Source organism: Cotesia typhae, unplaced genomic scaffold, assembly GCF_013202065.1.
Source record: "Cotesia typhae breed Kobodo isofemale line unplaced genomic scaffold, CoteBio_Ctyphae contig_69, whole genome shotgun sequence".
In the NCBI taxonomy this organism is placed as follows: domain Eukaryota; kingdom Metazoa; phylum Arthropoda; class Insecta; order Hymenoptera; family Braconidae; genus Cotesia; species Cotesia typhae.
Window position 1 is genome coordinate 408,186 of NW_027423763.1, and position 68,623 is coordinate 476,808.

Consider the following 68,623-nt stretch of genomic DNA (forward strand, 5'->3'; position numbering starts at 1 on the left):
TTGAAAGGAAATTTAACTACAAGTTTGATTGTTAACTTGTATTCAAGTTGCGGCCGTAGATTTCTGTCAATTTGCTTACAACTGTTGTTGAGTGAAGAATTACCGCCAACTTGATGTATAACTTAACCGTAACTGCTGGGAGTCAACACTTACTGAGAAAGCGCTGGCTATCAGGGGCACTCTTATAATTTAGATGAAAAATATGAAAATATATCATGTAAATAAACTATTTGTAACGTGATTGGTCAAATATATCATAAGCATGAAAATATATGCAAATTTTAAATGGCGCGCAAATTTGAATTCTAGTAAATAGTTATTGGACGTTGGAAGCTTACCAAAGCTTTTATTACTTATAGAAAGTCTTTGAAGTGATGGCAGATAAAATAAATCTCGGCCGACTAAGTCGAAATCTACTTGACGAAAGGTCGGTAATTATGAAGAGCAGAGGATGAGCCGTATGGTACGATCAGAGAATGAAAATGAAGAATATACCCTGATAGCCACCTTACCTATAACTTACTGTCAATCTACGTCCGCAATTTGAAGTAAACTTGACGGAAAGAGTTGGCAAAGCGAGCGATTACCTATTAGTTACCTATAACTTACTCTGCAAATAGACGTCAAAACTTGCTGTACAAGTATTTCAGTCAAATTGTAGTAAAGTTGAAAGGAAATTTAACTACAAGTTTGATTGTTAACTTGTATTCAAGTTGCGGCCGTAGATTTCCGTCAATTTGCTTACAACTGTTGTTGAAAGAAGAATTACCGCCAACTTGATGTATAAATTAACCGTAACTTCTGGAAGTCAACACTTACTGAGAAAGCGCTGGCTATCAGGGTATCTTGTTCTCTGAAGCTAATTTAGAGCAGAATAATTGTGTATGCAGCGCAGTGGATCAACGATGAAATATTGTTTCAAACAAATTAGTAGTTTGAAACTGCTGGGGGATATTATGTAAAAGCTCAATTATAATATTCACCAGAAAACATTATAAATCACAGGAACATCTCGTAAACACCTAAAGTTTATTTTAAATTTTTAAATTACCGCTGCTTTGGTAATGTATTATAAGAAAAAGTTTACGCGATAAATAACAATGAATTATGGAGATTTCAAATAGACTGACTATTTTTAACAGTCAGGTTGTAAGAATTACTTCTCATTTTTCCGAGATCTTGTTCATTTTATTTTTATTCGACCGCTCTATTTTACAGAACAAAAATTTTAGAGTAGAAAAATTCACCATACTCTAGATTATAGATTCACTACTTGGAAATTTATTTAGATTAAGAAAATTTACTGCAGTTTTATTTACGCAAAAGTACGGGCCACCTGCTGAGTATATAATTAGAGTTAAACAATAGAGTACTCTATAGACTGAAATATATACCAGCTGCTTTTTTATAAGCACGGAAATAGACCCACTGCTGAAAATCACAATCTTATTGATTTTACGTCTAGCTATTTTTCTAAGCTTTCGATCTAATCGAATATGGAAACGCTTAATTCAATGACCTGAATACCTAGTGGTTAAGCGGAAAAAAGTAACTTGTCGGTTTGTAGATATTCTATTCATTAGTACGCGGTAGATAATTTTGGTATTTAATTAAAATCTTATATTTAAAATATTGAACATTATCGCAAAAAATTAAAAGAAAAATAAAATTTTTTTGAGTCTGACAAATAACTCAGACCGTAAAAATAAAAGAAAATCTGTAAAAAAGAGTTGACCCTGCAAGCCATCACTTGAATTTCGGACTAAAAAATTTCCTATATAAACTTTTGAACTTCTTCAGCTTACAACTACAACTTTTACCCGTTTTTGAGCTATTTGAGCACATGAATCTAGTTGTCGTGTCGAAAAACACTGATAATTCTGATAAACTTATCACGTATTTTTTATCACTAATGTTTAGGCCAAAAATTACTTACTCTTTGTCTATTTAATGGAATTTTACTCTTGTCTTTTTTTTTTTGTTTTTTTAGCAATCGAAAGAATTTATCAAGCCTGAGATCTCAAGACCATAATTAGATCAATTAATTGCGGCTTGTTTCCAAGGTATTCGAAGAACAACAAGTGATAAGCAACACAACTTCTGCCAACAATTGATTAGCTTAACTTAATTTTTTAAAACCTAGATAAAATAAAATTAGCGAAAAATCAATAATAAATAAGTAATTATAAAATCTTTTACTCAAGTTTCAGTACAATTCAGTATCGAATAGGTTTTATTGATTGCTATAAAACGGTAACGCAATTCCTGCGTAACAATCTCATGAATTATTTATTTTTGAATGGAAGTATTACTCAAATTAAATTACTAATGATGCTAAATTTCTCGGGTAATTTAGCTTTTAATGAACCTACTGCTTCCGCAAACTATTAATACTGTACTTTGGCCACCCTAAGTACTACGTCACTCCGAGGAGAAGCTTCAAAATTCAGATCACGATAATTATTTACAGGATTGTAAAAGATTCAACGGATCAATACTGACCCCAGACGATGAGAAACTTGAAGTTGAAAAAAAAAATTTTTTATTTCAAATAAAATAAAAAGTTCTTTTATTTATTTAATGAAAAAATTTTTATTAATAAATTCGAGAAAAGTCCATTTTATTAAATAAAAAAAAAGGTTAAAAAAAGATTTGTTCTTTGGCAATCAGAACGGTAGTTTTTGTAAAAGAAAAACAAAAATTGTCATTTCTCATAAGACTTTTGATTTTATTGATATATTTTTTTTTGAAAAATATATAAAAAAAATAAACAATAAAAAAAAATTTTTACAAATTGAAAAAAAAATTCTAAATTTTTTAAGAAATTGTGATATTTAATTTTTTTTTTTTTTTTTTTTTTTTTTTCAATTGTTTGTTTTTAAGTGGATCACTAGAAATTTTCTATACTTCCTTTTGAGGAATTTTAAAACTCCTTTTCCTAAAAAAAAAATATATAAAAAACATCAGAAAAAAATAAAATAGAAATTTTATCCAAAAATATGAGAGCCAAAATTTTTTCCAACTTTTGAAAGCAAAAAAGCTATCGAAATTTTTGATTTTTTCTTTCACAAAATTTTTTATCATCAATCCGCCGTAAAAACAAGCGGAATAAAAAAAAATTTTTAAATGTTAATTTTTCACCAAAAATTTTTTTACGTAACTTGTTCTAAATTTTAATGAACAAAAAAAATGCGCGATAATTCAATGTGGTTGAATATTGGTATTAAATTATGCAAATAGCATTAAAAAAATGAATATTTAATAATTGTTGATCTCAAAAATTAATAATAATTCAATCAATCGATAGGTTAATAAATAATATAATTGATGAATAGTAATTAAATGGAATGAAATTAATGAATGATTTATTAAATTTGATAATGTAGATTGAGTAATGAGAAGCAAACGCCATCTGGGATCATAAATAAACCGTAGAATTTATAGGAGTGTAAAAAAGCCTCGCTGGAATAGAATCAGTATGTTTAAATTTAATGATCTGCATACACGAATTACAGAATTAGTACAAGTGGATAAATATTGTTTTATATTAGCGTGCTGTTGTTTTTTAATTTTGATCAATGTATTCATGTTTTCGCGAGCAATTAAATGTTAAATAGTAATTTGAAATTTGTCCTGTATTATCGTGGGTTAATTTCAATTTTCGATGAAAAATCCAACGAAAAATAAATTACAGATGGCATTAAATAAAGTTATTTTGAATGTTGGTGGCACCAGGCATGAGACTTATAAATCTACACTTAAAAAAATACCAGCTACTCGATTATCAAGGCTTACAGAAGCACTTGTTAATTATGATTCAAATTTGAATGAATATTTCTTCGACAGGCATCCCGCCGTGTTTAATCAAGTCCTTAATTATTATCGTACCGGCAAGCTTCATTATCCCAGTGATGTTTGCGGTCCATTATTTGAAGAGGAACTTGAATTCTGGGGTCTCGACTCTAATCAGGTATTTCTTTGTTAATTCAAAGCTTGTGATGATCAAATTTTATTTTTAAGTTTCGGTGGTTAACTTTTATTTCGTAATTTAGACAATTTTTGGAAAATTCAAACTTCTCATTTTGGAAAAAATATTTTTTTTAAAAAACTAACAGTGAAACATCACAAAAAAAAATTTTTTTTTTTTGCTTCAATTAAAGAAAATATTTACTGAGAAAAAAAAATTTTTTTTTTTTGAGAAAACTAACAATTCAAATAAAAAAAAAAAAAAAAAAGTTTAAATCATTGTTTCTTTCATAAAATTTCATTGAGTAAAAACTCATATCATGTTCCAACTTAAAGAAAATTAATTTAGCAGATATTTATTAAATTTTAATAATTTTTTTAACAAATAAATAATGAGAAAAAAATGTAAAAAAAAAATTTCAAAAATTAAAAATGCAGAAAATTTTAAAAATTCAATAAAAATAGTGTGAAAAATTTTTTTAAAAAAACGTTGCTGCTTATAATTATCCACTTGCTGTAATTAAACTAAAAAAATCCACTTGAACTTGACAACTCGCATAAAGTATCCCTTTAAACGTTCCCCCTTACGGGGCATGCAATTTGTAGTCTAATCACATAGCAAAAAGCTTGTTTAAAATTCAGCAATAAAACTCTGAAAAGCAATTTATATTCGAAACAAAATAAAATTAAAAAGTTAAGCTGTTGAATAAAAAAAAATGAAATTAAAATAATTTATCTAAAGTGAAAAGTTTCTCACACATTATAAAAAGCTTAAGGAGTCGTATAGTTGGTAAAGTACATCTCGTATGTTAGACTGGGACTCCATCTCATTTTATTCTATTGAATTTCATTTTGTTTATTTTTTTAGTTGAGTATAGCCAGGCTAGTTTATTTTTCGACTCGACTAGATTTTTACTCCACACTTCTTTGAGAATTCGTGCCAGAACTTGGTACAATATTCTTCGGTTTTTCTATTCTCATTCTTCGCCTCGGCATGTGATCTCTCACCTATACCCCCCTCTCACATTATGTGTATACTATCGTATAGTACTATAGTACAGTGTAGTATACATATCCATGAACGAGAAAGTTTATCGTAGAAGAGCACAAGAGCAAGACGCGTTAAAGCGCGACGGATGTACCAATACAACAAAAGTTTCGACCGAACTTGTCAATTCACCCGATCCAATATTACTGATAGTGATAACTCAACCCACTATCATCTTACCGTTATAGTTGTACTTATGCTCATACTTATAGTAATATCTATTTATACTCTTGTGCACATTTTATCAATGATAAATATTCACTCATTTCAAAGTAAAATCCCCGGCTTCGATAGAAATTCTATTTTTTTTTCTTAGCAATAATAAAAATATCTGGGACGTAATATCCTCCCAATCTTTTGTACTGGGTAAAATCGTCGATTTTAAGATGTCATAAAATGTAAATGGTATGCCAATACTAAGAAATTTTAATATTAACAATAGTTAAGCAATCAAGCAATATGCTTTAATATTTTTTAAGGAGATAACAAATTTTACAATAGTTGAATTGGAATGTTTCTCAATTAGTGTGAGTGATGGTCGTGCACAGCGCTAGACTCCGAGTTTATGTAAATGTTAAAGGACATGAGTACTAGTTTACCTCGGATAGCGTAGAGGGAGAGTCTCTGACTACCATCCAAAAGTTCTGGGTTCGATTCCCGGATAGGACGAAAATTCCGATTTTTTTTTTCGGTTACTGTATAGCTACCAATTAGTCCAACCTCCCATTTCTCTCCCTCCCTAAAATTTCTTTTAAAAAAACCGGGTGTCAATTTTTACAATAGTTGAATTGTAAAGTTTACAAACACATATTGTATAATTTGCTCTATATTATTCGACTTTTTAAGTTTCTTGCTAGCCTTGTTTGTTGGATAAAATTTACAATAGTAGATCGTAAAAATTACTAAATGAGAAGTATAGTTCACCGTTACTATTTAATTTAATAAAAATTACGATAGTGAAATAGTAAAAATTCCTTCAATTTTCTTTCCGTACTTTTCTGTAATTTTTGCATTGTATTTGTTAATAATTATTGAAAAAATTGTAATTAGATCAGGAGTTTCCGAATGTCCCACGGTTACTGTGATTTTAACGGTAATATTCAAAGAAAATTTCTTTCTGTGTAGATAATTTTTTCCATGAATTTAACAGTAAATTTTCGATGTAATTTTGATCCGTATAAATCAAAAGTAGTAAAATTTTCTAAAAATTTTGTCTACAGATCAACAAACTCCAAATCGACATTATTTAAGCATAAGTATACATTTTATGACTTGATTAATAAATCTATATCAAAACTGTCTAGAATCAATTTCACTAAAAATCTGACAACAAAGTATTCGAAAAAGAAGAAAAACCCAAGAAGAGAAATGAAATGGATTTTTTCTCCGAAAAATAGCTAAAATAAAATAAATGTTCCAGGTTGAGCCGTGCTGCTGGAGCACTTACAGCACTTACAAGGACACAAAGGTGACCCTTGCGATTCTCGACAAGCTCGACGTGGAGGGTATGAAGCTGTCCGAGCAAGAAATAGCACATTTGTTCGGATATGAGGAAGAGTACGCGCGTGGAACGTTAACACGATGGCAACGTCTAAAGCCACGTATTTGGGCGGTGGTAGACGAGCCTTATTCATCAACATTTGCCAAATATATTGCCTGTTTATCCATCCTCTTCATTTGTCTCTCAGTCCTATCATTCTGCCTGAAAACAAATCACGGGGGCAGTAATCCGCGAGCGTCTTCCGCTCGTAAAGCATTTTATTACGTCGAACACGTTTGCAATGCCTGGTTTGCTCTGGAAATCATCATCAGGTGTCTCGTAAGTTTATTTTTACTCATCCGTTCGGTCTCATCCCACATTTCTAATCTTTCATTTGATCCATTGTGGATTTTATACGTTTAACGCTGCTGCGTACCAATCCACCAGTTGGAGCCCCACCAGTCCACGCCGTTAAATTAATCGTAATGACCACTGAGCGCTCTGTCATTTTTAATGACTTTTTTAGGTCAGTCCCAGCCTCAAACGGTTCGTCGTATCCCCGGTTAATGTAATCGATATGGCAGCGACACTCAGCTTTTACACCGAGCTTTTCATGACTAAATCAAACATTTACCTAGAGGTCCTCTCGATTGTCCGCGTGCTCAGACTCTTCAAGTTGACCAGGCACTCTCCAGGACTGAGGATTCTTATCCATACTTTCAAGGCTTCTGCTAAAGAATTGGGACTTTTGGTCTACTTTCTTGTTCTCGGAATCGTGGTTTTTGCCAGTCTCATTTTTTACGCTGAGCGATTGCAGGTAATTTTTTTTTCTCTTATTAATACATAGGAAGAAATTTTCTTAAAAAATTTAATGTTTAATTTATCGAAAAAATATTTTTACAAATTTAATTAGCCAAAAATCTTAAAAATAACAAGTAGGTTTCATTAAACCTATTCGTTAAAATTTATACATCAAATTTGAGTTATTTTTTGGGTGAAAATTTTTTTTTTAAATAAATTTATTACTACTTTTGAACTTAGTGACTAATTTTGTAAATTTTTTGGTTGAATTAAAGTACGCAAAGTTTCATTGAGATCGATTGAGAATTGTGGGTACAATTCATTAGATGTAGATGTGAAAAATTAATAAGAAAATAAAAAAAGAAAAATAAATAAATAAATCAATTTATTTTGTCGCGGTTGCTTTGTCATCGGACAGTTTATTGTGTTATTGAAAAAAAGTTTTAGCGTGAAAGAGAATTCAAGCGTCAGAAGTAATAATAATATTAAAAAAAAAAAAAAAAAAAACAATGTAATATTTTGTGAACTGTCAATATGTGAGTAAATAAATACGGGTTGCTAAATGTGTATATATGTTTAAGAGTATATGTAAGGCGACTTTGGTATTCCAATATAGGAAAATCCGTCGAACGACTTCAATAGTATACCAGAGGGACTTTGGTGGGCACTAGTAACCATGACGACAGTTGGCTACGGTGACGTTACACCCAAGACATTTCCTGGGATGTTTGTCGGCGGACTGTGTGCTCTCGCCGGGGTATTGACTATTGCCCTACCGGTGCCCATTATCGTCAGCAATTTTTCTATGTTCTACTCACACAGCCAGGCACGCAGTAAATTACCCAAGCAGAGAAGAAAAATTCTACCCGCGGAAATCCCTCGCCGACGTAGTCAGAGGCTCAATCAGCTCAAGATCAACGACCATTTCGAGACTTCTTTTGGTGACGGCACTGACCAGGTAATAATCATTTACCCTTCTTATTGATAACCCAATTATTTTCCGATCCCTTTTTTTCCCCATCTGTAATCTAAGGAACCAAACCATGTGTACGATATTTGAGAATTGTTTTTTATCTTGTAGGTCATTTATATTCTTTAGACCCAAAAATTTACAGACAGTTTGGTAAATCTAAATTCTTTGTTAAATTCATTATTGCACATGACTGATCTTTAATTGCTTCTTAATGATATGATAAAAGCATGAAATCCTTTACTCATAAATTTAATTTATGATGATTTCGAAGCTTTGAGTAGACTAAATTTGAAAATCCTTTTTACTTGAGACTTCTGAGAAATTAATTCTACATTATGAACATCGTCATCATAAATTTTAAATGTCTCTTCGTTGAAATATTATAAATGAAATAATTACGTCTTTGAGATAAGTTTCTATTAACTTTTAAACAAGCACTCTTAGTTGATAATAGTGTATTACATAAACAAAACATTTATTTGACTTTATGTATCATGCATACGGAACAATGAATTTTAAAAATCATTTTGTTGTTTCTTACACGGAAAGATAATTGAAGGAATTCTTACTATTTCACTATCGCAATTTTTATTAAATTAAATAGTAACGGTGGACTATACTTCTCATTTAGTAATTTTTACGATCTACTATTGTAAATTTTATCCAACAAACAAGGCTAGCAAGAAACTTAAAAAGTCGAATAATATAGAGCAAATTATACAATATGTGTTTGTAAACTTTACAATTCAACTATTGTAAAAATTGACACCCGGTTTTTTTAAAAGAAATTTTAGGGAGGGAGAGAGATAGGAGGTTGGACTAATTGGTAGCTATACAGTAACCGAAAAAAGAAATCGGAATTTTCGTCCTATCCGGGAATCGAACCCAGAACTTTTGGATGGTAGTCAGAAACTCTCCCTCTACGCTATCTGAGGTAAACTAGTACTCGTGTCCTTTAACATTTACATAAACTCGGAGTCTAGCGCTGTGCACGGCCATCACTCACACTAATTGAGAAACATTCCAATTCAACTATTGTAAAATTTGTTATAGTTCTATTGGAAAGATACAGAGGCAGCACTGGAAATTTTAATCTCTTACTTTTTCCAATAGTAAGTTGTAAAATTTCATGAATAAATAGTAAATTTTTTTCTAAAATATTTGAAAATTTGTAGTATTAAAAGTACAGTCCAGCGTACCGTAATTTTTTTTCCGTGTACAAAATTAATTAGAAAAAAATGAATTGCAGAATATTTAATCAGAATTTTTCTTCCGACAGTCAATTATATCCCGAGCAAACGAAGAGGAGAAATGCGAGGAATAAGTTTTATTGAGTGAATGTAGCCAAACATTTCAGTATTTTTCCTGTACCGGATATCAAAGTATCAAAGAGAACAAGTGATGCGTCTCTTTGTAGCGCATGAGAATGAAGTATAAAAAGGGAAACGTCGAAAGGAAGACGAGGAAGCGAGATGAATAAACCCAGAGGGTTCTAAAAAAAGAATTGCTAAAGGATTCAATTGTTTCCTAGAGACATTCTTGGTATGATAAAAAGAGTTAAGCAAAAAAGGAAAAAAATAGCCTGGCTGGAAGAAGAAAAAGGAGAGGGAGCTGAGCGAAGAAGAATTGACTGACAAATTCCGTGGTGGATTTCTGCGTCTTTACCCCTTGGATTCGAGAAATGTTAACGCAAGAAGCCACGTAAAAAAGGTTTCACTCACCCTGTCACCCTCGTGTCTATTTGCGGATAAAAGATCCTAGAGATGTTTGCAAGCCGATATCCTTTTTAGTTTAATACTTTTTATATTTATTTTTCGAGAAAGAAAGGTTATATTCTATCCCAGTTCAATTTCCAAAGAATTGCATTCTACTCGTTGCATTTAAATTTATTTTAGTTTTTATTGGGTAAAAATATTTTTTAGTGCTGTGACCAGGGATCGAGTGTTGATAAATTTGTATATCCAGTTCATTATTAAATTTTAATTTTAAATAATTTATAAATTAATTTGTGGTTTAAATAAAATTTTTTTTAATATAAAAATTTAAATATCTTCAACTAAAAAAACTTGTAAGAAAAAAGCCAATTTTATATCTTCAAAATTTTTTTCTTGATTTTTAAAATCTTGAATCGAAGTCTATAATTTTTATCGAGATATTTAATTTTTTGGAGCAAGAGGCTGAATTTTCTTAAAACAAGAAGATTTTCTTGACAAATAAATTTTCTTGGCTCAAAATAAATATTTCTTAAAGCAAAAAAATTTTGATTGAATAAGTGAAATTTTTTGTGTCAAAAAAAAATTTTTTTTTCACTGAAAAAAATAATCAGGAAGAAAAATATTCGAACCAAGTAAAGTAATAACTTATTTAATATAAAATTGGTATCACCATGAATCAATTTTACGGGCCTGAAACTAAGAGAAAAAATTACAAGGAGAAAAATAAATACGTCCTTTATTTGAACACAATAAATTACTCGATTGAAGGATAAAATTCTTGAATAAATATTTTTTTTTTACTTCCATCCAAGAATTATAATTTATTCATTCGAATGTAACTTTTTCTTTGATCAAAGAATGTAAATATTTTGAAACAATATTGAAAACTTGAAATTATGCAAGTCAATGTCTTTATGAATTCCAACATAAGCAGACTTTACATTATTATAATAATTATATTTATTATTATTATTATTATTATTATTATTATTATTATTATTATTATTATTATTATTCTTGTAGAAAATTCAATATCTTCTCCTACAAGTAAACATAACATACTAATTAACGATGATTTCCAAAATTTCCATACATATGAAATGTGAACGTATACATGAATACGAAATGAAATTGCAAGTTCCCGGTCCTGTCAGTAAAAGCCAAATAATTACCCAAACATTAATCCACAAATGGAATGAGTACAATTATAAATAACAAAATAATGACAGTAATTGATAATAAAAAACATATACGTCTATCAAGTGTATAATATAATGAAAGTGCGGACGAAATAAAATAAAACAGTAAGCGGGGCGAAAGAAGACGGGTCTGTGATGGTATGGTTGTCATTAACTACATGACGCTGCCACGGACGGCGCAAGCGTCGCATCGACCAGCCGCTACGTCACTCACTGAAGTATCCGGCTCTGAATTCGCCACTCTGGGCTATACTGCTCGAGCGAAAAAGCATCATCTGGCTGGCTCCTGGCGTTGACAATAAGAGTAACTGAGACGGAAATATACACCGATGCACATATATGTGCTTCAAGAAAAATCTGGATTATGATTATGATTATCATTATGGTACAGCATAAAAAACTTAGAAATTTCTTTTGAAGTAAGCTGACATGCAACAAAAGTCAAGTTTTTCTATTATCCTCCTTTTCATATCTTTTGTCTTGTCAATTCAATTGTACCTCGGGTATCAAGTGCCATTATAATTCTCACTATCATTTTTATTGTAACTTATGAATTATTGAATTACAATGCTGGGTAAAACGGTCCGCCAGAAAAATTCATTAATTAAATGGAACTTTTTTAACGGCGTAAATAAAAAACATGTTGTTGTTTCTTGGAAAATCCGCGAAGCATGAACAGATGTTTATAGTGGATTAAAAAGTTTCATTTTCTAAAAATAGGAGACACGAGTTTCCAAGGTTCTATATGGAGTCGTTGATTACATTTTCTTTCAAAAAAGTTAGTTTAAAGTTTGAATCAAACTAAATAGTTGTACTCCTTCTTATTTTGATCTTCTGTTCTAAAATTCGGAGATTTTCGCGTAAATTCGGTGCGTATTCAAAGTATCTAGAAAATAATGACAGTGTTGTAAATGACTTTAGTTTTACGGTGTAATTATTGTGTAAATTTATACAATTTAAAGTCCAAAGATAAAACACATTTTGTACAATTTCAAAGCAACAATTATGAAAAATCATAATTAATTTTTTATTAAAAGAATCTATACTGAAGAATACGTGACGAGTTTTCTAAAAATCTTACCAGGTAGTTAAAATACTTAAATGCATTGCACAATCATGTTTAAGAAAATTAAAATAAAAAAATAAACACCCTGGTTTTGTATAAAATTAAGTTTTTTTTTATCATGTATTTTTATATGAAATGAAATTTTTCCAAACAAAATTTGTATTTCAAGTAAGCTAATTTTTTTTTTTTTTCAATACGAGATTTGATAAAAAAATAATAAAATCTAAGAATTGAATTACTGTCAAATAATTTAGTTTTTAATTATTAATATAAATAATGTTTAATAAAAAAATAAACCATTAGTTGCTTCACGGAAAAAAGAAAACTCGAAAAATTACAGTTTGAAATGACATTTTTCTAAATTTAATTTTTTTATTTAATTTTCAGAGCTTTCAATGTAAATATTATATTCGACAATGTAATTTTTATAAAATCTGTAATAATTACATTTAAAATTGTAATTTTTTTAATTGTAGTTTTTAATTTTCTTGATAAGTTTATTAAAAAATGATATTTTCGCTATTCATCTTAAATTAGCTAGTTCTAGTTGGCTCCAGACATTGAATCTAGCATTTTTAATGCAACTTATATGAAAAATATAATGTGTGACGGTAATTTAAAAAAAAAATTTCTCCATGTATTTTTAAGCGCCAAAAAATCCCTTTTTAAAATCTTCTATTGTTTAAAAAATTTTAAATGTTTAAAAAATAAATTTTTTAATTAAATTATTTTATTTAAATTAAACTTTAATTGTTTAAAAATTTTTTTTCAATTTATAATTTTGGATAGAGTTAAAAAAACCTTTGATTGACCAATCTGTATGTGTCACATTTAAATGAAATTTTTTTAGAACCTCAGAATGTGTAAATTAAATATTAATTAAATTTTTGAAAAATGTGGTGAAATCAATAACTTTCCTATTTTTTAAAAATCATCAGTCCTTACAGCGTGGAATTAAAAAGAAATAACAATAATTACACCAACAATGATTATACTATTAGTAATAATAAAGTATGTCAATAATTAGTAGATCCTCGTGGGTGTTTCCACCTGAGGACTGTGTGAATATGCCAAAGATGTTAGTTAAGCTTTGAAGTTAAGGTCTCTTGAGATTCACCCTCTTCTGGAAATAAAAACTCACTTGATAACCAAGTGCCGGTCTGCCACGGACTTAAGATCTAAACTAATGACTTTGTTTATCTATAACAGGGGCTTGTTACATCGTGTATTATACACATTCAGTGCCCACACAATCGTGATAACGAAATAAAATGGTAAATAAAAACACCGAGTCGCTGAAATATCAAGCCGAGATTCCAGGGTGATAGGAGGGAGCTTCTGATTGCGGGCGTAAGGAGTGATGATGATAAGAATGCCTGATCAGAGATACCACAGAGTATAAAAAAAAAAACCTGATTGTCTTTCCAGATTCAATAGAGCTATCTAAATTACGATCGTGCTGGTTAGCGCGCCCGACTAAGGCGGACGAAGTGATCCAGCGGAAAGAGGACGTGCATCAGAAGTGAGAGAGAAAGAAGGAGCTTGTGAAGTGGAGAGTAGAAAGCTAAAGAGCTTGAAGACGGGAACTGTATTTATGGGTGCGATTGTGTAATGTTGGCGTTCCCAGCTGGGTTATCAACTGCACGATTTACATGGATTCGCAGATACTGCATCAACTAATGTTTTACTGGCTTAGCTGTGGTTAATGACCGAGGAATGGGTTGAGGCTTCGACTAGACTAGACTAGGCTCTATTCAGCTGCTAGGTGACTCGTAAATCATGACTGACATGTACCAATAAGGAAGTCGTTCATTTTGTTGATAGCAACTCAGGTGCACTGCCTTTGATACACCTGGGTGTTTATTTTAGTCTCAAGTTTATTAATAAATTTTTTTATTAATAAAGTGGGAGGGTTTTAATTTTCATAAATTGAACGGAATTAAATTTTTTGTTACATTGAAGAGCGAATAAATTAATTTAGGGTAGAGTGGGGCAAGACGGCCCATCTAAGCCAGTTTTTATTTTTTGTGGCTTTCTACTATCAAGTGGATTTACTCTCGTTCAACTTTGACTCAATTCATCAGAATTTTTCAAAAGCTCAAAAAAAAATTTTTTGGGGGCAAGATGGTCCACCTCCAAAATATGATGAAAAATAAATTCTTGGTCAATTTTTGAGGTGGGCCGTCTTGCCCCATCCTCCCCTACTAATAGATTACAGATTTTAAAATTGTATTACAGTAATATAAAAATTAATTGAAAAAATCTTAAACTTCGGCAATTTGACTTTAAAAGTTTGCTTATTTCATTTTATTTTTTTAAAAACTTTAATATTTGTTCAAAAGTTTTGTTTTTATATCAATGTTTCCTTTTGTATACCGATTACTTAACCCGACAAAATAAGAGTTTCAGAATTCAAATGATTGTTCTGTTGGAGTTTAGTAGTTTTGTTGGCTAATAAGAAGGTAAATTCAAGTTGCTAAATTAACTTGAAGTACGATTTGTGAAAGTTTAAATAAATTGTAGCTTCTGGTATGGAATGTCAGTTTAGTTTTAAGTTAAAGTAAAAAGCAATAATATTTCAATCAAAGATAGAAATTATTACTAATTAGACAATATCCTCTTTTTAAAAAAGCGCCATTCGGTCACACTTGACATGGATAGGTAGATTTCTTGTTTGAATATTCACGAAAACACTATTTAAAAATTAGAATTGTAATATATGAAAGAAATTTTTTTGTAAATTTAAAAACAAAAAAAAAAAAAAAAATTAATGCAATAAAATTCGACCCAATAGTATTGATGTAAAATACTGGGATGCACGTAAACCAGGTGCAGAAGATTTTTATATTTAGATAGTGCAGGGTGCTAGAGTAAATATTTTTAAACCAAGTATAATTATTTACGATAAAAAAAATTCTTTCTCATATTTTAAGAAGAAAATTTTTTTCCAAGAACCAAAAGTTTTTCCATAAAATGTAACACCTCCCCTCGTTAACTTAACTGCATTTTAGTGTAGCTAAACTTGGAAGAAACTTTATTTTCCAGACTACTATTGCTCTCACGAAATGAGCTTCGATTGGGAATCGTTCGACCCGAAATAAAACGAGGTTATTTTGAATTTAACGGCCCGAGTTTACGAGCCAAATAAACAAGTTTTGGTCGAGAGCACACTGGTATCGAATTCTGGGTAAGCTACTGAGATATCAACTTAATAATGTAAAATAGACTTCTGTCAATTAGAAGCCAGTAATATAGTATGGTGGTTAAAACATATAGAGCGTAGGTAGTGTTAGTTGCTCGGTCATAAACATCCTCTTAATGTAGGTTGTACCTTCACTACGGCAAACGACTCTGAAGCTATCCATCACTCTGTACTCGGCGAAAAGCCAATGACGTCGTTCATTCGCGCTGCGTTGGGACCATTTTCACCCCAGTGGGGTTTGCAGAGCAAAAACAACTTCAAAAAGAAACTAAAGAATCCCACCGAAACATTTAACGGGCTTCTGTTCTATTTTTTTCTTAACTTTTCTATCGCCCAGTGAATTTATGTTTATTTTTGCCAACGTCGGTAAAAATAGTCGATAAAAACTTTTCCAGAGACTGTTAGACAAATAGATGGATTTGTGTGCTTCATTTTCTCGAGATAATTTTTATACTTACATTTAATTAAACTTATCTATTTACTCTTCCTTTGTATCCTTCTATACCAAGTCAAATACGCTTGTTTTTATATTAAAGCTGTGGCTTACTGAATTTAAGAATTTAATTTTTGTTTATTGATTATATTTCGGACACTTGTGTACCTTGTCTTCTATAATTAAGTTTCAGTTTAAGTTCGAGGATAGAGATTGTTTAATTAAGCTTTTCGTTATTTACTGGAGTCAATTTTGCTATGGGTACATGCTAACGGTGAACTATAATGAGATTATAGAAGATTGTGTAGTCACTATAATGTAACCTTACATCTCCAAGGATCGAGTATTTTTTAAATAAGGCAAATTGGTTAGGAGCTTTTAAAAAATTTTTTTTGGGCTTAAAAAAAATTTGAATTTTTGAAAAAAAAAAGTTTTAATTTTGATAAAAATTATTTTTTGCATTTCTTCAAGTTCCAACCAAAAGTGCGTCGATTACCGAAATTAAATTTTTTTCTTACACAAAAAAAAAAGGTTTACTTGATTCAAGAAAATATTTTTTTGAGCGAAAAAAAAAATTTTTTTTTTGACAAATAATTTCACTTATTCCAACAAAATTAATTCTCTTTCTTTAAAAAATACGTATCTTGATCCAAAGAAATTTTTTTAGGTCAAGAAAATCTTGTTTTGAGAAAATTCAGCCTTTTGTTCCAAAAAATTTTGTTTTTGATAGAAGTAAATTTTCTTGCTTTGAGAAAATTTCTCTCTTGCTCCAAAAAATTAAATATAAAGATAGAAGTAAATTTTCATTAATATTTTTATTGATCAACATGTCAAGGTGAAAAAATTTTTTTATCAGCTGAAATAGGTCCGTAAAGTATCTAAAAATCTTGATCAAATATAAAAATTTATTGCATCAAGTATTTGTGATAATTTGAATTAATAAAAAATTACTTAACTCGAAAATTTTCTTGAGCCAAGAATTTGGTTCTAGATTACTTGTTCAAGAAATTTTTCTTTCTGTGTAAGCTTTCCTTATAATTATAAACTAATTATCAAGCAACAAAATAAGAAAAGCACAAGAAAAAACGGTATAAAATACAGAGTAATAATGATTGATGATTTAAGGGGTTGGCGGAACTTTATCTTCGGTTAGACATGAGGACAAGTCACTTTTATTCATCTTATGAACAACCCTTAGTACAGGAGCCATCTCACTGTGAGTTAAACTCCGTGAGTAGCACAAGTCATTGAATGAACATCAATGGAAAAAATAAAACCTAGATTAAATTAGATTGAAGGGTAAAAAAGCATAGAATAGTATTATGTGTACCAGTAACTGTAGTGAGACCAGTTCTTTAACATAAGCTCTCGGATGTAATGAATAAGGAGTCGATGTATAGAGCCTAGACTGGAGCAGAAAAGACTTCTGAAGCTTACTGGAAGCGTAAGATGCGGGTGAATGTCAACAAAATATAAGACGATTTAAAGTAAGTACAAAAATACGAAAATTAAAAAACGAGTCTGCTTTGTCGGATTTTATTTTATTAAAAATAAAAAATATTCATAAAATCTTACTTTTCAGATTTTATTGCTTCAAAAATTTTGGTACTTTACTTTTATCTGATCTTTAATTTTCCTGTGGGTACAAAACTTTTTAAAGTTTGATGACAATAAATTTATTCTCAAACTTTATTCTCTAAAGGGAGTCACTATTTTCTGAGACGAATGGAGAGCAATTTTCTCGGAAATTTAATGCCAAATTCTTAATATAATATTTAATTCAAATTAAATTCTCATTTCAAATTAAATTCTCTATAATATTTAATTTATTTTTTAAAGTTATTTCACTTTACAATATGTATAGAATAATGGCTACGTTTTGTTGTATTATTAAAAATTTTTTAATCAAATCAGGAATCGCAGAATGTCCCACAATTCCTGTGATTTTCACGATAATTCAAAAGAAAATTTCTTTCCGTTGAAATAATAAACTTCTTCGAAAAATAACATAACTGATGGATGTACAAAAAGAAAAAAAGACAAGTAGCAGCCAACAATTTTCCAATACCTTTGTTCTTGATGATCCTGTTGCTGAATTGGAAAATAATACTTCGCAACCTATTTAGTTGACAACAATAATAACAAAAATTACCTTTGATTGTTCCTAGCGTATTTTCCTTTACATTATTTCTAGTTATTATGAAGATAAATGGGTTCTTATTCGCGAAACAAATAAACTTTCGCTAAGTGAAGTAAAGTATAACGTTTACTTGTCTTGCAACGAGCATTGATTCAATCTCTTAAGCAAGGCTCTGCATTATAAAACCTGAAATATACACTTAAAAAAGTTTGTAAGAACATGTCTGTGAAATACAGGTTAAATTACTCTATTTATTTACAATATTTTTGCTTCTGTTCTATGTAATATATTAGTTTCATATATTTAACAGAAAAATTTTTAACACAAAATTTTTTTACGCTATAACGCAAAATTATTTACTGTGTAGACCACGAGTTACTTTAATTCTACATAAAATATAAATGATAAACCGATAATTTTCAGCATTGTCTACTTTTCACTCGGAATTGAGAAAAGCCCTTTATTTGTCGAGAACTTCCTCGGGCTCATGCTCTATCGTATAATTAACGTCCTGTAGCAATAAATTTTTTAAAATCTCCCACTTGTCTTTATTGGAAGATCGAATTAACGACTTTATCCGATAAGAAGATAAACTTTTTAAACATTTAAGTAAGAACAGGAAAGGATACAGAAGGCGTAAAAACTAAAAAAAAATTGCTCATTTTTTTTTTTTTATTTTAAACAATAATCTAATGTTTTAAATAAATAGTTTTCCATCTTGTACTACATAGTGTTATTGTAGAATTCGTAGATTTGCTTCATAGGCTGTTGACCGATCATATTCTTACGCTAGAATTAAATTATCGTTCATGTTAAATCGTCAGTAGATACTTGATCTAATATTACATCAATAGATTTTAATTTGATTGTAATTATGTTTAATCTAATTTGATAAATTCAATGAACAAATTATGCTCTAAGCTAACATATTTGTTATATTTTATATCGAAAGATATTTATGGATTTATGGAAAATTCTATTAATAATGGAATTTTAATGGATTAATGGAAGCATTCTATTAATCCATTAGGTTTCAATTATTTCATTAAAAAATCTATTGATTATAAAATATTATTGGAGTAATAGAAAATTCCATTAATAATAGAATTTTAATATATTAATTAAAAATGGAATTTTTTGATAATGAAATTTAAATGGATTAATCAAATTTTTCTTTTAATCCATTTTATTTCAATGGATTTATACAAATTTCCATTAATAATAGAACTTAATAATTAATTAATAAAAAAAAAAACTTGACTTTCTTAATAGTCGGATGACGTGTGAGTCGATAATTCATTAAGTTCTATTATTATAATATAAGTCTGATAATAATCGTTAAAGTATCATTAGTAACTAATCATTTTATGTGGGTTCTATTGTCTTTAATTTTTTATTGAGAAACTTCAAATAATAATTTAGATTTGATTGACGTCAATTTTTAAGTACAAGATAACGCCTTCGTTTTATTATATCATTCCAGCCCACTCATCAATTACAATTATTCCCTATAAAATAATTCTAAAAACTTGTGGCCATATTAAAGTTAGTCACTCTCTATTTCTTTCAGAACTCAGTTTTTCTAGCTCATCTAAAATGGCTATTAAAGTATTTTTGTTGATGATATTGTTTCACGCAAGCTTGGCTCGAAGCTTGGAATTAGAAATCGCTCAAAGCTACGAGAAGAATTTGAGCAGAAACGACTCCAAGATTATCAACATTACTCGAGAAATTTGGAACAAAACTATCAGTGAGGCAAACAGTTCTCTTATTTTGGACAATGTGGAAATTCAAACGGCTCAAATTCAAATTTTGGGTCTCGAAACACGGTATACTATATTGGCCAAGATTTTGGCGCACTTCGATTTTGAGGATAATCCAAAATTTGATAGATTTTGTTTTATCATTATTCATTCTTCACACATCTCAAAGGAGAAGGCTCTAATGAAATGCTTCAGAGAATTCAGGAATCCAATTTTCCGAGACGTTAAGGTTAGTATAATTTTTGAAACATTTTACTCTAATTATAATCCGAATCGCTACGAAATACTTTAATTGGAAAATTTTTTTCGTCTTTTTTCTAGATATATTTTTTATTAATACACTGATAAAAAAATTAACTTGACTCAAGAGGCAAAATCTTGAACCAACAATTTGGTGACTGTCTCGGATAGCTTAACTGGTAGAGCCTTCAGCGCGTAACCAAACGGTCCGGGTTCGAGTCTCGGTCTAGGCTGTCCGAATTATTTTTTCGGTTACCAAAAATTCCTACTGAGTAAGATCTCCCCTCTCCCTTTATCCTTTATTTCCCCAGTTCCCAAATTTGTCTTTAATGACAAACTTAGCTATGAATTATGGTCAAAAAAAATTTTCTTGTTTCAAAAATTTATTCTCTTGGATCAAGAAAATAATTTTCTTCAAAATGGTATTTTTGGTTCAAGATTTTGGCTCTCGAGTCAAGTTAATTTTTTTTATCAATGTATTATTATCCTTTGTTAGTAACACAGAATTAAAGTAACATTGCATAGTAAATTACAAAAAAAAATTGATTTTGCACATTCATAAATTTATTTAGTGCAATAAAAAAAAAAAAAAAAATTATTTACTCATAAAAAACAGTTTTTTTATAACGTGACGTTCAAATTCAGTTTATCATAATCAAAATATTGAATTATTAAGAAATTTATAAATTTTAATTGCTCGTCCGAGGAAGAAAATAATTTTTTTTTTTTTCTAAAATACCTACATCTATTATTTATAAACTAATTACCTTACATTGATCGATTTTTCAGGTTCTTAAAACGAGTGAAGAAGAAGGAATTAAAATAATGTATGATTACTACAATAAAACAATTCAATATGAAGATAGTATCAATTAAATTGTTAATTTTAAAGTATATTAATTTTTTTAATGTGATAATTGTACTATAATAAAATCAATAAAACTGAATGGAATGGAAATTATGATGAAATCAGCAGACATCTTATCATTTTTTTTTTTTTTAACAGAAAAAATAAATTAATATTAAGTAAATAGTTGAAAAAAAATTACAGTCATGGTTATTTAATTATCCTTAATCAGATAGAAAAATAATTTTTTGATTCAAAAATTTTTTTCTTTGAAAAAAAATTATTTTTTGAACAAACTTCAATTTTTAACACAAAATTTTTTTACGCATTGACGCAAAATTTTTAACTCTGTTTAAATCATTCTATCAATATTATTGAAACCATCTACATCTAATAGAATAACAGTTTTAGTGTTTAGATAATTATAGTTATTATAGCGTACAGGTGTTTGTTAATTGAAACTTATTATATCCATAAAAAAAATCAATCACACTGCTACAATTTTATCAGAAAGTAATAAAAGGTGACCCAAATTTTTTTGATTGAGACTATTAAATACTATTTTTTATTTTTTTTTTTTATTAATTGCTTAAATCATTTAAGTAACTTTAATGTAATTATTTTAGCTGCTATACTACCTGGGTTAAAAAATTTGATTTTCAGTAAAGTATCATTAAAAAAACTCTTTTATTTTCAATTGCCGCACAGTAGATACTAAAATTACATATGAAATATATATGATAAAATGATAATTCTCAATATTGTCTACTTTTCACTCGGAATTAAGAAAAGCCCTTTATTTGTTGAGAACTTCCTCGGGCTCATGCTCTATCGTATAATTAACGTCCTGTAGCAATAAACTTTTTAAAATCTCCCACTTGTCTTTATGTTGTTTCAAATCATAAAAATTTTAATAGACTACTTATGCTGCTATTTTCTATATACAGTACATCCTCTACTCTCTATTTAACTTTTTTATGCAACATAAATATTATCACAAGAACTTATGACGTTATCAAACTGTAGGTATAAATACAATGTCGTAAAAGCTCGAATATACTTTCTTTATCAAAATGACCACCACATTATAAACGGTTTATAGAAAATATGTGAGAAAGTATATCGATGATAGATTAAAGTTCTTATTTCAAAATTTACGAAGTGGAAGTTTAATCAAGTAATTATCTAACTTCGATAATCCACTACTTTTGCTTCACTCAAGTAAATTACTGACTCTGGAAGATCGAATTAACGACTTTGTCCGATAAGAAGATAAACTTTTTAAACATTTAAGTAAGAACAGGAAAGGATACAGAAGGCGTAAAAACTAAAAAAAAATTGCTCATTTTTTTTTTTTTTATTTTAAACAATAATCTGATGTTTTAAATAAATAGTTTTCCATCTTGTACTACATAGTGTTATTGTAGAATTCGTAGACTTGCTTCATAGGCTGTTGACCGATCATATGCTTACGCTAGAATTAAATTATCGTTCATGTTAAATCTTCAGTAGATACTTGATCTAATATTACATCAATAGATTTTAATTTGATTGTAATTATGTTTAATCTAATTTGATAAATTCAATGAACAAATTATGCTCTAAGCTAACATATTTGTTATATTTTATATCGAAAGTTATTTATGGATTTATGGAAAATTCTATTAATAATGGAATTTTAATGGATTAATGGAATCATTCTATTAATCCATTAGATTTCAATGATTTCATAAAAAAATCTATTGATTATAAAATATTATTGGAGTAATAGAAAATTCCATTAATAATAGAATTTTAATATATTAATTGAAAATTTTTTTGATAATAGAATTTAAATGGATTAATCAAATTTTTCTTTCAATTTATTTTATTTCAATGGATTTATACAAATTTGCATTAATAATGGAACTTAAATGAATTAATGAAAAATTCTATTTATAATGGAATTTTAATGAATTGATGAAATTTTTCTAATGATACATTAAAATTTTAATGAATTCATATAAAATTCTATTAAATATAAAATTTTAATGCATTATCACAAATTTTCATTATTTATGGAATTTAAATGGATTAATAGAAAATTCTATTAGTAATAGAATTTTAATGATACTTGCAATCAAGTCAAAACTGACGGTAATAAAACATACCAATTCATTTATAGCGTTTATAAGAATATATATGCTTCGAAATAAAAAGTTTGATTAACAAATTTAAAGCAAGCAGTGCTTAAACTGAATCGTCAACTTTTATTTAAATGTCACTCGAGAAAAAAAATTTCAACTCTAAACAAGTGTTATATGATTACTAACTACTAACTGTGTTATACAGAAGTAAGGATAACAAAAGTCACTCACGGTGGAGTAATTATTGAAGCAATTAAAAATTTTAAATAAACAAAGTTTTGAAAATACTAACCGATTCGAAAGCCCAAACTGCATTTCGTGATAATATTGTCGTTGGATCTGAATTGAAACATCTTATGAAAATTGTACTGTTTGCCGTAGATCGAGCATACAAATGACAGTAGTATTTATAAGACAGCTCTTCAAATTTAAAGGTATATTTCACCAAAATCGTGTACCGGTTTTCCGCACCAAATCGCCAAACTTTGGCTTTTTGGACCTCCATCGAATATGGGCTAGGCGGACCCGTATTATTGAGATCTTTGAAAAACTCCTGGAATCCTTCTTTAGCAAAATTCACTACTTGGGTGTCATTAGAATTTAGTTTCCCTTCGTAGGTTCGAACTGACAGTAAATCGACTATACAAAATTTAGTCACGCAAATTAACAAGAATATCAACAATATGTTACTATCCATGTTCGTGTCAACATTAAATGATGTCCACGTTTTGAAACGATTAATAAATGACTCGAGAATGATCGACTCGTGCGTCATCTGATAATTAAAAATTTCAAGGTTTTTTTTTATTAAGCTTAATAATAATCGTTAACGAGTCATTAGTAATTGGTTATTTCATATGATTCCTTTTACGCACATTTATTGTTAGGCAGCTTCATTTTCAATAATAATTTAATTTGATTGACGTCATTTATGACTCTAAATTGAATTCAATTAAATCATTTTAAAAATTTTTGGTGCAATTAAAAAAATAAATTCAGTCGCTCTTTATTTCTTTGTGAATTAGGATTTTAAATTTTACTTGACATGGTGACTAAAATAATTTTATTGATGATGTTATTACCCGCAAACTATATTTGGAGCGGGTGTTTAGACATTGCTCAGAGCTACGAAACTATATTAGATAAAAACAACCCTGAAGTCAACAAATTCGCTCGAGAGATGTGGAATAAAATTATAAGGGAGGCAAACAGTCCTCTTATTTTGGACTCTGTAGAAATTCAAAAGGCTCAAGTCCAAATTGTGGGCATTGAAAGACGTTACACTATATTAGCTAAGATTGTAGCACATTTTGACTTTGAGGAAGATCCGAGACTTTATAGATTTTGTTGCATTCATATTTTTACGCAAAAATCATCTCAAGATCTGATGAAATGCTTCAGAGAATTCATAAATCCTAATTTCAGAAACACTAAGGTTAGTATAATTTTGAGTCATGTGGGGCAAATATGCGCAGTGGGCAAGAGTGCGCAAGACCATGTATATGGACTGATAGAAAAACAATCTTGATTCAAGAAAATTTTTTTCTTGAAACTAGATATAGATATATTTCTTTCAAGAATTTTTGTCTCTTGGTTCAAGATAGGCGATAACATTAATTCAAGATGTTACCGACTTGTGTTAACAATGGCTTTTTTTTTTTGAGTCATTAATTTACTTATTTCCAAGAAATAATTTTTTTTCGGTATAACAATTAAAGACTATTTAGTTTTTGAAATATACTTTGATGAATTATTTTAAGTTTTTTAAACGATAATGTTATTTTGGTTGAAAAACTAAATTTATCGATTGAAGATAATATAACTCTTAAGCCAAGAAAATCTAAATCAAGACAAGAAATTCTTAAAGCAAAATAATCATTTGTCTTCCAAAATAAATTCTTAGATCAAGAAAATATTTCTTGAGTCAACATAAATTTTTTATTAGTGTACTGATTTGCTTAAAATAGTTTGATTTTTCAGGTTCTTAGAACGAGTGCTGAAGAAGGAATTAAGATGATGTATGAATACTATTACGCAACAATTTAACATGAAAATATTATAAATTAGTGTATGTTTTAAGATAAATATTTTTTTTTTTATAATTTGATAATTACATAGTGATAAAATTAATAAATTAAATAAAGAAGGAAATTATGAGGAAAACAGAAGATAGATTATCCTTTTCCTTTTTTGGTCTCATTAAAAAAAAAAAAATAAAAAAACATGCATAATAAGAAAATATTTAATAAAGAATTGCATTTATATTTTTTTTTGTATTTTTAAATAAATTTATTGCTGATATTTTATTTATAATAATTATTTAAACTTATCTATTGATAATTATTTCAACTATTTTCGAGTATTTCTTCATCATTAGAAATTATTTAAAATTATTAAAAATTTTTAATCATTATAAATCATTTTTCGTCCTGCCGATTTTCCATTATCAAAAATGATTAATTGTGAAATTTCTAAAATGATTTAAAAAGATTATTCTATCATATCGAATCGTTTTTTTTAATCAAGGTCATTTTCCAAAAAATACACTAAAATTTCAGCTCCGATCAATCGGGAGTGGGTCAACCACCTCCCCGTTTTCAGCACTAAAATAAAACTCTAGGTTCTAAACAAAAAAAAAATCATACGTCATGATTCATGATTAAAAAAAAAACTGTAAAAGAGATGACTAATGGCCGTGAGCGGAATTACCCTATTTTCCGCAGCCGACAGTACACGGAATAAACATCACCCGCAGATATATCAACGTAAATTACAAACTTTTCCCAAGGTGCGGAACAGTCAACAATCTAACTCTATATTAGTACAGTTTTTAGCAGGATACTAAGGACAATACTAGAAAAAAAAAAATACTTTATATAAATAAAATATTATCTTTAAAATTTGTAAAAATTATCTTTAATGTATTAGCTATCAACTTTTTTTTTTTTTTTACTAGAGACTCTGGTAAATTTTACTCTGATACCTTTTATAAAGTATTTCTGTTACTTTGTAATGATAGAGTAGCGTCCTACAACCCCACGATTACAATGCAGTCCTATAATTTTTCTAATGAATTTAACAGTAAATTTCAAAGAAAATTTTTTTCCACCCTCCAATTACAACAAAAAAAAATATTAAATAATAATTATGAACCGAGTGCTCTATATCTGTTGCCAATAAGAATGTGCTTAGTGGCCCTGTCAATGGAATTTGCCGTTGTCGTTGGGCCTTTATTTAAATAACTACATTACAAAAAAACTTCCGTATCGACCGAAGATAACATCTTTTGAATCAAGTGGCAGTAGTAACCGATTATAGATAAGTATCTCTTAAGCCACGAAGTAAAATTCAAGAAAGCAATTCTCACACAATGACACCGAGTCATTAAAACAATTTTTCCTGAATCAAGATAGTTAATTAAATTAATAATGGTGTTTTTTCTTCTCTCATCACCCTTAGGCACAAATAATGCCGCTGCAGCGTACAAAAGCTTGACCACCTCCTCGGACTCACAATATTTGAACCGGTCCATCGTTCATCGATAAATCACGAGGTGTTGAAGACTACTTCTTCGTCTCGGCGCATACTGGGGGGTTGGAATCCGAATCAGTGTCTAGAATTCGACATGAAACCGCACGGAAGCGGCGACTAGGGAACGCCTGCGCGTAATTTGTGCACCCTCACCGATAGCACAGACCATTCCCTTGTTTCACCCCGAAGCCTCCCCTCCGCCTTGTTCTGTTCACCCTTTCCGCAACTCCGCTACTCCGCCACCCTTAAGTTTCTCCGCTACCCCTACCCTTCCTTCTACTCTCTTTTTTTACCGACGTACCTCCTGTGGCGCCACTTCCAGTCGGGGTCAGTTCAGTCTACGTGAGACCGGAGTCTCCGGTGCACCACATCTCCCGGTTTGTTGTCATCCTTTTACGTGTAACGCCCTGGCTCGTGTCACCGTCTGCTTTATTAATTATTAATTATTAATTATTAATTATCAATTATTCATGTTTTTTATTTCGTTTGTTGTTGATTAATTAAAAATATACAAATGTGAATATTTATAGTAGCTGGGTATTCATTTCCACTGCCGTGTAGTGAAATGCATCGCATTACGAGCAATTATTTATTTTTACTATCGGGTAGTAACTGCATTACATGTGAGTGTTAGTGCTTTGATTTATTATGTGAAGTGAGTGCATTATTTTACGGAAAACGGAGCAAACGTTCAACTGGTACTGAGACATGAGAAACACCAGGGTGGGTTTTTTTTTTAATTTTTATTTACAAATCATTTTAGGAAAATATTTATTGACTTTTTCCGACAAGAAAATTATTTAGAAAATTTCTTTACCGAGCTCGAGATTGTTTTTTTGAAAATAAGAAATTTATTTTCTTTTTAAAAAAAATTAAAATTTTTTTTTTGTTCCGTAAAAAATTTTTTTTAATAAAACTCAAGATAATTTTTGAGATTTGATAATACTGCTTTCAATTTTAAAAATTTTAATAACAAATCAATTACAATAAAAAAATGCTACTAAAAATTTTCACTTGTAATTTTTATTAATTTTTACATGTGAAATTTTTTAATTGCATTGTTATAAAATTTTAAAATAATCTTTAATATCTGTCATTAAATTTTTTCATCAAAGTTTTTTTTTATCAAGCTCATTTTTTTTTTCAAATCTATCAATTTTTTTCAATGTATTTTTTTTAACGTGAAAAAATTTTTTAATCGCAATAATATTTTTTTTTAAATTCAAGAATTAATTTTTTTTAAACAAAAAAATTTTTTAAGCAAGCTAAATTTTTTTTTAATTCAAAAATAAATTTTCTGAACAAAGTTTAGGATGTTTTTTAAAATCATCTAAAATTTCAAATTAATATAAGTTAAAAACTGAAATTAAAATTCAGTAAAAGTGGATATTTAAAAATTCTTAATATTTTTATAAAAAAATTTAAAAAAAATGCGCTCATATTTTTTTTTTATTTAGACCAAAATTTTTTTCTTTAAAAAATCAAAAATTTATAAACTGCACATTCTACAAATGTTCTACACGTGCATAATCTTAATATTATTCCGTAATAACTCAACTGAAAAATGAAAAGAGACAGAATTTAAGCTTATCAAACTGCTATTCCCCGTATCGTTATTTTTTATTCTACGCTCGCAGACGTTCGTCAGTAACTCGGTTTAAAATACCGGTAATGTATAACATAAATTTTAAAAATGTTTACAAAGAAGTTTCCAAATCCTTAAAGTACACATTTTCTTTTATAATATTGTTTGTTTTTATTACGTCCATTATGTGAAAGCGTATCACTATCTTAAACTACTTCCATATTAAATTCTTAAACTAATTTTTCTAATCGTACATCCGTTAAAAATACACCTGTTAATGTTTTACAATTAATTTAAATTTTAAAAGACTGTCAATTTTTTTCTTTCTTCAATTAGGAGTTAATTAAATTAAAACATTTTTAAATTCCAAAACTCAAGTTCTTTTAGTAATTATAATTAGCACGTTTTTAATAGAGAAAAATAAAAAAAATTTTTTAATTCAAAAAATCGCTCAACTTTTTCACAAAAATTATATTAATAATTAAATAAATAAAAGCGCAACAATGATAATAATTTTTGACCTGTAATTAAATCTAATTAATGAATAAAAAATTTTTTTATTTTCAACTCAATGAAGCCGAGTCAAATAATTAATAAAAAAAAAAAAAAACAACATAATAATTTTCAATTAATTTCGACATACTTTTATAAAATAATTGCGGATAGTTAATTTAAATTTCATTGTTTATTTTCAATTAACCGTATTTTTGTCGGGGTAAATAGAGTCTGTCACTGTTATTTTTGCTGAAATTAAATTTTCGTTTTTATTCTTTGTGCATTTCAATAAAAATGTCCTTTAATTTAAAAAATTTTCTATTTATTTTTTTTTCATCTCAATTATAAAGTTCGGATTTAAATTTAGCTCCAATTTTTTTATTACCGACTTTTTTACAGTCGCGATAAATTGAAGTTAGTTCGCTTTCTGTTTTAGAAAAAAAAAAAAAAAAATGACAAGCAAAATTTTGGGGTAAAAATAATTGAAATTAAAAAAAAAATTACGAAAAATAAAAATCAAATTTTTTAGTGAAAAATTTTACACTTATAGTAGGTAGTTTATTATTATTAGAAAGAGTAACCAAATTTAAACTGTGTACTATGTATGTAGGTCTGTATACAAAAGAATAAATAAATAAATCATACACAGCGAGTCAGTGTACTGAAAGAATCGATAGTCTGCGTGTACGCGGGCAATCTAGTTAAGAAATTAAAAATAAAAAGAATTTAATCTTTAATATATTATTTGATCAACTTTTTTTATCTTCTATCTCCGAGGAATATTTACAAGTATATTTTCCTTCGGTAGTTTTTTAGTAAATAATTTTTAATTTAGTAAAAAAACACACAGGGAAAGAAGTAAGGCACGAAAAAAGGCGATCTAGGTCAGCTTAAATTTTTGGGGTCATTATAAATTTATGAACTGGGTTTTAAAATTTTTAGATTTTTTCGTCTAACTAAAAATAAGGGTAGAATTTCTCTTGAAGTTTAACGTCGGCGTTTAAAAATAAGATAACATTTTTTTTATGTAATGAAAATAAATAAGTAAACGTTTTTACTTACCTTGAAAAAGTGGAGGATTAATAATGGAGTAGAATTTATTTAAACAGAAGAAAGGATTAACTTTATTCAGAAAAAAATATTTCTTGAACTAAGGAAACTCGTGGGAAGAAGCTATATTAACATATTGCTTCAAGAATTTTTTTTTTTTTCGGTTTTTAAATTTTTGTTTTGTAATAAGTTTATGTTTGTTCAAAAGTGTAAGTTTTTAACTCAATATTATCTAATTCTCAAAACAAACATATTTTCTTCGGATGAATAAAAATTCACACTAGATGGCGCGTCAGCAAACAACAGCCGTATTACTGATGACAAATGTCATTTTTTTTCGGTTAGTTGTAAGTTTTTATTTTTTACATCAGAAAATTGTCTTTGAATTTAATTATTTTTGCAATGCATGAATAAATATAAATCTTATCATTTAATTAATAATAATTTAATTTAATAAATAAGAAAATTTTTAAAAAAGTCGGGATTATCTTGAATCAATTTTACTGGTCTCAAACCAAGAGAAAAAAATTAATTTAATAAAAAAAAATTTTTTAAACAAAATAAAAAAAAAATTAATTGTTTAAAGTCGCATAAACTACTAAGGTAATGAGCGACTACGATAAAATCAAGAAAATTATACTTTAGTCAAATAAATATGTACCTTGATTGAAAACAATAAAATATTCTGTCGAAGGATAAAATTCTTGATTAAACTTTTTTTTAATCTCCATTAAAGAGTTATAATTTATTCTTTCAAGTGTGACGTTCTCTTTAATTAAGAGATGTAAACATTTTAAAACAAGACTGAAATTTCAAAGATAAATATTTTCATTTGAACCGTTATTTTTTTCTGTGAACGATGTAGTCTTGTTCAAGTTTGAAATAAATTTATTAGTCCAAAAGTTGTGTTTGAAAAATGGATTGATTTTTTTCTACAAATAACTTTGAACTAAATGATAAAAAAAAAAAACAGTATAATTTCAAAAGTATATTTTAGATCTTGATTTCTATTCGGAAAATCGAGAAATTAATCTGGTAAGGCTGAATAGCGTTAAAATTTTTCATTTTGATAAATAGTTCAATTTCTTTGATCGAAACATTGAAAAATAATATTTGAAATATGAAATCATGCGAAACATTTCTCTGTGCTATAAATATATCCAGAAAGAAACATCGTATTTGACACACAACTAAACAATGAAAATATACCTTGCATTGAGTACAACCGTGCGTGACGTCACGAACCGCTCTAGTTTCGATCGGAACTCTGGTTTTAAAACTGGAGTTTACATTCAAACTTTACTGAGCAGAGGGAAAACATAAAATCTAGTAAAAAAAAAATTTATAGACAAAAAAATTTAAGAATTTCACTTACTGGATTTTTTCAACCCCCGGGCTGAAAATTTTTGTAATAAAAGAAAAAAAAACGATCGGTGGAACGGGAATATGTGGATGAATTATAAAGAAAAACGAAAATTCATTATTCATTATTTAGAAATCTTTCACTGGATTATACGTCAGCAATAAATCATGCAACGAATTAAATTATTCTTTTGATAAAAAAACGAAATTATAAAAAAATTTATTTATCCATAAATGTCAGTTTATCATTGTCTGGTTGTGTATGTATTTCATTTTATTTATACTTAAAACTCCCGTGTAAATCTCCCGTGTAAATCTCCCGTGGAACGGAATAGATAAAAAAACGGAGGGTGGATTTTTTTCAAGTTCCTAATAACGATTTATGGCGGAAAAAGGAAAATAGGAAAGGGGAATATAAAGATTGATAACTATTCATCTCATTTTTATTCATTCATTTATAATCTTGTCTTGTAAAAGGAAATTTTTTAAATAGAGTGGAGCATCATAAGGTTTTTAACTGCTGCCGTTGTATTAAACCTCATGAGAATGAGAATAAGACGAGTTTTCTTAAAAAATCTAATGACTTTTTATTAAAGAATTTAGATGGTTTTATGTTACGGATTATTAAATTCCGCTGAGATAATGAGGTAATATCAGAAGATATTTTAATTACATGCCGCTTTAAGGAATATTATTACTAAATGGCTAAAGAATTTTTTTCATAAATAAAAAAAAAAGCACGACCTTTTTTTACGCATTGTAATCTTTATTATCACGTGTTCTTTATAGAATGTATATGAAAAATTTTTATTAAAATTATAGATTTTTAAAGTTTAAAAATAGGACATTTTTTAAGTTACGAAAATATGTTCTTATAATTTTTATAAAATTTTTTATAAAATTTTTAAAATTATATTAGATAAAAAAAAAAGGTTGCAAAATAAAATATTAAAAAAATGAAATTTGGATCTCTGTAACTCAGAAAATTATTTAAATTTTTCTTGAAATTCTATTCTTGGTGAAAATAATTTTTTCTTAATTATTTCTCAAGAAATAAAATCATGCAAAAATTAAAATTTAATAATCTGAAATTTTTTTTTGAAATTTATTTAAATGACTAGATTAATTAGGAAATTTATCAAGATACAAAAAATTATTTTTATGATTTATCAAAATTTTTGATAGTTTCTGAGACCTTTGCAGAAAAATAAAAAAAAAGTCGCTAAAAATAAATATAAGACAAAACTCGATAAATGTTAAATATTTTGAGTAGATAAAGTAAATTTTTTTTTTTTTTTTAATAAAACGATTTTAAAAAATAAATTTTTCAAGTAGTAAAAAGTATATTATGCAGCCCATAAATTTTTTATAGTTTTTAAAATATTAATAAAAAGTTAACCCTTCAAATGCAAAATTAAATTAACCATTAGCGATTATATGAAAGGGGTTCATTAATTTTCATTAAGAATTATTATCTCTAATTTATCCGGAAAAATGTATATTTTTTTTCATTTGACCGTAAAAGATAGTAATTCAGAAAATATGATGTCACATAAAAGAGATAAGAACCAGAGAGGAGTGACAACAAAAGGGGGTTAAAGCATAATGTCAAAAAAATATACTCCGTGCTACATGTATACACTAGATACGGCCATAAGTACTCCCTATGCAGATGTATATGTGTATATACATTAACGAATGCCGTAGGAAAGTCGATTGCTCATGAAAACCCGAGAAAATGTGTTACCGCTGTCTCGAGGATAGACATATGAAAAAATTAGAGATCTACTATGTCCTTATTGAATTTTTTTGTTTATCATAATTTTCTCGATAGCATTAAATTATCGCGGAACAAAAATGGTATCTATTTTTTGACACTTGTTGACTTTTGGTCCTTGAAATTAAACAAAAAACCTTTTTATAGAAGATGTAACAAATTACGGAGTCTCCAGTGACTCGAATGATCATGAAATAAAATTCTAGAGCCTGTCATATAAGTCTATTTATATTAATTAAAAATTTAAATGCAATAAAATAGAGTTATGGCGTTTATAAAAATTAAATAAATTTTCTGATAAATCATAATAATTACGGTTATAGCCAGTGAAATTAAACAAAAATCTGATCAATTATTCCCTTCCGTGCATGCACTTTTTTATTATAACAGGCCGAAATAATAAAAATTAATCATAAAACTCACTTTTGACATCAAAACTGTGTTAACGACCACTTTTCACAATTTTGTTCTCATAAAACTTTCAGCCTATAAATAGAATTGCGAGTAGTCGGAATAATTTAGCATGTGTCTTATATATAGATTAATAACAAAAACTACCTGGACATGCACAATTACAACCCGTGCGGCTATTATTCACTGATCGTCTGACATTACACCTCCCCATTTATTTACGACCTGAACTCGGCATAAATTTTATGCTTTGATATTTACAATTGTACGTTGTAATTTGTTAAGAATTTTTATGTTACAATTATCATCATTGTCAAATCAATATCAATCCTATTATTATTATTAGATCATTGTTATTATCATTATTAATATCAATATCGATATAATTAATAATCATACACTGATAGAAAAACGATCTTGATTCAAGAAATTTTTTTTCTTAAAAATTTGAACTCTTGAATTTTGAATATTACATTTTTAATAACTTTAGAAAAAAAATTCCAAATTTCGTTTTTTTTTCCGTCAACATTTTGATCAAAAAAAAAAAAAAAAAAAGAAATTTTCAAAATTATTTCTTGACGATCATAAATTATCGGATTACATGTTTGTCCAAAAAATTTTAAACGACTGAATAAATCGAGTCTCAATTACAACACTCGAATTAACTTTCCATGAAACTATTCCTCAATAAACCCATTCACCCATTTATTTGTTGTTTCGACATTTGTTTTAAAAAAATCCATCTGCTCATTGTTGTTCTTTCGTTGCAAAACATTTCATACCCAAACAATAATAAATGCATTAAAAAAAAAAAAAAAAAAAACAGATCGAAACATTGTAATGGTGTTTTCAACCCCACTATCGAATGGCTCATTACAATATTTCATTATTACAGATTCAAATTTAAAAATCAAATACTTACATAAACAATGTCACGCACAAAACTTCAACATTAAAAGACAAATTCAACTAAACATTGTTGACTTTATAATCCAAGCGATTGTCTTTACATCACGATCAATATCTTGAGGACCGTGTTTAATTATATTGTTTGGCGTTCTAGAATCGTTTTAGTATGATTGAATAAAAAATATAACTCGACAATTGCTGCTTAAACTTTAACAGAATTAGTAATAACAATGAAAAAGCATAATGAGTTTGTTACAGTAATTTAAAATTTTATCTCCGTGCAATTAATCAAAAGAACTCATAAAACCTCCATATTTTACCCGAGACATGAAAATATTAAAAAACAGAGCATACAGCATCATTAGGATTTAAGAGTTTCACCCTTTTCTTTTTCCATTCTTTTTTAATTTTTTTATTTTATCCAACAAACAACAAAACTCAAACTAAAAACCCACCCACCCTTTACTTTGCCTTTTATCTTAGCTGTGCTCCTCATTTCGGTCGACTTGGATTCCTAACTGAGAGCAATGTATATAGCGTCTAGGCGTACTCTTTGCTCCCATTCTTCTTCTTTTTTTGTTAAATTCTCGCCTCCACAACCCTTGTCACTCCTGGCCCTTCCCTACTTTTACCTTCACCCTTACCCTTTTCTAACTTATACTTATACTTGCACCCACAAGCGTGTTCTTCTGTCCCGACTACACACCATTCTTTACACCCTAGTTTTCTAGTGCTCACCTTTCACCATTCACCATTCGTCAGTCGCTCGTCATGTACCGTTATTCCCAAGACCTTTATCCCTGTTATCTTCTCGACTTTTTTACTTCTCTGTGACCTTAATTCCGTGAAATTGAGTCAATAAAAAAAATTACCGAGCATTTGTATGTCGTTGTTATACCACTATATTAGGCTCCTTTTTATGCTTTGAATAATAAATATGTTCAGATAAATAAATAACGGTAGTTAAAATAATAATAAGGGCATATCTCTAAATATACGCCCTTATGGCATTGCAGAACCAAAAGGGCGTATAAAAAAAATTTTTTTGCTTCAATCAATATAAAAATAGTAAAAACATGAAAATCTATGAGAAAACGAACACAAAATTTTTTTTAATATACGCCCTTATGGTTTTAAGAAAAATTTTTTTTAAAGTCATAAGGGCGTACCTATTTTTTCGATTTATTATTAATTATAGATCAGAGTAAATAATAAATGTTACGGGTGATAAAAAATATCACACTACAACTTAATTTATTTGAAAAAATATTTATTTAAGTAAAAAAGAAAAATTTTGAATTGATTTTTGATCTACTCTTAAGTTTCTTATAATTTTAATAATTCCAAAATTTATCATTAAAAATATAAATAATTCAAAAATTAAAAAAATACGATTTTTTTCTTACTCTGACATATAATTGATAATAAACCGAAAAAATAGGATACGCCCTTATGACTTTAAAAAAAATTTTTCTTAAAACCTTAAGGGCGTATATTGAAAAATTTTTTTTTTCATTTTTTCCATAGATTTTAATTTTTTTATTATTTTTACATCGATTGGAACAAAAAAAAATTTTTTTATTAAATATTTAAATATTTAATTAGTTTAAATGTGTTCGTGGAACCGCCACTTGATAAAAAAAATACTTGAACTATAAAACAAAATTTTAAAAAGGAACTAAAAGACTGAATTTTATTGAATACTTTCACTAATTAAAATACTAACTAAAAATCTAAAATTAAAAATACTCAAATAATCGAATTGAAAAGTTAATCAACGACAAGTGATAAATAATTTAAACATTGCTCTGAAAACACTTATTGGATGAAAAATTTTTCATTAAACCATTAGCATAAACTCCCCTGACAAACGCTAAAAATTTCCATCTCAAATAATTTCCAACACCAGTTAAGACCTCAATAAATAATTCACAAGAATACAAAGATTACCTTCTATCCCTGTCCCTTGGATTGGAAGCTCCAAGCTCAAATACAAATCCATTCGTATAAATCAGGAAAAAAAAAAAAAAAGAAAAATACAAAACAAAATAAAACTCGACTAAAAAAACTCTCTTCCTTTTCATTTCACTCAATCATCCGTTCACTCGTTAAAATCATTAATTTTATTTTAAAAGTAAACCCCCATCTCAATCACCCTCTATAAACCCACCCCCTCCCTTCCCGCTTGCTATCGGCGTTTCTCTTAACGCGATTATCGAAGCACGAGTGAACTTGACTCGAGAATATTTTACGCTTGACACTATTCTTTACAGCCTTCTTTGTGTCTGAGAACTCCCAATATTCGCACTCAACCTCCATCCCCTGCTTCGTCTCTCCTTTTCGTCCTTCCGCTTTCTACTTCCTTCCTGACCTAAACCTTAACGTCATAATTAAACCTTTGCACCTAGTGCTATCAATTTAGATCCAAAATACCCATTATAATTAGCAGTTGTAATTAGAGCTTCTTATTAAGAGTTTTAGAAGTAATTAAAAAATTTTTGCGGTTCAAACATTTATCAGCTTAAAAATTTTTCAACTCAAATTTTTTATTGCTGAATTACAATAAATCCTAAAACGAAGTTTTATACTCATAAAAATAGACAGAAACATTTGTATCTTAAATCGCAACATAATTCAATTAATCATTGGCAATACTCTATTGCAGGTGACGCCACGTGGATTAGCAGCAGTAGCAGTCACAGCTATTGGTTGCCAGCGGTAGCAGTAAGCCGATTAAGTCTTAACTCGCCAATCGCCGGGGAAGCCAGTCGATAAAACCAGGAACCAGCATCTGTCTATTGCCCGTTCCCAGAACTAATCCACGATGAATCTGATCAACATGGACGCGGAGAACCGCGTTGTCCTGAACATAGGAGGGATCAGGCACGAAACCTACAAGGCGACCCTCAAAAAAATACCAGCCACAAGGTTGTCCAGGCTAACAGAAGCACTCGCCAATTATGACCCCATTTTGAATGAATATTTCTTTGATCGACATCCTGGCGTCTTTGCCCAAGTTCTCAACTATTATCGCACTGGAAAGCTACACTATCCTACAGACGTTTGTGGTCCTCTTTTTGAAGAGGAACTTGAGTTTTGGGGGCTTGATTCTAATCAAGTGGAACCTTGCTGTTGGATGACGTATACACAGGTAAGATATTTATTTAACATTTATAATAATGTTGTTAGATTGGTTACTTTTCGGAAAAAAATGTCTGGGAAAATTTACGATACAACTTTTGTAAAGCTGAACTGTACTTTTATTACAATAAATTTTCAAATATTTTAGAAGAAAATTTACTATTTATTCATGAAATTTTACAACTTACTATTGTAAAAATTAAGAGATTAAAATTTCCAGTGTTGCCTCTGTACCTTTCCAATAGAACTATAACAAATTTTACAATAGTTGAATTGGAATGTTTCTCAATTAGTTTGAGTAATGACCGTGCACAGTGCTAGACTCCGAGTTTATGTAAATGTTAAAGGACACGAGTACTAGTTTACCTCGGATAGCGTAGAGGGAGAGTCTCTGACTACCATCCAAAAGTTCTGGGTTCGATTCCCGGATAGGACGAAAATTCCGATTTCTTTTTTCGGTTACTGTATAGTTACCAATTAGTCCAACCTCTCCCATCTCTCTCCCTCCCTAAAATTTCTTTTAAAAAAACCGGGTGTCAATTTTTACAATAGTTGAATTGTAAAGCTTACAAACACATATTGTATAATTTGCTCTATATTATTCGACTTTTTAAGTTTCTTGCTAGCCTTGTTTGTTGGATAAAATTTACAATAGTAGATCGTAAAAATTACTAAATGAGAAGTATTGTCCACCATTACTATTTAATTTAATAAAAATTACGATAGTAAAATAGTAAAAATTCCTTCAATTTTCTTTCCGTGTAATCTTGCATCTAATCCAGGTAGAGTTTTTTGCGATTGAATCTGATGTTATCTGACTAAATTAATTCAATTCTGATTATATTCGATGATTTAGTGCAGTTCTAGTCATATATAATCAAATCTAACGTTATAGCCAGATCTGATCATGTCCAATGAAGTATCTAATCCAGATCTGGTAATATTTGATCAAATTTGATCAAATTTAACGTTCTCCAACAAAATTTGATCAGAACTAATCATATTCGATAAAGGATTCAGCGTCAATATAATTTTATCTGATCAGATTTTATTGTCATTAAATTGAAGCATTCCATTGATTAATTTGGCTGAAATTTACACAGATTGAACGTAATTCAACCATAAACAGTCAGACATGATTACACCTCTCTTTTACGTCTGATTAGGCATAACAAGATCTGCCTAGATGTAATTCGATCTAAACGAACGATCACTCGGTTGTTTGCGAAGGAATTGAACTGGATGATGATAGTGTGATAATGAGAACGACGCGAATGATGACGAACCTAACTGGAATCAATAGACGGTGGGAGTATTCTATTAGTTATGTGTTATGTCAAACGGAGCATTTCCATCCAATCCACGTACACGTCAGCTCGTACTCGCGAATTCTCTCATTCGCGTTATAGACCGTTTGATGGAAGATTTAATACTGTGGACCGCAATAGCGTTGATGATTCTATACCTTCGACATGAACATTTGCGCAATCTATTGCTTTACATTGAACGAACGATCAACGACAACGTTCTCTGGCATTGCCGTTTAAAATTATAGCTTCAAGTGCTTCACAGATAAATTTAAATAGATTATTTTTCAATTGGGCTTAGAAATTCAAGTGCGTAATCTACAGATCCAGTGAATAACAATACTACGCGGGAGATTTAAATTGTTGGGCAATTTATGTCCTATCGGAAATTGAATCCCGGTTTAGAATTACCGTGATTATTTAAATGATTCTTTAGCTGATTGTTAATACCGAGCTTTGACAGATTATCCGATAGTGAATCGTTATTTGGATGAGTTATTTATCAAAGGGTTTAGGTGATTATTCGAATTTTTAAGAGTACTCAGGAAAAATAAAATACCAGCAGTAGTAAGCCCAATTTGGACTGATGCCAAATTCCGTCAAACTTTCATATATCCAATCCTTTAACGATATATATGTATATATATATATATATATATATATATGTCTGGAAAATATATTGATTATTAGTCAGATCGAAATTAGGTGCTCTAAAAATAACCGTTATGTAGATTGAAGCGACGTTTGTAGGGCTCAAACTCGTTCCAAGATATTGGAACTTTCAATCTTTGCTGATTGGAAGTCGTCAATCGATTTCAGATAAAATTCAAGTGGAGAGTAGGGATTACTTTCTATGTTGCGATTTTGAGTATGATATGCTGCTTCAATAATGATAAATTCTATCGTAAGATAAGTATTGATTTCAAATATAAATTCGAATTTCTTAACTTCTTTAAACTCAGAACTACTTTTCAAGTGATAGTAACTTTGGAATAGCTTTTGCAGGTGATACATTCGTGATTTTCGTGATCGAAATGGAGAATCTCGAGTGATCTTCCATGAGTTCGAGCCAATTGTTAGTCTGAAGTTATAACTCGAGTTTGATGTTCAAAGACCGATTCTGTAAATTTATTGGTTATTTATGAGCTGTAAGATTGCTTCAATTTTGGTGGAAATTGAGTTGAATATTTATTAAAAAAATTAGCGAAATACTATTTTGGGTTTGAGTGCTTTTTAGTTGCAGAAAATGTTCATGCTATGTGAAGCAAAACTTTAATGAATAGTCCTTCAAAAAATGTAGAACTGATTTATTTGTGATTGGTTGGTTCAAATGTGATACTTGTTCAAAGATGATTTAATTTCAACAAAACATCTTCATTTTGAAGGAGAACTTCGAGGTCCCTTCAAATCCTAAATTTCTGGAGTTTTGGAAGGTTTCAAGAGATTAAACATTAAAATTCTTCAAAGAACATCTAAAACTTACCAAAAATCTTAATTTGATCATTTTTCTGAATCATCATTTATTTTTTCACATTACTCAGTTCGGACCAGTTCTAAATATTAAATACCAACCCGATTTAATTAAATTAATTCTAACTAGATCTAAAATTTGATACCTTCTTTAAAATATGTACAACCACTCTAATTACATTCCTGTTGAAGGAGTACTTTAAAAACCCTAAAACTTCAAAATTTTCAAATTTTAAACAACTAAACATCAAAAATTTCAAAGAACACCATCAATCACAAAAATGCAAACTCTTGCAAATGACATTCTTCTTTTTTTTCGATAGCCATTACTCATTACTCCTCGTCAAGCGTTCCATATCTTCAAAAGCGGCACATTTTCGCACCCTAAAGATAAGACTACATCTATTAAAAAATTTCTTCGATAAATCAAAAAAAAAAAAAAGCGTAAGAACATCCATTAATTCTTCAAGAAAGCGATCACCTTAATCAATTACCTTAATGACTTTTTTCATGAGATTAAACCATAAAAAATGGCGATACTCTCTTTACTTGATGATCCAGACTTGTTACCCAATCACACTAATTCCTTTAAACCGGACTAATATCCAAACATTTAGCTCGCTGTTTATTTCGAAAACACCAAAAATAGGCTATTTAAATAATGAACAATTAAAAGAAGGTTTTTGCTGGTCCCCTTCTTCTCTTAAATGAATTTATCATGTTATTATATATTTATATATTCAACTACAAACTATAAACTCAGCTTTATTTCCATTCAAGTTGTTCTCAACTATTTTATTCCGAGGTCATGTTTTATAACACATTCTCTTCTGGCTAGCTATACTAAGTAAACTTTTTAATTTACAACCTTTTTTTTGTTAATATACAAAACTGGGTAAACTTGCATGAAAAACAATAGAACCACTTAATACGTAAATTTAATATAAATATATTCTACTAGCTGACCCGGTGAACTTCGTATCACCTACAAAAATTTTTTTTTTTACAAATTTTGATTTGTGATTTTTAACCTGTAAACTCTAATTTATTTTTGTCAACAATTAACACTGGTCGTATTGTAGACGGTTAAGTTGGTATTAAGTTATTAAATGAAACTTGTTGGTCATTTTAATATGTTTTATGTGTTTTATTTATATAATAAATGTATAACAAATTATAGAGCCTTTGGCGCGTAACCAAACGATCCGGGTTCGATTCCCGGTCTGGGCTGTCCGAATTACTTTTTCAGTTACCGAAAATTCCTACTGAGTAAAGGTCCTCCCCTTCCCCCTTTATCCTTTATTTCCCCCAGTTCCCAAAAATTTGTCTTTAATGACAAATTTAGCTATTATATATGGCTTTTATATATATATATATATATATATATATATATATATATATATATATATATATATATATATATATATATATATATATATATAAAGATACCCAAAGTATACTTGTACGTATCTTCCTGCATATTGGACAATTTTGTATACTCTTGCAACCTTGAGGCTCAAGCGTAACAATAGCGATTTCGATACAAAATTAACAATTTTTTATTTTTTAAGCTGAAATTTTTTTCAATTCCAAAATTCCAAAATTTTTTTTTTTAAACCATCCCTGAACTATAACGAACAAAACAAAAAAAAAATTTTGAAAATCGGTCCAGCCGTTTTTGAGTTTTAGCGAGACTAACGCACAGCAATTGATTTTTATATATATATATAGATAAGCCAGCATTTTTTCACCCAGAAATTAATAAGAAAAAATGTAAAATATTAGTAGCGCTAATTATGCAAAAGCTATCCACAGCTTGTGGGTATGGATTATTACCAAGGCTGCCAAATAAGTCCAATATCTAAATTATTTAAAACACCATATTTGCATTTTTATACAGTATTATAATATAATATATTGTGTTACATAATGCAACACCTTGGTTTTGATATAAGTTGAACTATTTTTAGGTTTTTACATCCAGGTCATACGGCAATTTATCGTTAAGTGTTGAACAATTTGCTTTGGTCTATCCGTGACGGGTTGATAATCTCGTGGGAATTTTAAAGTTTAAATGAATCGCGGGGTAATACATTTCATTACACTGCACTAGATTGTACAGTACCTAGAGTAGGTAAGTGTTGTTAGTATTCTTTGTGATGGTAATAGTTTTTTGTGGTATACTTACTTATACAAAGGAATGCTTGAGCCACATCGCTAATATAGGAATAAACTATAGATTGCAGACTGTATAAGACTAGAGTCTTCTTATCGGGGAGGAATAACTTAAGAGTTTACTTGGTATACTAAATATGAAATGTCTTTCATGGAATAACTTGGTAAATGAGGAAGCACCGAATAATAGGTAAAACCTGTCGCAAACGGTAAACTCTCATTCAATAGTATGCCGGGAGTCTTCTTTCAAGCTTGTGTTAAACTTTTGAATTTGAAATTACTTTGATTCTTGATCGGGGATTCAAGGCATTACTATTCTATGACTCAGCCTGTTTGACGGTTGATCGAAAAACTTTGTACTCTTCGAACCGGAAAATCGTCTTTTTGTTTAAAACTTTCAGGACCAAATGCTTTCTTACTTTTGATTTTTAGTGCGAGTAATTACGGGATCAATATTTGATAAGTTACTTTGCTCCAGTTGGGGAAAATTTCTTCAAAATATACGGAAAGAAATTTGCTGTACGCTGATAAAAAAAACAATCTTGATTCAAGAAACTTTTTTTCTTCAAAATTTGAACTCTTGAAACTAGATATAGATATATTTCTTTCAAGAATTTTTGTCGATTGGTTCAAGATAGGCGATAACATTGATTCAAGATGTTACCGATTTGTGTTAAGAATGGCTTTTTTTTGAGTCATTAATTTACTTATTTCCATGAAATAATATTTTTTCGGTATAACAATTAAAGACTATTTAGTTTTCGAAATATACTTTGATGAATTATTTTAAGTTTTTTAAACGATAATGTTATTTTGATTGAAAAACTAAATTTATCGATTGAAGATAATGTAGCTCTTAAGCCAAGAAAATCTAAATCAAGACAAAAAATTCTTAAAGCAAAATAATCATTTGTCTTCCAAAATAAATTCTTAGATCAAAAAAATATCTCGAGAGTCAACATAAATTTTCTATCAGTGTAACAGAATTTAATGGAAAATTTATGGAACTTGAAGTGTAATTATAGAACGCTTTAATATGTATTAGTAACAGCAATACTTTATATAAAGTATCTGAATAAAATTTACCGGTACAATAAATTATAACGAAAAATGAAATTGAATCAATTTACTACTTGAAAGCTTACAAAAGAATAAATTTACATCAATATTGATTGTTAATATAAGATAGTTCATGAAATACGAAAATTTAGTACCTTACTTATCCGCAAGGTGGATCTTGGCGCTTATATCTTCTCATACTCGAATCGAGAGCATAAATAAATATATTAGTTTTTAAAAACAATGAAAATTTAAAAACTTAAAAACTTAAAAATTTTTTTTGAAAATATATCCATTGTAATCTATAGAGTGAAAAAAAAGTATACTATTGTTTCACATACATTGTAAAATAATAAATTTTTATTCGATAATTGAAAAATATTCCTTATCTTATTTATTTAAAAAGACAGTAAATTGTGAAAAGAATCTGGAATAAATAAATTTTCAATTCAAGCATGAATAAATAAACATTTGTTCTAAAATTAGAAACAAATAGTAATTTATTTTGAATACCGAATTTTTATGAACGATATTTTGTAAAGTACATAACTCAAGTACCTTTTACATCCGCTGCTTAAATCATAACGTTTCCACCTTTTCACACTTGGGTCGAGAGCTGAAACAAATATATTCATGTTCACGAAAATGTAATTTATAACATTCGATAGTTCAATTTCAAACGCGTCGAAATATCTAAATTCATGGTAATTTATGAAGAAGAAGGTAAATAATTATAATTATTTTTAGGTTCAATTTAGATACTTCTATTTTTCGAATTTTTTATAATATTTTCATCCAGTCCGAACAAAATTTAAAGCAGATTCATGTTAATTACCTTTCCATTGTGGTAGCTTTTTTATATCTTGCTGTGACACGTTCGGTAATCCATTAAATTCCTTCAGCCACCCATAACTTGTATTTTCGACGTTCCACGGCGTATAAATCAATGAATTCTTCATAGCTGATCAATCTAATATATTTCAGGTTAAACAATTTGTAGAGTATGTCTCTGTCATCCAGCTTAGAATTTAATCATATAAAAAAATTTAATTCAGTATAAACTAAATGATCACACGATTTTTTTTTTTTAAATTATTCACATTTTTTTGATGATTTATTAAGAGTGTTAAAAATTTTTAATTTTGAAAATTCGACAAAAATATCAAATTATACAAACGACAATTTCTTACACTGATAGAAAATTTATGTTGACTCTCGAGATATTTTTTTGATCTAAGAATTTATTTTGGAAGACAAATGATTATTTTGCTTTAAGAATTTTTTGTCTTGATTTAGATTTTCTTGGCTTAAGAGCTACATTATCTTCAATAGATAAATTTAGTTTTTCAACCAAAATAACATTATCGTTTAAAAAACTTAAAATAATTCATCAAAGTATATTTCAAAAACTAAATAGTCTTTAATTGTTATACCGAAAAAAAATTATTTCTTGGAAATAAGTAAATTAATGACTGAAAAAAAAAAAAAAAAGCCATTCTTAACACAAGTCGGTAACATCTTGAATCAATGTTATCGCCTATCTTGAACCAAGAGACAAAAATTCTTGAAAGAAATATATCTATATCTAGTTTCAAGAGTTCAAATTTTCAAGAAAAAAAGTTTCGTGAATCAAGATTGTTTTTTTATCAGTGTAGAATCCAAAGAAATGACTAAAAATCGGAATTTTGCTGCTCTTTTTCTCTTTCTCTCTTATTTGTTTCTTCTCCATTTCCCAAGAGTTGTTACTTCTCCGAAGTGATAAACTCCAAATGATCACAGGTTGCAAACAAGAATATTATTGAACTTGCACCTTTAGTTAGACCTCATCTTCCACCTTCCATCTTACGACACTAAATAAGTTTTATTATTCAAGTATTTATGAAATTTTAGAAATTTGTTATAGTTTACGGAATCTTGAGGAATCCCTAACAGAATTTATGTTTTTAACATAAAAAGTCTAGACAATTTTTATCTTTTTTTTTTCTAAGTGTAGATAAAAAAATTTTCTAAAGAAATCCACTTAAAAATTTTCATTTGCTGAAAAGCAAATAAAATTTTTTTTCGCCGAGTTTTCTATTATCTGTAGTTGCAAATGTGTGCAGATTCCAAGCTGCATATGATAAGGATATCTCATGAGTGGGTGTGCTTGGCTTGTTGGGTCGTTGGTTGCGAGACAGCTTGGAGATGTAATACGTCAGGAAAGTTTTAAGTTGAAAAGCCACTTTTGAATGACGAATACAAGTTTTTAAATTTTTTTGTTCATAGTGTTTTGTCTTGTTTGTAAGCCGCAAGTTTCTAAGTCCGGATTATCGGAAATAGAACTGTCAGATAATAATTGAATTAACTTTTGTGTGGTATAAGCAGAGTTTTTATAGGAATTCAGGGGAATAGTTTCTGTTTGCGGGTTAATGAAAAAAAAAAAAAAAAAGATATCGACGCAAGAAGTAATTTATAGAGCGACATCTGCATTGCCGAATTGTCGAAATAGTTTTCTGCACCGCGACAAAAGTTATGTGGGTGAAGATTTTGTAGCGGAAAACTTAATTAAGGATATTTGAAATTTTTATTTGAATTTACTGATCTTTGGCATCTTTGCTTGGGATTTAATTAAATTATTTATTTAATTAAATTAGAGCGAGTTTGTTAAGTGGCGGGTTTTTTGTTTGTGGAGAAGTTTTTTTATTACGAACTCTTCTGTAGAGTTAATGAGATTATTAGAGACAGTATTCTTTTAATCAGATATTATAATTATTATAAAATAAGCAAATAAACTCCTTAATTGTTAGATAATACAAATTGTGTTAATTAGGAAAAGTATTTTATTATTATTACGTATTATAAAGAAAAGAATCTCATTGAATTATATTTTTTTATTTGAGACATTTATAAAATTTTAAATTGAACAAGTTTTTAACTTAATAATAGACAAATTTGATAAATGTAAACTAAACTCCCCTGAGAAAAGATATAAATAGAAGCCATTTATTGGGAGTATGCGTGTTTTTATTTTAAAGGTTTAGTAAATCTCCCAAAATCGAGCTGAATAAAATAATTTGATTTATCACTAAAATTTATGTAACTTAATTTAATAATTACAAATTTACATAACAATTTTCTCATTCGAGCAATTTCAGATAATTTGAAAGTAAAACAGTGATATACAGTTGGTTTGTGATCTAAAAAATTCGAGGAAATTTTTTTCAAATTTTGCTTTACATTTCAAAAAAATTAAAAATCCAGCAGATTATGGACGGTGTGGCTTAAATTGCCATAACTTTTTCAAAAATTGACTTATCGGGACGTTTTTTTTTTCAAAATTTTTTTTATTAAATATTCTTTTCGGGAAAAAATTGAAAAAAATTATTCAAACCTATCTTCATCGTTATTTTTTAGATTTTCCAAAAAAACTCCGAATTACGCAATGATAAAAATTTTTAATTTTTTTTTCTTTCTTTCACATGAAACTTTGACATTTTCTACAAATATCCTAAAAATTTCAGAATGGTGTTTTTTCGATTTCTATTTTTTTTCAATAGAAAAAAAAATTTTTATTTATCATTTTAATAAAAAAAAAATTCCCATTTTAATTACAGTAGTAAATAATAAAAGTTTATGTCATGTATTACTAATCTAATATTAATTTTCTGTAATTCCAGCATCGAGACACCCAAGAAACCCTGACGGTCCTCGACAGACTAGACCTAGATACGGAGAAGCCCAGTGACGAGGAACTGGCCCGAAAATTCGGATTCGAGGAGGCCTACTACGAAAACCGTCTGACGTGGTGGCAGAAGCTCAAGCCTAAAATCTGGTCATTGTTCGACGAACCCTACTCCTCGAACGCAGCCAAGGTCGGTAATACAACGACTGACACAAAAACCTTACCTTTAATGATAATAATAATAATTCGAACTAAAATGCATGGCATTAATGTAACCTAACAGTAGTAGCCATAAAACCGCTACAGCGTGCTCATTCTGTGGCCTCATTTGCGCCCGAGGTTGGAAATCCTCAGTAGTCCCCAGCACAGCTCAGTCTCCGTTCCACACATTTTATTTCATTTAATTCCGTTTCATTTTAGCTCAATCTCATTTTGTGCTATCAACTTGACGCGTATGTAAATATTCCGGGTTTTAATACATAAATTAATTAACTGGGTACTAATTTGTTGAATCTATTTGCCAACAGTTAACGTACAGTAGTAACTGCCTTCATTAATTAAATATAAATATTTTTTTAATTATTTATCAATAATATATTTATTTATCATTTAAATTTTAGTCACTACAAATATTTACTTTTAATACAATTTATTTATCTATCGTACAAAATGTAACTATAAATATTAATATTTCGCTGAACACGTGTAATTTGTAGTCGGCTGAACACGTTTAATCATCGATTGAAATGTCCGGATGCGCTAGATTATTTTCACAGATAAACGCACTGTTTTTATTATCTCTCGGCTTTATCTATTGATTTTCAGTTACACTGTGTCCTTATTTTATATTCATATTTTAATATATATTTTTATTCTCTATTCTTACTTTGTAGCACTCTGTTACAGCTTCAGTAAACTTTTTATTAAAATAACTTTAAAATATAAAATTGAGTTGTTAGATACTGATCTACTTTTTCGAGAGAATTCAATTTAATTTTATTTAATATTTTTATAAAGTCCTTCGGATACTTTGTCGTAAGAGTTTAATGAGTTTTCTATTAAGAAGTTTGAAATTTTAAATTACGGCTAAAGTTATCGACCCAGACATGGGCACCTTCAATACTGATGGTAATTTTTAATGTCAACATTTCATTAAAATTTTAGTCCTTTTTTTTTAGAAAATAATTCTAATCGATAAATTGTTTACCATTTGATTGATAGTTTAATTAGAATAGTTTAAAGACACGAACAATTTATGAGAATTCAAGTTGCATTCTACTTGATACTTTGATTAATCCTTCGTACAAAAACAGATTACCGATCAATATCCGATTACATCAACAGTGTAATGTGTCAAACAATAGTTTCGCTTGAAATGAAACTCCCGAAAAAATAACTGTCGTTGAAATTTTTTAATTAAAAATTTATCTTGACCATTTGAGTAAATGGTTAAACATTTTTTATAATTTTATATTTATAAATATTACAGAATTTAATGTAGAAAATGTAAAAGTCACAATTTATAATTTAATGCTCCTATTAGTGCCATATATCCCTAAAAATTACAAATCTGGTATACTTTTTCACTTCAGGCACCAGTGTTCATTACTTAAACATTTTTAATAAGGTACCTGCGGATAATAAGGCCTAAGTGATAGAAATGCTATTTAAAATAACCACTTCCGCTAAAAATTTCTCTTCTATACAGGCAAAAAGAATAGAATATTTTTTTAAAACGCGAGTAACTTATATTTAAAAAAATGTCATTGAAATATGACACATATCGATCGATGAGTCAAAGTTTTATGTAACTCTATCCAAAATTGCTAATTTATAGAAAAATTTTTGACAAGAAATATAAACAATAAAAGATAAAAAACGGGGTTTTTTTGGGGGTCTCAAAATAAGCATCAACTTTAGACTTCTGTAAAATCGTAAATTCAAATTTTTTGTTCACGCTGAATTTTTTGGTGATTAGTTGAACCGATACAACGTTCCTTGTCTTCTATATTTCATCATCCGTCAAATGCTAAAGTAGCGCAGAAGAATTCCTAAAAAACGATTTGTGTAAATGGTAAACATTTTTTATAATTTTATATTTAATAATTTAAAATCATTGTTCTAATTTTTATTAACATTTTAAAAAGTATTGTTGCTCAATTTAAGTGATGATTGATCTCTAATATCAATTTTATCAAGTACAGTATAACTATTTGCAGTATGTATAAACCCTTGGGCCTTATTACCCCTACCGTAGTAAAATAAGGCCTATTCGCAAGGTTTTTTAAAAAATTTAATTTTGTGTTTGTTTATGGTGAAAATGACCATTACTCCATTATATTTAATGGCTAATGTATTAATTTAAAAATTAATGATACATTGCAATAATTAAATGCAATATTTTGGATTTTTTTCAAAATCTCCCTTAGCTAGGCCTTATTATCCGCCGGTACCTTATAAACTCTGATACAAAATCATAACAATTGCATCACATCTCCTGGTTCTAATCAAATGTATACTCTCCCTGGAACAATAATTGAATCCCTAAACCACTATTAATTTTTGACCTTCAATTAAGACTGAAAACATTGAACCATCGAAAACCGAAGCAATTAACAACTATCGGAGTAGATTTTGACCTTAAGCACGCAACCACAAATGGTATAGCACAGTAACTGACATCGATGCATGTCATTCAATTTCCCCGAGTATATGCATAGTAATTAGCCTACCATTGATCGAATAAAGTGGCTTACGAGTTACCTCATCGCTACAGCCCCTTTTTAGCATCAATAGCCCCGGACTGATCCATTGATCTCCCACACATTGATACCAAGTTCACTCCAATTAGCGCTCTTTCCATCAAAAGTAATCAAAATTTTCCATTTTGCACCATTTTAATGTTTGATCATTAACATGGATATCCACGTTCGCCGCTTCATTAGCAGTTGCGTTTAAACCGACACACATTAACACACTCGGTGATTCAATACTCCTCAATAGCATTCCCGTGAAGTGGAACGGAGCTAATTAAATCAGACTGAATTTTAAATTTTAACGCACTTTACATAGCGTAGTAAAGTGTAAATGCCTCTTTAATAATTAATAAGCTTTAATAATTAATTTACTAGTAAAAATTTGTAATAAATAACTACTGTAACTCTCCTTGCTACACAAAATAATTATATTTTTATTTTTACAATTAATATATCAAGTGTGTATTATCATTTTTCATTACAGTCAACCAGAACTAGATAGTTTCCGACGAATTGCGAAAATACTATTTTATTATTAAATTTATTAAGAAGATTATAAACTACAATTTTAAGAAAGTAATGGTTTATTTTTTTATTTTAAACATTGTTCGTAAATTGAATAGTTTTCTTTTGTCTTTCTTATTTATACTTAGTAACAGAATTATAATATGATAGTACAGTTTACCGTTAGAATGACAATTACAAAGGTATTAAATATACAAAAGATATTCGTATAAAAAAAATCGGCTTAAAATTGTCGTTTGTTTAAAATCTTCAATTTGATATGAATTAAGACTATTTTGAGACTTTTTTAAGACGCAAAAAAAAATTTTGGGAGCAGATTTTTGAAATTTGGTTCTCGAATTTTTTATGAAAGCAAAACAATATCACAGAGTCTTAAAATAATCTTAAAATCGTCTTAAAATAGTTTTAGAAAAATCTTAAAATAGTCTTAAAAAATCTTAAAATAGTCTTAAAAATCTTAAAATGGTCTTAAAAAATTTTTAAATAGTCTTAAAAAAATCTTAAAAAACTTTTTCGTGACTATTTTAAGATGAGCTAACAGCGACAGAGCCCCGGAAAATTAAAACGGAGCGTCTTAAAAAAGTCTTAAAATTGTCCGATAATAAACTTTCAACAATTTCAAATTCAATTTAAAAAGAGCGTTCTCAAAAATATAGCGGTTAGAAAGTCGTAAAATCGTCTGAAAATGAATTTTCAAATTTATCAAAAATTGTGTAGTAACGGGACCATCAGAAGTTGTTTATTCTTGTAATGCCGTAGTATATATTGATCACTAATCCACGCTTTCTTTTGCAGATAATCGGAGTGATATCCGTGTTCTTCATCTGCGTGTCGATATTATCGTTCTGCCTAAAAACCCATCCGGACATGCGTGTCCCAGTGATAACCACGAACGCGATACGGAAAGGGAATCACACAAAGATGCACATCGAGAAGGAGCACACAAACGCCCACGTGGCGTTCTTTTATGTTGAGGCTCTCTGCAATGGGTGGTTCACAATCGAATTCCTAACCCGCATTACAGCGAGTCCAAATCGATGCGAGTTCATTAAGTCGTCGGTGAACTTGATCGACATGATAGCAACACTGAGTTTCTACATCGACTTGGCGCTCCAGAAGTTCGCCTCCCACCTGGAGAACGCGGACATCCTCGAGTTCTTCAGCATAATTCGAATAATGAGACTGTTCAAACTTACGCGACACTCGTCGGGACTAAAAATTCTTATCCAGACGTTCAGAGCGTCTGCTAAGGAACTGACCCTGTTGGTATTCTTCCTAGTCCTCGGCATCGTCATCTTCGCCAGCTTGGTATATTACGCTGAGAGGATACAAACAAACCCACACAACGACTTCAAGAGTATACCTCTAGGTCTTTGGTGGGCCCTAGTCACTATGACCACTGTTGGTTACGGTGACATGTGTCCTAAAACTTACGTGGGAATGTTTGTTGGTGCACTGTGTGCATTGGCGGGAGTCCTTACAATCGCCCTGCCGGTGCCCGTGATCGTTAGCAACTTTGCTATGTATTACAGTCACACGCAGGCGCGAGCCAAGCTGCCCAAGAAGAGGCGTCGAGTATTTCCGGTGGAACAACCTAGGGTGCGTCCTGGAGTACCGGGGGCTGCAGGGCAGGCTGGTGGGACTGCTTGCAGTCAACAAGCTGCCCTTCTGCCGCCGGGAAGCGGGGGGATCGGGAGTGGGGGAAGCGGGACTATCATTACTCCTCAGAACAGGAGGATGAACGCCATCAAAACCAACCATCCTAAGGATCCATTTGCTATCAAAGGTTCGTATCACTTTTACATTACTATCAGTCGGTAATCAAGTCTTACCAACAATCGATACTACAGTTCTATTTTTAATTTTCTGTGTCATATCATTTGATCAAAACTTTTTCATACATTATATTTAGTATAAATCGGAAACTTGCCGTCAATCTACTGCAGAAATTTGTAACCAACTTGACAAATAGAGTTGCCAAAGCAAGCGGTTTCAGTTAAGTTACCTATAAGTTTCTCTCCGAACAGACATCAAAAGTTGTTGTACAAGTATTTCAGTCAAGTTTTAGTAAAGTTAAAAGGAAATTTTACAACAAGTTTCATTATTTACTTGTATTAAAATTGCGGCAGTAGATTTTCGTCAATTTGCTTACAATTTACATTCAGTGGAAAATTACTGCCAACTTGATGTTAAGTTAAACGTCATTGCTAAAAGTCAACTATTACCTGAGACAGCGCAGGTTATCAGAGTCAGTAAGAAATTTTTACAGTCAATTGATCTTCCAGATTTACTTACTGTCGGTAATATCAGTTTACCAACAGCCGATATTGCAGTCTCACTAAAAGATTGGTCGTGCAAATCTGTTGACAGACGGTTATATTGTTTCACTAGCTGTGCATGCTTGAATGATCCCACAATGTTTATAATAAATAATAAAACATACTCTTTGTTTTATTTTACAAACAATGATCGGTTGATTAAAAACCTCAGTACCAACAAAAGCAATTTAATCGAAAAATAATTCCTGACAAATGATATGCAGCCTACGGTCATATAAGTGATATTTGAAACCGAGTTTATCCAATATAACCGATAAATATTTTCCAATTAATATTGACATTTTCTATTATAACAAAACCGCATGGTAGCGTTGAACAGCGCTTAATTATAGCGCCGGTACTGTATACCGGGTAACTTTAATCGAGTTCGATATACGTCAAAACAGTGAGTGGATGTCATGTGTCTTTCACTAAATTTACAACCTGCTGTTGAAACGGGAAAACTTAATGACTACTATTTTGCATAATTCGGGGTAAAAATCTTTATAGGGCACTTAACGGTTAACTTTTAGTACAAGCACTTGTGAAGCTAAAAAAAAAAAAAAAAAATGAGATACCGAAAACGGTTGAGGCATAAATTAAATAACAATACGCCGAGTTTTACAAAAGTTTCCACTCGATGATAAATTATCAACGAAATTAGATTATACATAAAGCAATATCACGGTTCCCTTTAGGGGAAACCCACAAATTCTTATTACATATTTATATCTATATCTATGTACATATTCTACTCCCTTAGCTACATACTTTGTAGTACTACTTCAGTGTCATTATTTAATCACGACCCGCAAAACCACAACACTCTCTTTCTCCACAACTCTCTAGGCTCTTTCTGTCTACTCCCATGTGAGATCACAATATTCATTTGACCTACGGCAATTAATACTTGTTTAGTTGAATACGCTACAACTACTATCAATTTGTATTCATTAATCGATTCGTAAATGATTGAGGGTAATTGTCCATCGCAGATCAAGTATACGAATCAAAGAGTCCTGGAAATTGGAAAATAATTACTTTTGATGCTCGTTTTGGAATTGAGGACCGTTGATTGAACGAAACAAATTAAAATTTTTTTTTTGAGTTAACATTGCGTGAGTAATTGTCGTATTTCCTTGTTATAAATTTTTTCTCATAAAAATTTTATTATACACAATTGCAAAACTTATCCTAAATTTATCAAAAAATTAACTTTCAATTATGACTATAAATTTGAACAGCGCGCGCCTTCATTTTAAACAATCATGAATTGTAGTCTGTTTTTTACGAGTTTTTACCTATAACTAACTTCAAGACTTTCATATTTTTTTTACACGCTTTTTATTAACTTCACGTGTATGTTTGTAACCGACTTGTTTGGGCGCGATTTTGACCGACTTTAAACGGCCAGATTTGGTTCAAACTCTGTAGATATATCGAGGACCGATGACAATATTCTATTTTGACAAAATTGACAAAAATGCTTTCTTACTTTTGATTTTTAGTGCGAGTAATTAAGGGATCAATATTTGATAAGTTACTTTGCTCCAGTTGGGGAAAATTTCTTCAAAATATACGGAAAGAAATTTTCTGTACACTGATAAATAAAACAATCTTGATTCAAGAAACTTTTTTTCTTCAAAATTTGAACTCTTGAAACTAGATATAGATATATTTCTTTCAAGAATTTTTGTCTCTTGGTTCAAGATAGGCGATAACATTGATTCAAGATGTTACCGACTTGTGTTAAGAATGGCTTTTTTTTTTTGAGTCATTAATTTACTTATTTCCAAGAAATAATTTTTTTTCGGTATAACAATTAAAGACTATTTAGTTTTTGAAATATACTTTGATGAATTATTTTAAGTTTTTTAAACGATAATGTTATTTTGGTTGAAAAACTAAATTTATCGATTGAAGATAATGTAACTCTTAAGCCAAGAAAATCTAAATCAAGACAAGAAATTCTTAAAGCAAAATAATCATTTGTCTTCCAAAATAAATTCTTAGATCAAGAAAATATCTCGAGAGTCAACATAAATTTTCTATCAGTGTAACAGAATTTTTTTTGGTTTTTTTTTATTATTTTTATGAACACAATTGCTACAATAATTGATTATAATAACTTTTGTTCAAGATGACGACAGGCGGAACTCAAATTTAAGGACTAACGGGACCAAATCGTCAAGTGGCTTGGGCTAGTATTGAAATAAAACCAACTCACCACTGCCAACGCGTAAGTCGTTTGAACTGTGCGAGGAACTTAATACCGTTCACGAGACACTTGTGTGAGTAAATATAAAAAAAAATAAACAGAAACCAGTGTGTGCTATCATTTATCGTGCTATTAACTACGTAACAAATCGCAATTGCGAATAAACAAGCATCGACGACATTAATTAATAATAAACAATAATCAACCAAAGAACGAAGAATAAACGGTAAAGAAATAATTTAATTATTAATAAATAAAGTAAGCAAGCAAATAAATAAATAAGTGGATGAGTGAGTGTACATTAGATAGCTAATGGATTTAATTAGCGTTAAACATACCGATAAATAAATAAATAAATAAATAATTAATAAGTAAAATTACCAATAAAAAATGTGTCCAAGATCGAGGAGAAATTAGCACTTTGGTGGACCATCTAATGTAATTTAATAATTTAATTAGTCATATAATTGATTATTGATAAATGTTTTAATAGATAAAGGAGGCGCGTTATTAATACTACATTAAAATTAATTAAATATTAACCATTTTACTATATTAATGTTAATATTAATATTAATAAAACTTTGAATGTGTATATAAAATAATATAATATATATTATATATTCACGGAATATCTCATAGCACAAATACGTGATTGATTATTCAATTAATCTTGTTATTCGTGTTAACAAAGAGATTATTTCCGGTAAATAATCCTATCCACGCTGCCTTTTTGCCATTAAACACATTATTCAATATTTTTTTTGTTTTTGTTCATAAATAACTTTCTTTCCGTCAGTAGTACTTTTTAGTCGCTTGTATCCGTGCAGAGGTCAGCAAAAATGTTACTGATTAAATCAAGTTTTTTTTTTTTTTCACGATAATTTTTTTATCTGAAAATATTTTCAGACTAAAGAATCATTATTTCCGAGAAAAAAGATCCTTTTTAAACCGATTGCCTTGCATCAAGATTTTTTTCCTTGAATTCTGCTTCTTGAATCAAGAGATCTGTATTTTTGTGAGATAATTCTCGTCATTTGATTTTCAATCGGTACAGAAAATTTTGCAATCAAAAATTCTTGAAAAGTTGAGACAGTTTCGTTTTTTCTCAAGAATTTTGTACACGGAAAAAAGAAAAATAGAAAAATTACAGTATATAATGTAAAGTAGCGCTTTGTAATGAAAACTGTAAAAATTACAGTTTCAGATTGTAATTATTACAGATTTTATAAGAATTACATTGAAAAATTATTTTTGACCAAATTATTGCATTTTCTTTTTTTTTTTTTTTTATTTATTGGTGTACGCCGGACTCGAACCCGGTCCAATGCTTTGGTAAGCAAGGGCCGGATCCAATAGGCCACTGCGCACCCCCTACATTTATACTTATCAAAATTGATTGAAAAAAATAATTTTTTTGCATCAAAGCAAGAGTGAAATTTGAAAAAAAAAAAAATCAAAATTCTTTTTTTGATCAATCTATTTTTTTACATTATCATTATAATTTATATCCAGTTAAAAATAATTCCAAGGATTATAATTTAAAAAATAATCAATTAGAAATGATTAAAAAAATTAGTAATAATAATTAAACATTTTTGCTGAGCTCTGTGTCATTGATTGAATTCTAAACTTTTGTTAATTGACATGATGCAGGCTTTAATAAAAGCTAGTGATTTATTTACAATAATAAAAAATACCATATTAGCTGCAACAGTAGTTTTTGCAAAAAACCAACTATTGAAATGAACGATAAAATAAAAAAAGTAAACACCGCGTTTGGACAATCATCACGTCCTATCCTGATTATAAAAAAACAAATTTCTATGAATAATTATAATAATCCCTTGATTGGGACTGTTCCTCTCGATAGGGGAATATCAAAGCAACGGCTTAAGAAAAGGACGCTTTTAACTAAAATCTAAAATGCTAGTGGATTATGGACGGGATAATTTTTTCGTCATTTTGTAAATGTCAACGGGAAATCACTGTGAATTTAATTTCACCGGCTCTCATTCTACTTCACATTGTGCTTTTTCCGACGCTACGGTTTTATCGGTTCTGAATATTTGTCTTTACGCTTTTTGTCATCCTCCCATTTTACGATTTATCAAAGGTTAAAGTTGACGTATAACTTATGTAAATTTGCTGTTAAAAATTCCGGTCGATTTTACAGTCATGGAAAATAAAATAAAAAAAAAAAAAAAGTTATTAACCATTAAAGAAAAAATATGACGAAAGTTTAAATAATAATTTCGGCTAAAATATGAAAAATACAAAAAAATTAATATTTCAAACAGTAAAATAGTGATTTTAATAATTACTATGTAATTTTCTATACAAGCAACGTCAATATTTACAAAGTAAAATGGTAAATTTTAAACTCAAAGCTAAAAATCAAACTATAATTATTGACTTGCTTGAACTGGTAAAATATATAAGGTACCGGCGGATAATAAGGCCTAGCTAAGGGAGATTTTGAAAAAAATCCAAAATATTGCAATGTATCATTAATTTTTAAATTAATACATTAGCCATTAAATATAATGGAGTAATGGTCATTTTCACCATAAACAAACGGAAAAATTAAATTTTTTAAAAAACCTTGCGAATAGGCCTTATTTTACTACGGTAGGGGTAATAAGGCCCAAGGGTTATACATACTGCAAATAGTTATACTGTACTTGATAAAATTGGTATTAGAGATCAATCATCACTTAATTGAGCAACGATACTTTTTAAGATGTTGATAAAAATTAGAACAATGATTTTAAATTATTAAATATAAAATTATAAAAAATGTTTACCATTTACACAAATCGTTTTTTAGGAATTATTCTGCGCTACTTTAGCATTTGACGGATGATGAAATATAGAAGACAAGGAACGTTGTATCGGTTCAACTAATCATCAAAAAGTTCAGCGTGAACAAAAAATTTGAATTTACGATTTTACAGAAATCTAAAGTTGATGCTTATTTTGAGACCCCAAAAAAACCCCGTTTTTTAATCTTTTATTGTTTATATTTCTTGTCAAAAATTTTTTATAAATTAGCAATTTTGGATAGAGTTACATAAAACTTTGACTCATCGATCGATATGTGTCATATTTCAATGACATTTTTTTAAATATAAGTTACTCGCATTTTAAAAAAATATTCTATTCTTTTTGACTGTATAGTAGAGAAGTTTTCAGCGGAAGCGGTTATTTTAAATAGCATTTCTATCACTTAGGCCTTATTATCCGCAGGTACCTTATTAAAAATGTTTAAGTAATGAACACTGGTGCCTAAAGTGAAAAATTATACCAGATTTGTAATTTTTAGGGATATATGGCACTAGTAGGAGCATCAAATTATAAATTGTGGCTTTTACATTTACTACATTAAATTCTGTAATATTTATATTTTTGCCACCCCAAGGTTCGCTTTACTGTTTGAAACTATGAAAATTAACAGTTTTTTACAGTTTAATTTTTTCCGTGCAAAAAATTAAATTTAATCACCCGGAATTTTTCTCTGCTTGATCCACTCAAAAATTTTAAGTTTAATTTACTTAACGCAAACGAGAGACAATAATTCGGGAGCTTGGTTCCAAACGCGGTAGGTTCGACCCCTACGTGCGGTAATAGATATTTTTTTTGAAAACTAAAAAACTAAAACTACTTATAGTGTGAGAAAAAAAAGCATTTGTGCTTCTTCCCGATCCCCATAACGCTGCTGGGACCAATCATCAATCATACCCTGGGTAGAAAGAAATTAACCACAAGGCCTCAGACATTTTGTTCGCTAACGAATATTTGATGTCAATCGTATTAATATATTTTACACTTTACTATTCCGTGTGACGGCTGATATGAAAAAATATTTTTTTTTTTATTCTATTCCATTCGTCGATTTAACGGGATGTTATACATATATAATATATTGTATATATAGAGATTTAAGTCAACAAAATGCTTCGAGCTAGGTTATAAAGTACATACACTTATAAATATACATATATGTATAAAATATAAGTCATAAATATATACTTAAGTATTGATATTCGATAATCGATTTTTTTATAATGGAAGGTTAATTATTTATAATTAATGTAAAATTGCGTTCTATAGAATTTAATTTATCTGAAAATGCATGAGTTGATAACGCTCTAGATTGTATGAACTATTATATCGAAATAATTAACTCTTCGTTTTGGTAAATTGTTTTTCAATTAAAAGTTTGTTTAACTGCAGGTTGATGAAAAATAGGTTATTGAAAAAAAAAAAAAAAATATCTTTAATTAATATATAGATTGAACTGTGGCTGGTATTAATTATTTGTTAAGGAATATTAGAAATTTCTAGCGATCTACAATTCGTACGTGATCAGTCATTGTGTCACCTATGATCCTCAATATGCTTTATATATGATTATGTACGCTTCATAAATCATGAAATATTTCCCAGATGAATATATAGGGAAAGGTGGGGCAAGACGGTCCACCTGGGGCAAGACGGTCCACCTCAAAAATTGACCAAAAATTTATTTTTCTAATATTTTTTCATCATATTTTCGAGGTGGACCATCTTGCCCCAAAAAAAAAATTTTTTTTGGAACTTTCCAAAAATTCCAGTGAATTGAATCAAAGTTGGACGAGTGTAAATCTATTTGATAGTAGAAAGCCACAAAAAATAAAAACTGGCTTAGTTGGTCCGTCTTGCCCCACCCTCTCCTAAAAATTCTATTTGAGTAAATATTTTTCTTTAGAATTTCAATTTATCACTTAATTAAAAGAGATGTTACATTTGAATTAATAAATTAATATCCCTGTTTAAAAATATTGATTGAAAAGAATTGAAAATAATAAAATTTGATTTTTTTTAAAGATAATCACATGCAACATTTATGATTCAAATGTGATCCAACTGCTCAGTACTAGTGATTAATCAATAAATGGCCATAATTCTGAATTAACAAATGTTCGTAAAATAAAATTCTATTTAATTCTTTATTAACTCATTAAATTTAATAGCTACTGGATTATCCTACTTGATCGGTTTTATTTACAAAAAACTTCTAAAAAAAGAATAAAATAAAATATTTCACAGTGACAAATGACCTATTTAAATAATACCGCCTCTCGTTTCTAAAAAAAAAAAGAAAATGAAAAGTTAATTTTATTTTAACGGTTCATTACAATCCAGATCGTGACCGTGGGAATAATAAAAAATAATGCGAAATTATTAATCACCGCAGTTCAGCAAAATCGTTTCAATAAAATACAATGTTTATCTTTTATCAATGTATTACTCATATTTTCCGATATTTTCAATAAACATTTATTAATAACTTAATTCTATTTATCGCTAACAACCGTATAGTCACTTTTATTTATTGTTTGATATTTAAATTTATACTGCCAATATTAAAAACCTGGGACGATGATAAATATTTTTTTATTGCGTTAATTTAATATTGAAAAAAGTAGTTACAATGAAAGTCTATTTTTACGCTAGTTTGTTTCTTCATAAATTATTATTTATTATTCGTAAAAAAAAAAATTAACTTTAAATACTTAAATATTGAATGAAAAAAAAATGATTAAATATTATTTGATTTTCCCATTTGACATTTTAATCAATAAAAATTTAGTTCTATTTTTATATTTAATTTTTTGGAGCAAGAGACAGAATTTTCTCAAAACAAAAAAATTTTCTTGGCTTAAATAAATTTTATTGGATCAAGATACGTATTTTTTAAAGCAAGAAAATTAATTTTGTAGGAATAAGTGAAATTATTTGTCAAAAAAAAAATAACTAAGAAAAAAATTTTTTTTTCTCAAAAAAATAATTACGAAGAAAAATATTTTTTTTTCTCAAGTGAACCTTTTTTTCTGCGTAGTAAAAATATTTATTATAAACAAATTAAAAAATATTTATCATGAACATGAAAAATATTTATTACAAATAAATAACTGCCGATTAAAAATATCAATATTTAAGTATATAAATACACAAATATATATATATATATATATATGTATTTACACAATAAATACATCCATATATAAAACCCCGAATACAAGAATATCCAATAGATGATTTATTCTCCTTTATATCGACATATCACTCGGGTAACTTTTTTCCCCCGTCCGACCATATATACAACACCCGTGTCAGACTTTTTTCTTTCAATACGCCCCCTGTCCAACCCCTGTTTTTATTCCTACCCTAGAGAATAGTGACGTTCCACACTCACTCACCCCCTGGGTCTTCTTCCCCCTCCACCCTCTCCCGAGCTTTTTTTTTCACCCTGCCGTATTTTATTCGCTAAAGAAACTTTCCACATACACACATACAAACACTGACACACATTTACAGACAAATGCATATACATATACATATATACACGAATTTGTCGCAAGTTTTCCGCAAATATTGAGAAAAATAACAATGAGCCTCGACTAAAACTAAATTGTATGAGTGAAATAGTCTTATATATGTATATATCTGAAATAAAACAAAATTTGAAACAGAAGTAATAATAAAAATTGAAAAAAATGTATTCGGGTATGATCGAGTAATCGCGTGCTAGAAGCGCACTCTGCTATCGATTTCGTCTTTGAAGCGGCTGATAGAAACAATGAACAAAGAACTGAATGGAAAGAATTTTAAAACAAGAAATGCAAGGAGATACTTTTGCATAATGCTCTACAACTATAAGTTGATTTTTTTTTTAATTACAGTCTTCGATAAATAGAAACGTTTCATACTTTGCACAGTTGAAAAATTTCTAGATATTTAATAGTTATTTGTTTTACTCTAATTATTTTTATTTGATAAATTTCATGAGCATTTATTTTTTTAACTGCTGATCAATTTATTTATTTGATGTAAATAATTAATTTTTAATTTTTAATAAATATTTTTTTGTTAAGAAAATATGTGCTGAAAAAAAAAATTTATGCCGCAGATATGGAGGAAAAAAAAATATGTGGCGTATATATTTTATATGTATTTTTGGTAGCATATATACGCATAACTATTTTTTCAGTCTGAGGCTTTATCTGTTTTGATGGAAATCGATTACGTACTGAAGTTACACTATAAAAAAATTTTAAATTGATTTGGAGTGAGAAAATAAAATCCTTATCAAAAAAATCCACGTAGGAACAAATTTCTGGGAAAATTTACGATACAACTATTGTAAAGCTGGACTGTAATTTTATTACAATAAATTTTCAAATATTTTAGAAGAAAATTTACTATTTATTCATGAAATTTTACAACTTACTATTGTAAAAATTAAGAGATTAAAATTTCCAGTGTTGCCTCTGTACCTTTCCAATAGAACTATAACAAATTTTACAATAGTTGAATTGGAATGTTTCTCAATTAGTGTGAGTGATGGCCGTGCACAGCGCTAGACTCCGAGTTTATGTAAATGTTAAAGGACACGAGTACTAGTTTACCTCGGATAGCGTAGGGGGAGAGTCTCTGACTACCATCCAAAAGTTCTGGGTTCGATTCCCGGATAGGACGAGAATTCCGATTTTTTTTTTTCGGTTACTGTATAGCTACCAATTAGTCCAACCTCCCATCTCTCTCCCTCCCTAAAATTTCTTTTAAAAAAACCGGGTGTCAATTTTTACAATAGTTGAATTGTAAAGTTTACAAACACATATTGTATAATTTGATCTATATTATTCGACTTTTTAAGTTTCTTGTTAGCCTTGTTTGTTGGATAAAATTTACAATAGTAGATCGTAAAAATTACTAAATGAGAAGTATTGTCCACCGTTACTATTTAATTTAATAAAAATTACGATATTGAAATATTAAAAATTCTTTTAATAAATTTTATAAAAATTAATAAATTTTTTTGGCCTGATTTAATTTCCAAATTAGTAAAGAATGTTTCAAACAATTTATCTCAAATTTAATTTTATAAATATTAATTACATTTTTCCAATAAATTTGACTTTGAAACATTAAACTAAATTTTTAAGTTTTTTTTTTTTTTTTTGATAAATCTTAACGTTAAACGTGAAAAATAATAAAATACTACGTTTAATTAAATAAAATTAATTGCTTTCATGCTACGGAAATTAATTTACATATAGAATCCGGAAGGATTGAATCAATTTAAATTCATTCTCATCGCATTTACTCCGCAAATCACTCATCAAATTTTTTACAGTGTAATTATAAATACTCAAATATTTAATTAATTATATAACATTAAAAAAATAATTTATCATCACAATGTTTAGTAAGATATTTCATCTGACACCTTTTTTATTTTCAATAATTTAAAAGAAAAAAAAATCTAACACCATGCAAATAATACCAAAACACATTTTGTTATTCTTATTTAAATTTATTTTTCAAGTGATAAATTATTAACGAAACAATGAATATTTTAATATTATATATTCAGCTAACATGACGGTGAGAAAATTCTTTCCTAGAATTATTTTATCAAACATAAAATCGGTTCAAAGATCCACGGTAGTGCTTCAAGCCAAGTGACGTTTATATATAACATCTTAACCCAAGAATTGCTTCGTAGCGCCATCCCCTCTTTAATTGAGCATGCATAAGCATCCGTTTTTCCTTCCTGCTTCTAAAAAATGCTTACGTAATTTGTGAATCATCAAATATTTCCGTCAAGTTAGTAAAATTGATCAAAAAAACATTATCAACCATTTTTCCGAATGAATTCACAATAAGGTTAGCCTAAAATATTTTTAAGAATTTTAAAGAAGAAAAATATATGAAGTAAAAATTTTTCTTGAAATTCTATTCTTGGTGAAAGTAATTTTTTCTTAATTTAAATTATCATAAATACTTGATGCAATAAATTTTTATATTTGATCAAGATTTTTAGATACTTTAGGGAAGCAGTGCCACCTACTTCAGCTAAAAAAAATTTTTTTTCACCCTAAGAAAATTTTTTTCTTGAATATTTGATACCCATTTAAATTTTAGCGGGCAATTATAAATATTGAATAAACAAAATGATTCAATATTATTTGATCTTCCTATTTGATATTTTAATCAATAAAAATATTAATGAAAATTTACCTTTATCTTTATATTTAATTTTTTGGAGCAAGAGGCTGAATTTTCTCAAGACAAAAAAATTTTCTTGGTTTAAATAAATTTTCTTGGATCAAGATACGTATTTCTTAAAGCAAGAAAATTAATTTTATTGGAACAACTGAAATTATTTGTCAAAAAAAAATTTTTTTTCGCTCCAAAAAATAACTAAGAAAAAAAATATTTTCTTAGAAGTGAACTTTTTTTTCTGTGCATAAAAAATATTTTTTAATTTTTTGAAGACCGAAAAATTTAGTACCAATTAATTATTGTAAGTAATTTTTTCATTAAAAAAATAAATTTGAGCATTGAAATTTTTTCTATTACAAAAACTTGAAAATTTTTCAACTGTGCAAGCGTAAAAGAATAAAAATTTTATTTTTCAGTAAAAATTTATGCGCTGTAAAAAATGTGCGAGGTGAATGTGGAGTGAAACATTTTTAATTGATTTATATTTTTGTAATTAACAAAAAGCTCGCTGTAGAATGAGTTCTTCATTTATAGATTGAATAAAAATAAAAAATAATAGTTATTCGTTCGAAAATTGAAAAAATGCGCACATAGAGATTTTTAAAATAAATACAAGCATTTTTTTACATTAATACAACAAATAAAAGTCAATATTAAAAAAAAATTGCATCAAAATTTTTTTTTCAATTTTTCTCAGTAACATTTACTGACAAATCCTCTTTAAAATATTTTATTTCTTAAGAAATCATTAACATAATCAATTTTATCTAATTAAATGAAGTAATCTTATTAATTTATCAATTTTAAAACAAGATTTAAAAATTTGAATTCCAAAAAAATTTATTTCCGATTTTTTGCAGTGAAAAATTAATTACTAAAGTAAATTACAACAACTTCTGTCAAAGTTAATGGCCGGAAGGAACTCTCATTCATTCGCACATGGAAATTTGTGCGACACAGCACAAATCGATTATCCGTTATGTCGAGCACAGAAAATTTGAGCTAATTTAAAGTTAAAATTTCGTTTTTTTATAGAAAAAAACGATTTGCGAAAAACAAAAAAAAAATAGTTTGGATTGTTCGTGAGGCTAGCGCCACAATCAATTTTTTTTCAGCTAACGAAGAAATGAATAACGAGTAAACACAAGAGTCGAGGCATAGGTTGAGAAGGAAAAAGCCGGAGACACAAAGAAAATAAAGGAACGAGAAAAAGAAAAGAAAATGGGAATAAAAGGAACGAAAATAGGTGTGTAAGGGCGCAAAAAGGGGAATTGTCGTTTTACTAGGGAACAATGAGGGAAACGTGACTATGGAGGATTTTTTTTTGCCAGGTATTATATCGGGTAAGTCGTTAAATATATAAAGCTCACGATACCAAAATTAGTATTAACGCTATACTGCCGTTGATGGTAATTTAACTTTCGTTATTCGTATTTTTATTTTTTTTAATTTTTTTGGATGTGTTGAGATAGACGTTAAATATATTTAAAGTGTTTTATATGTTTGTTTTGTCGAGGGAGTCAGCAGAAAGATATGAAAGTTTTTCATGTTAATGTTATATACTGAAATAAATATTATGTATGAGCTGAGGGGAATATTGATTAGATCTGATCGTAAATTTTTTTTATTTTCATATGAAAGGTTAGTTTGTCGGTACTTAATGTGATTAAAGTTTTTTATTTGATGGAAATTTTTTCTCATGGGATTAATAAGTTACATCTGATTAAGTGTTAAAATTTTTGAAAATTTTCTAGTTGATTAAATAATTTAATTTGTATACTAAAATTTGTTCTGAACAATTTTAAATAATTCTAAAATTTTTTTGATTTTAAATTTTATCCAGATCTGATTAATTGGCGCCAAAAATTTTAAAATTTTAATTGGCGCCAAAAATTTTAAGAAAATAAAATCTAAAAATGATACAAAACTTTGCAAGATAACAAATAAATTGATCTAATTAATTCTAATTCATTAGATCTGATCACAATTATTAGATTTAAATTATTGAGATTAATATTTTTAATTCTTAAACATTAAAAATTATAAAAAATTACTAAATCCAATTAATTGGATCTAAACTATTGGAATTTTCAAATTAATTGGATCTGACATTTTTTATACTTATTCATTTTGAATTAAAAAAGAATATTAGTCCGATTCATTAGATCAAGACTAAAAAATTAGATATAAACTATTAAAGTTGTCTAAATTTATTAGATCTAATTAATTCCAATTAATTGGATCTGAACAAAAGTATTAGATCTAAACTATTAAAAGTGTTTAAATTTATTAGATCCAATATTTTTCATATAAAACTTTTAGTCTAAGAAAATATTAGATCTAATTAGCTCCAATTAATTGGATCTCAACAAAAGTATCAGATTTAAAGTATTAAATTTAATATTTCAAATTCTCAAACTTTAAAAATTACAAAAAATTACTGATCCAATTAATTGGATCTAAACGTTGTTATTAGATCTAAACAATTGGATTTTTTAGATTAATTGGATCTGACATTTTTTATTCTCGCTCGTTTAAAATTTAAAGACCCGAAAAATATTAGTTCCAAATAATTGGATCTGGACAAAATTATTAGATCTAAACTATTAGAATTTTGTAGATTAATTGGATCTATTATTGTCAATTTTGAAACAAAAAAAAATAATTTATCCAATAAATTCCAATTAATTAGATCTGAACATAATTATTGGATCTCGACTATCAAAATTGTTCAAATTAAATCTAATATTTCCCACATTAAAATTTCCAGCTCATAAAAACATTGGATCTAATTGCTTCCAATTCATTAGATCCAACAAAAAAATATATATTTAAATTTGTAAAAAAAAATTACATTTAATTTGTTCTAAAACATGAAATCCATTAAAAAAATATGATCCGATGAAGCAGAAAAAAATTTATATGAAAATTTTTTTCGTAAAAGCTTTTTTTCACACAATATTACTTGCCCTTTTGACCTGATTTCCCAGAATAAACAACGATCAGATCTAAACGAATTGTTCCAACAGATCATCGAATCGCAAATGGAATAAAATCGTTAATTATACATTTAATGGATTCATGGAATGAAATAAAATATATACGCCGGGTTAAATAAAATATAAATATACAATATTTATTATAAATAACGAAATGAATGCATATCGAAAGACACGGGCACACAAAATGCACGTAAGCACTGAATATAAATAAATAAATAAATAAAATGAAGAAAAAAAAAAAAAAGAGTAAAATCTATGTTTATTATCAAGGGGATTCAAAAGTATAAAGGAGTGAGTACACTGTACGAGAAAATGGTATCGATGAGGGAATTAACAGGGGATTTTTAAAATCACGGTATCACGAAGGTACTTTCCGATTTATGTTATACGTATACATATAAATATATGTAAAAATATGTTGTCAAGAAATATAGAATATTATAAAAAAAAGTTTAGAGCTCACGCACAGACGGATTAGGTCACACGCGAAAGATTTAACAGCATGGATTAAAAATAATAATAATAGTTATAATTATAATAATATTAATAATAATAATTATAAATTTAAAAGAGAAAATAATATAATTTGTTTTTTATATTAAAATAAAAATTTAGTCACGCAATAATTATACATCACGACATTATATATATAATCACACACACTATACACTATTTTTCATCGTATAGTTATTATTAGATTATATTATATTATAAATTTTAATTGACACCAAAAACCCATTTGTTTTATTTTAATGGAAAATTCCTTATGATAATGCTAGTAATAATAATAATGATTGATGAATTTTTAATTTTTATTACCGATAAGTTTTTGGGGAGACTTTTGTTATCATTAATCAATTATTGCATTTCTGCTCGATCGTTAATTATGGAAGAGAGCAGACGATTATTTCTGTTGTTAATTATGATTTGAGAGACTTTGCTTAATATTTCATAATTAATTAGGATTTTCAATGGGTTTGTGTGGCTGAGGGATGGAAATAATGGACGAAGTGGATTAAGCTTTCATTATATTAAAAATTTAAGCCGGCTTAATGAACCAGCTAGAATTTTTAGTTAATGAAAAAGCCATAGAATTTTTCCAAGCAAAGGAAAAATGAATCTAAAATATTTCCGAGTTTTTTGGACTAGATTAAAATTTTCCAAAATTACTTGACAAGAATTTTTTGGAAGGAAATTTTATGACGAGCTTCTAGAAGATGGATATGAATAATAATCTAGAAAATAAAATTCCTAAAATTTTTCGATGGGAAAACTTTGTGAATTATCTAGAATTTTTCTATGAGAAATAAAATCATCTAGAAGTTTTTTCCAAGAAAATTTTGTGGATTATCTAGAATTTTTCTGTGAGAAATAAAATCATCTAGAAATTTTTTCCAAAAAAATTTCCTTGCGAATTGATAAATCATATAAAATAATTGTACGAACAATTGTTTTATAAAATAATTCTTAAGAAATTTTTACGGACTTTCTAGAATTTGTCTGTGAAAAATAAATCGTCTAAAAATTTTTTTCGAGAAAATTTTTTTGGAAATTTATAAGCCATCTAAAATTAACTATCTAGAATTTGGATCCAAATAAAAATTGGAAAAATTCTTTAAAAATTTTCGCGGACTATCTAGAATTTTTCCGTAAAAAATTTTTCTGGTAAAAATTTTTTTAAAGCTTTCCATTTAATATTTTTTCAAAAAAAGTAATCTATAAAAATTTGTAAATAAAAAAATCTTCAATTAAAAAATCACCTAATTTTTAATTATTCTGTTAAAAATAATTGAAAATTTTAAATTGTCATTGAAGTTA

At 28.4% G+C, this 68,623-nt stretch overlaps 3 protein-coding genes across 4 annotated transcripts; all 3 read left to right on the forward strand.

The window, feature by feature from the left end:
- Positions 1 to 3,387: 3,387 nt before the first annotated feature.
- LOC141532812 (potassium voltage-gated channel protein Shaw) lies at positions 3,388 to 12,483 on the forward strand. The gene is made up of 5 exons (XM_074251331.1): positions 3,388 to 3,970; positions 6,435 to 6,833; positions 7,021 to 7,311; positions 7,912 to 8,253; positions 9,548 to 12,483. Exons 1-5 carry the CDS (start codon positions 3,665 to 3,667, stop codon positions 9,590 to 9,592), a joined length of 1,383 nt encoding a protein of 460 aa, XP_074107432.1. The 5' UTR covers positions 3,388 to 3,664; the 3' UTR covers positions 9,593 to 12,483.
- Positions 12,484 to 15,423: 2,940 nt separating this feature from the next.
- LOC141532813 (uncharacterized) lies at positions 15,424 to 20,967 on the forward strand. 2 transcript variants are annotated; one of them, XM_074251332.1, is made up of 4 exons: positions 15,424 to 15,435; positions 17,009 to 17,370; positions 19,594 to 20,015; positions 20,816 to 20,967. In XM_074251332.1, exons 3-4 carry the CDS (start codon positions 19,620 to 19,622, stop codon positions 20,900 to 20,902), a joined length of 483 nt encoding a protein of 160 aa, XP_074107433.1. In that variant the 5' UTR covers positions 15,424 to 15,435; positions 17,009 to 17,370; positions 19,594 to 19,619; the 3' UTR covers positions 20,903 to 20,967. The 2 variants fall into 2 exon arrangements, with proteins under 2 accessions (XP_074107433.1, XP_074107434.1); XM_074251333.1 differs by lacking the exons at positions 15,424 to 15,435; positions 17,009 to 17,370 and having other exon boundaries at positions 19,280 to 20,015.
- Positions 20,968 to 26,905: 5,938 nt separating this feature from the next.
- Positions 26,906 to 55,449, forward strand: LOC141532765 (potassium voltage-gated channel protein Shaw). The gene is made up of 5 exons (XM_074251255.1): positions 26,906 to 27,253; positions 36,785 to 37,270; positions 46,928 to 47,122; positions 51,009 to 51,999; positions 54,672 to 55,449. Exons 2-5 carry the CDS (start codon positions 36,944 to 36,946, stop codon positions 54,734 to 54,736), a joined length of 1,578 nt encoding a protein of 525 aa, XP_074107356.1. The 5' UTR covers positions 26,906 to 27,253; positions 36,785 to 36,943; the 3' UTR covers positions 54,737 to 55,449.
- The last annotated feature ends 13,174 nt before the right edge of the window (positions 55,450 to 68,623 follow it).

Excerpts from the sequence above, each read along its gene's own strand:
- LOC141532812 (XM_074251331.1), top strand. The coding sequence starts at position 3,665 with ATGAAAAATCCAACGAAAAATAAATTACAGATGGCATTAAATAAAGTT. Across the intron at positions 7,312-7,911 it reads TTTACGCTGAGCGATTGCAG|GAAAATCCGTCGAACGACTT; the intron begins GTAATTTTTTTT and ends ATTCCAATATAG. Across the intron at positions 8,254-9,547 it reads TTGGTGACGGCACTGACCAG|TCAATTATATCCCGAGCAAA; the intron begins GTAATAATCATT and ends TTCTTCCGACAG.
- LOC141532765 (XM_074251255.1), top strand. The coding sequence starts at position 36,944 with ATGAATCTGATCAACATGGACGCGGAGAACCGCGTTGTCCTGAACATA. Across the intron at positions 47,123-51,008 it reads ACTCCTCGAACGCAGCCAAG|ATAATCGGAGTGATATCCGT; the intron begins GTCGGTAATACA and ends TTTCTTTTGCAG. Across the intron at positions 52,000-54,671 it reads GGATCCATTTGCTATCAAAG|ATGACGACAGGCGGAACTCA; the intron begins GTTCGTATCACT and ends CTTTTGTTCAAG.
- LOC141532813 (XM_074251332.1), top strand. The coding sequence starts at position 19,620 with ATGGCTATTAAAGTATTTTTGTTGATGATATTGTTTCACGCAAGCTTG. Across the intron at positions 20,016-20,815 it reads CAATTTTCCGAGACGTTAAG|GTTCTTAAAACGAGTGAAGA; the intron begins GTTAGTATAATT and ends TCGATTTTTCAG.